At 36.6% G+C, this 72,089-nt stretch overlaps 1 protein-coding gene and 2 long non-coding RNA genes across 3 annotated transcripts; 1 reads left to right on the forward strand and 2 right to left on the reverse strand.

Annotated features, from left to right (window-relative positions):
• The first annotated feature begins 8,781 nt into the window (after positions 1-8,781).
• On the forward strand, positions 8,782-9,135 carry LOC132681149 (protein BEX4). Its single transcript, XM_078442531.2, is given in 1 exon segment — positions 8,782-9,135. A coding segment is annotated over 1 exon segment (354 nt).
• A 3,069-nt stretch (positions 9,136-12,204) lies between these two features.
• On the reverse strand, positions 12,205-31,793 carry LOC132681150 (uncharacterized). Its single transcript, XR_009610890.2, has 5 exons — positions 31,674-31,793; positions 31,399-31,537; positions 16,263-16,376; positions 14,424-14,663; positions 12,205-12,316 (listed from the first exon to the last, which is right to left on the reverse strand). It is a non-coding gene; the product is annotated as an uncharacterized LOC132681150 (long non-coding RNA).
• A 4,887-nt stretch (positions 31,794-36,680) lies between these two features.
• LOC132681153 (uncharacterized) lies at positions 36,681-47,152 on the reverse strand. Its single transcript, XR_009610894.3, has 3 exons — positions 46,947-47,152; positions 45,359-45,531; positions 36,681-36,969 (listed from the first exon to the last, which is right to left on the reverse strand). It is a non-coding gene; the product is annotated as an uncharacterized LOC132681153 (long non-coding RNA).
• Between the last annotated feature and the right edge of the window lie 24,937 nt (positions 47,153-72,089).

Consider the following 72,089-nt stretch of genomic DNA (forward strand, 5'->3'; position numbering starts at 1 on the left):
TCTCATTTTTCAAATTTTCCCTTTTCTCATTTTAACTTTTTTTCTTTTTTTCACTTTCTAAGCAGTCAAAAAGAAGTAAAAATGGAAATAAGCAGAAAAGCCTCCCTGGAGTAAATGCTTGCAGCATGACTTTCCCAATAAAGTCTTCCACACGCAGGGCAGATAAAGAAATAAGAGTCTGAGAGTTGTGAAGAGACACTGGCTCCTGGCTCATATTTTCGAAGTTGGACCTTTGATATTACCACCCAAAGACACTCTACATAGTGTCAGAGATGGGCCACAATATTAACAGAAGACATTTATCTCACTACTTTAGATTCACGGCCCAATGCCTGATTGTACCTCTTACATACAGTCTCCTACAAACAAATATTCATTCATATATATATATACATACATATATATGTATGTATATATATATATATATATGTATATATATATATTCATATTTGTATCCTATAATTGCTAATAAATAACAAAAAAAATTTAAACTGTATTGTTTTCTGTATCAAAGGGATAATCTGTTAAATGTAAGTATATGAGAATGTTACTTTGCATAATCCTGTTTAAACACTTCCTCATTCTAAACTATACCTAGAGCCTCAAGAAAAGCAAGAAGAGGCCTTTTCAAATTTTGGGATAAGCTGGTCACAGATTATACCAAATGTGTTATAACTCTGAACACGGTTCATGCCACAGAATTCTTTTTTTTTTTTTTGTTTTTAATGTTTACTTATTTTCGAGAGAGAGACAGAGAGACAGAGTGCAAGCAGGGGAGAGGCAGAGAGAGTGAGACACAGAATCTGAAACTGTATTTCTGTTAGGCAAGAGTGGGGAGAAAGAATGCTGATTGAGTTAATATGCCATTCAAGGGAGTTCAGAGTTGTTGTTGTTTTTTTTTTTTTTTTTTTTTTTTTTTACTGCAATAGGGATCCTTTTAAGCAGAAGAATGAGATGATCAGATAAATCTATCAGAAACTATAGAGGGTGCCTGGGTGGCTCATTCAGTTGGTTAAGCATCAGACTTTGGCTCAGGTTATGATCTCACAGTTTGTAAATTCAAGCCCCACTTTGGGTGAGCTCAAGCCCTGCTTCTCTCTCTCTTCTTATCTCTTCCCCTCTCTCTGCCCCTCACTCACTCGCACTCTCTCTCTAAAAAATTTTTTTAATAAAAAAAGAAACTGTAGAGATCATATCAGAAAGAACAAGGCTGGAGCAGTCAAGAGACTTATTTGTAAAGGAGATAATGTGTGTACTTAGCATGGGAATGAAGAACATGAAAGAGAATTTGACAATTTGAGAAAAATTACAGAAGTGAAATACCTTGGTGATAGATTGGGTGTGGTGAATAAGGCATGGGAAGTAGTCAAGAGGGAACCCCAGGTTTCTCTGCCTTCTTGCTGGGGTGGCCAGTGGGACTTTCACTGAGATCAGTAATTCAGGAGGAGGAACAAGAGGTGATTGGCTCGGTTTTGAATATGTTGAACAGGAGAGGCCTGTGGAACATCCACGCTGAGAGGCAAGTGCTCATTCCTCTGTGTGTCCACTACCTGTTGTATTACCTCTTGTTACCACGCTGGGATTGCCTATCTTCAACCTCTAACTTTCCCGAGACAGGAAGGACTGTCCAATCTAAACAAACCATCCCTTCAGGGTGCCTTCGGTGAGCCCATGCTTCCCATTACAAAAAAGGCTCTCCCATTTTCCCTGTCTCTCATGAGACCAATTCCAACTCAGAACAAATATCATGTAAGGGCGGAAGCCCATCACCCCTTCTAGAGACAGCAAAAACATGCAATGAAGAAAGAAAGGCTATTTTCCCTCTATTTTAATTCAATTTTAAATTCTATTTCCCACCCATTTTCAAAGGGACCATTGTTTCAGAAGAATTGGGTACTTTCTAAGGTAAATAAATAGAGTGAATAACAATCTTGTTTAAGATTCCAACTTATTAACAGAAAACATGTGTAGACTTAAGCATTAAAAATAAATATGCCTTTAAAGATGACCTGGAAGGCTTCTTACCTGCCAAGAACAGAGTTCAAGACCTCAGAAAGTCTGTTTTCCCAGAAACAGTAGATTATATTGCTAATGATGGCAAGGGCAATAAACCATAAGTTTTTTTTTTCTCCCTATAATTTTGGTACTATTTAGGTGAGTTTTGTAATAGACTGAAATAAGAGAAGTACTCTCGAGAATGATCTTGGGTTGTGAAAATTGGGTCTATGATTTCATCCTTTGGGAGAATGTTTTCAGTTCCTGCTTTTCTTTCCAGACATTTACGTTTGACATGATTTCTTCTTATATTTGAATGATAGTTCAGTGATCTTGGTTGTGTTGGTATGCACAAATATAAATTAGAGCATTTTCTATCATACATACTTTAATTGGGCATTTTTAATAAAGTGTATAGTTCTTTCTTTCAATGTCCTTATTTATTCCAAAGTAGAGGAGGATTTCTAAAGATCGTTATGAACCAACATACAGCAGAATGTCTCCAAATGGACCAGACGGAGTGGCAGACCAGGTGCAGGTCGGTTTGTCGAAGAGAAATTGATGCTGTCCTCTGCATTCATTGACTTGTCTGGTTTTCATAGGACGAATAAACAGATGAGTCAGTTTCTCCTTCTTCTAAGGGACTTTACATGATTAGGGTCAGAAACTCAGCAAAGAAAAATCCTCTCTCGTTTTATAAGGGCGAGATGATGAGATGCTACAGTGATTCATTTCAAAGGTGCTGGCTATTTTCAAACAACTGCTGAGAAACCTTGCCGTTCCCTGAACTTGGGAGGTTGGTTCTAGCACATGCACAAATTCTGCTTGCCATATGAGCAAAAGTGAGATCATACGGGTTGATGCTGGCAGAGTCTCTGAGAGTGCAGTAATTCATGCTGTCAGTTACTATCAGCAGCAATTTGCTTCTGGATTGGTTCCTGTGAGCACTCATGTGAGTATTCTGCACAAAGGACCAGAGTGCAATATTCTTTTGGATTTCAGGGACTTAGTGCAGTTTCAACATATAATCAAAAGTGCCACGTAGTTCACCACCTCGCATTTTGTTTTAAAGAGACAGAGGCTTAAAATGTGATTCCTTTCTTCTCTCCAAAACAGGAAGTTGATGGCAATGTGGAACTATCTTTAGAGCAATCTGTTGGTGCTTCAGTGGAATCTATCCAGTTGGTAAACAGTAGAGTAGTTTGTTTTTTTAACTAAATGTCATTCCACTGTCTCCACAACAATAAAAATCAGAACTTTGTTTAATCATAAAACTTAATTTATTAGAATCAACTCTTAGTTACTATATGATATATGATCAACTCTTACTAACTATAGGGTAAATATGATGAGACATGAAAAGATCCCTTGAACTGCTTGGTATTGTAATAGCATATTCTTCCAAATTAAGTACAATTTCCACAAAGTTCTGTGGCAGAGAAGTTTGGATGCTGCAGCCCTAGCTTACAGGCACAATATTAACAAATCTCTGTGAAACAATAAAACTTCACTGACTTCCAAAGAGCTTTGAGATATTCATATCCCTCTTGCTACCAATCTATCTACTAGTCTCTTTTTATTTAAAGAATACTTACTATTGAGAATTCATGGGATTCAGGGTTATGGAGCAATCCTGACCAGAAAGGGTATAGGAGGAAGGAAAATGTAGTCCTTGTGTCTGAGAAATGGTAGTTCAGTTTCACTCAGAAAAGTGAAGGGTATGCCAAAATCTCAAGTGCCACTGTCACTGACATATATATTTTTTGGTATTAACCTATAATCTCTCAAGTGTTCCCAGTTGAAAGATTTCTTCCATATTATATACAGCTCAAAAATCCTCAAAACCTTAGCATTTTACATGATTAATATTACTTAGCCATAAAAAAGGATGAGATCGTGCCACATGCGACAACATGGATGGACCTAGAGGGTATTATGCTAAGTGAAATAATTCAGACTGAAGAAGACAAATACCATATGATTTCATTTATGTGCGGAATCTTAAAAAAAATGAACAAACAAAAAGCAGAACGAGGTGTGAAAATACAGAGAACAAACTGATGGCTGCCAGTGGGGAGGGGAGGCTGGGCAAAATGGGTGAAGGGGAGCGGGAGACACAGGCTTCCAGTTATGGATGAATTAAGTCATGGGAACAAAAGGCACAGCATAAAGAATACTGTTAATGATATTGTGATAATGTTCTATGGTGACAGATGATAGCTACACTTGTGGTGAGCATAGCATAGTATATAAATTTGTCAATCACTGTTGTACACCTGAAACTAATGTGACATTGTATGTCAACTATACTCAATAAAGGAAAGAAAGACAGAAAGAAAGGAAGAAAGAAAGAAAGAAAGAAAGAAAGAAAAAGAAAGAAAAAAGAAATGAGGGTAGCCAAAAATAAAAAAGAATTGATGTTTATTATCTACTTTCCCTTGCCTCTAGAATATAGACAGAATGAAGGCAGGTATTTCTGTCTGTTCACTGATGTATTCCCAGTGCCTAGAATAGTGCATGGCGCATAGGAGGTATTTAATAAAAATGTGTTGAATGAATGAATATTTTCTTTTTCTTCAGCTCTAAAGTCCTACCTCTTTAACAAGTCTTACTAGACCCTCTGTTATTGACTTCTGCTCATTCTGCTAGCATCCTCTCTCTCATTTTATAATTGTGCTTGTGTGCTATATAATTCGGCCAAATGCAGATTATATGTGGTTTCTTAAATGTACCATGTTCTCTCTCCCTGGGGGCCTGTGCACACGTTCCTCCATGTCGAAGACTTTTCTCTCCTGCTCCCCTGCTCCTTTCTCTGGGACACTTCTCTTTGTTCTTCAAGATCCAATTTAGAAGTCTCTTATTTCAGAAAATCTTAACCTGGTCTCCAAAACAGAGATAGATAGGCTCTAGTATCCTGTGTTTTCCATAGCAGCACTTACCCATTTGGACTGTCATTGCTGTAAGGCAGTGACATAACTAGAGGCATACTGGTATTTGTGAAATTATCCATCAGTATTTAAGTTTCAAAGGAACTCATAAGGAAATTAGCACTGAACCCTTAGAAGTGGCATAAAAATATTTTAAAAGAATAATCAGGATGTACTGTAATAAAGTCAACAGTGTGAGAAAACTATCGCATTTCTAAAACTATTGAGTAGAAGCATCACTCTAGACTAACCATTAAAACATAAATAAGCAGCATCTGTGTGAAAGCTAACAGACTGTTCCATAGTTGCCTTTTGTTATCCAAGTCTTAGCAAAATGTCACTGCCTCAGAAGGGACATAGCCAACAATCCCATGTAGATCTACCCCGGTCACTTTTTATCCCATTGCTATGCTTACCACCTTCATTACAAGTCTATGTCTTTGATATTATCTTAATCATTTCTGTGTTTACTAGGTTTTTAGTTCTGCCCTTCTCAATAATTGTCTTCATGAAAACAGGGACCTTGTATGTCTTTTTCAGTACTTTTCATTCGCAGAACTTACATGAGTGTTTGACATTCTAGCAGATGGTCAATAAAATTTTTTTTAAATGAATGTACAACAAAGAACAATTATCATCTTGGCTAGTAGGATGGTTTCACTGGCACTGGTTGCTTGCACTTCACCAAAAATTCACATGTACCAGTAGGTTCTTATCAACTAAAGAATCCTAACCAATGGAAAACTACTATTGTGTATTGTAGTGACTTCATTAACTCAAGTGTGTTATTTTATAATTAGTTTATACTCCATATCCTGAGGATTATCATTAGAGTACTAATAATAATTGTACTGAAAGTCTTGTTTCATAAATTTGAAAAGCTTTCATTGGTTTTCTTTTGGTTTGATACATGAAAAGATATATCTGAAGCTAAATGGTTTTTTGCATAAATTAAAAATCCAGTCAAAATGTGTTGTCTCCTCACATGAAAAAATGCTCCACATCACTCATAATCAGGGAAATACAAATCAAAACCACAATGAGATACCACCTTACACCTGTCAGAATGGCTAACATTAACAACGCAGGCAACAACAGATGTTGGCGAGGATGCGGAAAAAGAGGATTTCTTTTGCATCGTTGGTGACAATGCAAGCTGGTGCAGCCCCTCTGGAAAACAGTATGGAGGTTCCTCAAAAAACTGAAAATAGAACTACCCTATGACCCAGCAATTGCACTACTAGGCATTTATCCAAGGGATACAGGTGTGCTGACTCGAAGGGACACATGCACCCCCGTGTTTATAGCAGCACTATCAACAATAGCTAAAGTATGGAAAAAGCCCAAATGTCCATCACTGGATGAATAGATAAAGAAGATGTGGTATATATATACAATGGAGTATTACTCGGCAATCAAAAAAGAATGAAATCTTGCCATATGCAACTACGTGGATGGAACTGGAGGGTATTATGCTAAGTGAAATGAGTCAGTCAGAGAAAGACAAATATCATATGACTTCACTCATATGAGGAATTTAAGATAAAAAACAGATTAACATAAGGGAAAGGAAGAAAAATAATATAAAAACAAGGAGGGGAACAAAACATAAAAGACACTTAAATATAGAGAACAAACAGAAGGGTGCTGGAGGGGTTATGGGAGGGGGGGATGGGCTAAATGGGTAAGGTGCATTAAGGAAGACACTTGTTGGGACGAGGACAGGGTGTTATACATAGGGGATGAATCACTGGACTCTACTCCTGAAATCATTGTTGCATTGTATGCTAACTAAGTTGGATGTAAATTAAAAAATAAATTAATTAATTTTAAAAAGTAAAGCTGAAGTTAAAATTTAATAACATTTTTTAAAGGCAAAAAAAATGTGTTATCTTCCTATTGACTTGATAGGAAACTATTAATATCAGCCTAGATGAATCTGAAATGAATAGAAAAGGATTAATTGAGGAGGAAAGTTTTTGAATTTATAGAAGGTTGAAAATATTTAACTGCGTACTTGGGTGAGATGTTAGAATACCACACACCCCATTCGGGAAACCAATTATAAGGAGTATGAATGGTCAGATCCAATTAATTCTACAGTAAAACCATGTAATTACAGGGTTTACTCATTTTGATTGATTAGAAAGAGAAGATTAACAAGATTACAAATCATGAGCCAGAAGAGAGAAATTGTATTACCTCTAAAAATTTTTAAACACATTAGACCAAAAAAAGTGTCCTAATTTTAAATTACCAACTCTAACTAGGGAGGAAAACACATCAAACTAAAATATAACCTGTGTCTAAACATTAAACTTTTATAATTCAACTAGAGGTAGACTTGCCATACAGAGAGATGATTGTGACTTGCTTTTCCATCCCCTCACAAGGAAGAGCAAGAGTGATCTCAAGTGCATGGAGAGGGGAAAGAATAATTGCAAACAACCGGCATAAGATCTTGTTCACAGCTATGCAACAAATGTCTGTGGATTGGTTAGTTAATAAACTGTGCAAATTGGAGGATGAACTTCATAGCAGTAACCTGACCTGCTAGTGTATGGTCCCGGAAGAATCAGAACCAGACTTCCTTTATTGAAACAGAACCAAATAACCAGACCAGAGGAAATTGCTAAGTTTGGGCAGCCCAAAGAGACTCTCAGGAATCTCAATATCTCTCTGCATAATGTCCTCTGTGCTATTATGCTTGATAGCGTGCCCTTTATCCAGAGTCTCTGAAGTGGCTACTTTCATGAGACTTGAGTTCAAGATGAATCACTTAGTAGGCATGTGACTTTAAAAAGTTAACCTCTCAGGGTGTCTGGGTTTCTTAGTGGGTTAAGCATCTGGCTCTTGATTTCGGTTCTGGTCATGGTCCCACCGTTTGGTTTGTGAGTTTGAGCCCACACTGGGCTCTGTGCTGACAGTGTGGAGCCTGCTTGGGGTTCTTTCTCTCTCCTTCTCTCTCTGTGCCTCCCCTGCTTGTAGGCATGTGCGCTCGCTCTCTCTCTCTCTCTCTCTCTCTCTCTCTCAAAATAAATAAATAAACTTAAAGAAAACTTAAAAAAAAAAACCATTGACCTCTTCAATTTAAATTCCTAAACTATAGGGGCACCTGGGTGGCTCAGTCAGTTGAGCATCTGACTTCAGCTCAGGTCATGATCTCACAGCTTGTGAGTTCGAGCCCCACACCGGGCTCTGTGCTGACAGCTCAGAGCCTGGAGCCTGCTTTGGATTCTGTGTGTGTGTGTGTGTGTGTGTGTGTGTGTGTGTGTGTGTGTGTGTCTCTGGCCCTAACCCACTCACATTCTGTCTCTGTCTCTCTCAAAAATAAATAAACATTAAAAAACATAAAAATAAAAATAAATTCCTAAACTATAACAATGAAAATAGAAACTCAAATACCTAATAGATTTTTCATGTTCAAAACAGCAACTTACATAAAGCCTTTTTCATATTGTAAAACTTCCATGCAATGTAAATTACTATCCCATGTATCAAATAGTTACCAATATCCTCTAAATGCTGACATAATATCTATCTCTTCTAGACACATTTTCAGAATTTCTGGTATTAGTATTTGAGGGTATTCCAATTGGGTTACTATATTATCTATTTTACGCCAAATGTTAAACTTCTGCAATTTAATTAAAATTCCTTGTCCAGACCTAGCCATCGCTTGCTCCATTGCTCCCTTCTCAGTACCTGCTCTGGGTGTCCCTGAGGGTGTGCGGGCCAAGGGTGGGCCCAAAAAGTAGGAGGCAGAAGGGAACCAGGTATGGGCATCTAAGTGTCTTAGCACCACAACAGTGGTTAGAACTGGGAGAAGGAGAAGACTGCAAAGATAGGCCCAGGAGCAATGGTGTCCAAAGAGAAACAAGGGGTGAAAAATGTCAACATGGAAAATGCCCAACAGGAAAATGAAGGAGAAAAAGAGAGCCCCATGCAGGACAGAGAGGAATTATGCAGTTTGGGAGGGAGTGAAGGCCAGAACTGTGGAGGAAATGTCAACCTGGAGTGAGTGACATGACTTGTCCCTAATTTTTGATAAGCCATACCTAACAAGCATATTGATCACAATGAAGTGGGAGATGTTGTGGGAAAGTTCCTAGGACAGATGAAGTAAATCAGAAGAAAGAGTAAGGAGCAGCACAGGAGGCACTTCCAAACTCCTGAAGCTGATAATTATTATGACTTTTGCCTTATACCTTGAATGCTAAGGTTTCCCTGAGGTTAATAACATGGCCTATGTTCTATAAGCTTGTAGTTTAGTGATTTACTTTTTCTGTAAACCTTTTGGTGTTTCCACTTAAGAGTTTGTAATTATTGTTTTGTCTCAGTGTAAAACTTACTGTCCATAGGGCAATTTCACCCAGTTTTGGGAAAAACTATTCTTTTCATAATATGATATTAATAAAGCAATTTAAAAAGCAATCTTGGGAGGGGTGCCTGGGTGGCTAGGTCAGAAGGGCATGAGACTCTTGATCTCAGGTTGTGAGTTGGAGCCCCACCTTGGTGTAGACATTATATATATATGTGTGTGTGTGTGTGTGTGTGTGTGTGTGTGTGTGTGTGTATAATGTAGAGATTAATATATATATATTTTTAAAAATTCCTTGTCAATATCATTATTCCAGTGACAATTTTTGTTGTACTTTTTGCAAATTGTTCAGGTTTTATGTCATAGTACAGAACACATTTGACATTCATGCAGACCCTTGTTAAATCCCACAACTGCAAATAGTATAGTAATATAGTATGAAATTTCTACCATTTTAGGTGCTGCATTACCTCCAGTTTAACATCTCACTCTTATCAGTTCTTGTGCAGTAGATCTTTGTCACTTTTTGGGGCCACCCCAAATCTTTTGAACATCTTGAGCAATCTCAAGCTTTTTTGTCACACTTCCACAAAGTAGAAGCCAGAAACTCACTTTCCTAGACACCAGGTACCTATTTTACTATGACTACCAACAAGAAACATCCCCATGCAACTTGGATTCATAAGAGAACACTGTGAATTCATAAGCAGAAAACACCTAAAATTCATCTTCTGGTGAGTATAGTTGGATAGGTGCCCAGCATTTGGGTGCAACCATGGTAGAAATTCTGGCATCCACTGACCAGAATCAGCAATGGCAGTTATGGTGTCTGTGTTGAGTAATGATGGCAGTATGGCTTCAGCTGGAGCAATCAGTAGTCTTCTTTAGGCACTGTTCCTGAATGCATGGCCTCTAAGCCTGATTCCTTGGCTCTTCTAGAGAATCTATGAGCTACACGATATTCTTTAGTAAATTCCTTTTCTGTTTAACTGAAAAGGAATTTGTTTTTTGCAACTTAAACAACAAATATATATGACTATGAATTATTATTCTGTGTTTTTTAATTTATTCTGAAATATTTAAGACATGTACAAAAGCCATTTCTTTTTTACTCTTAGAACTTTCCATACACATCCATCACTGGAGGTAGCAACTGGCCTTCTTCTTGCAGAAAGATGGTCAACATTTTACAAGCATAGAGGCCTATAAACAGAGATGGAAGGGCACTGAATTGGTGGTGATACTCACTCACTTCCTAGGAGACTTGCTCCCACATCCCAGCTTCATATGTGGAATTCATACTTTAGATGCTGGATTACTCTAAACCAATTACATTTGGGATCACTAATGAATAATCTAGAACATCATATTCAATAATCCCAATGGTCTATACTACTAATACAAAACCTGCAATTAGGTTTATTAATTTCTTAGAAATCTGAATGCATGGAGGAGGACAAAAAGTTTGGGACTTTCATGATCTACCTTCTTGTCTACACTATTTAAATCAACCCCATGTGTGCCAATGTTACTCTGCAGTTAAGCTATCTACAGTTAAGTATTCAACAAACTTTTTGAAAATGAAAATAATTATAAATTCCATCATTTTAAGATACAACTCAGAAGCTTTCCCTTCTAAAAGAAGATATTTGTATGGAACACAAGTCATTTGCTTTGGTGGCTCCTGAATAGCCTGTCAAAGCAGAGAGCTGTCCTAGGACACAGAAATTGAGACATGACCTGGAGGACACACTGCTAGAAGGATGGACAGACCCACTGCTGTGCAAAAGGAGACTCATTCTGGCCCAAGAGAGCTGATTGTTGAATTTTCAAGAATTTCTCAAATAATTTGTGAAACACTGCCATTATTAAAAACTAAATCATAGAAATTTACAACTAAATTCATGAAAAATAAACATAATAAATTCTCAAACATATATTACAATAAATCAAAAAAATTCAAAAATCATCATTTTCTTAATTATTTTACTACATTTATTGTTATCCCTGCTCTTGGGGTTATTTACATCTACTGTATCTGAATGGAGAAAATACTGTGTAATGGGGTGCTGCTGCACTTTTCTCCCCAATTGCGTATGTCGTATGTCGTTGACACCATGCTTAAGTATTTATACCATGGAAATTGACAAAAGCTACCAGTCAGGGCTTGATTGATTGTTTTGTTAATTTTCTAGATTTAAGAAAGTGATGAGAATGTTAATGAATAATGAAAGTGAGAAAATGTGAAGAATGTAGATTAAATCAAAAAGGTGTCATCTTTATGAGTAACTAAAAACAAACAAAAAAACCCAAAAAGCTTCAGGAAATGTTCTTACAGTATTCAAAAATTATTAGCTACTTCAGCATCCATTCATGCCATAGATGAACTGAAATTCTGACGCAGGTCTTCGCTGAGTCATCCTTGTTTTATCTGTTAACTCACGTGAAAATACAAGTGATGTTCATGTCAAGACTATGTTCTTTCATCAGTTGCAACCATAGGTTGGCTAAGAATACTAAGAATACTAGAATACTAAAAATCAATAAGAGCAGTCCATAAGAATCAACTGACTAATATGAAATTTACAATAAAGAATATTTATACTTTGTTATTTGTAACAAATCTTTTATATATACCAGAAGACTTTATAATAAATGTATGTACATAATCATGAATTTATTTCCTTGGCAGCACACCATGGGGTAGATGGGCATTTACTTAGCAAGGGAAAAAGAAAACTTATATACCCTAATCAGTACTTAAAAAAAGAAAAAGAAAGGGGATGGAAGGAAGGAAGGGAAGCAGGACTGGAGGGAAGACATAAAACATAAATGGAAACAATACATACAATTGATTCTTACATTATATGACTCTTTAACATTCTTAGTATATTTCCATATAGACTTAGTCCATCTCTACCCTTGCACCCCCCCCACCCCTGTCACACACACACACACATTCTCACCAGTGAACGGGCCCTCAATCCAGCTGTGCCTCAGGTTTCTGCTCTACCTTTTTTCTCCATTTCTTCTGTCTTCCCTTACCACCAACCCAAAGACAATGTTCCTTTACCTAGTGGGAAAAAAGACTGAGGAATCTGCTGAGTTGTCAGATTTCCACTCACACTTTCTCCTCTCCTATCACCCACTTGCCTGACCACTCTCAGAGCCTTTCATTTCTCCTCAGCCACTTCTAATCTTCTCAAAATCAAAATATTTATAAATATAACCATTAAATGGCAGTAACTTCAGTACCAACCCATGTGTACATCCCTTCTCCGAATTCCCAATTTTCATGTCTCACCAAGTCTCCCTTAGCCTTCCTCATGTCAGTCCTGGACCATTCCAGGATCTATTTCCCACTATAACACCTGGTACTTCTTCCTAACTCACAGACTCAGTGCAAAAAGAGAGAGAAAAATGGAAAATATTTGATCCAGGCGTATAACATTTATTCACATTCTTGGCCAACCCAAGACAGGACTGCAACCAGGTACCATTTGTTTGCTTCTTTGTTTGTTTTGTCTATTTCCTCTACACACCCTCCTTCTGCTTTCTGGTTGATCATGTTCTTCATTAAAACTACTTCCAGACTGTGGGAGACCATGTCTGTCTGTTCTCTTCTGTGCCCCCAATGCACAGAACAAAACAGAACTCGGTGAGTCAACCATCTTCCTGATCTTATCTTGTAATGCTTCCTCCAGCAAATCTTACTCCTCATGAGTTCTACTGTTTTAGATTCTGCTAGATGATGGGCTAGCCAGATCAGTTGTCCAGACTGGAGCCAAAATGAGGTTGTACCCTGAATATAGCTTCATTTTAATCCATAGGAAAGAGTACTTCAGCTCTTTCCTTTTTATGGCAGTTGACACTCTATACCTTATATTATATTTATATACAACTATGTCTCATCTCCCACACATCTCTGTGAGCAAAGGACTGATATATTTACTTTTTCTATATTCTACATAGCTTGTACACAAATGTACTCAATACATTTTATCACTTGAGTAAATTATACATACATCTATCTATCTGTCTACCTACCAATCAATTGGTAGATAAGAGTTTAATAAGGACAAATTAATAGAAGAAAAGTAGCATTAGAAAGGAGGCTACCTACTGTCACCACAGGTAAGGTTAGCCCTACCTACACCAGCCTCCCCAGGTAGGGAGAGAGGATGGCACACAGCAGAAGGTGCTAATGCAAAGGGTCTCCCAAGTACCTAGACTGTAAAGAATAAGCATGGTCCACATCCTCTCTGCTGTTTAGCTCTGAACATGTTGTGGGGATTTCATTAGCATTTTAAAAAAATTACAGTATATTCACCACAGTGGAATCTCATGATTTAATTTTTTTCTTTTTAAGTCTAAAGGTAAGTCCACATCACACTTTAGCTGGGTCCTAGACTTTTGCCAGTTTGAGCACACCTGGCAAGCAAAACAGCTGGCTTGAACAACTGAAGGTCACAAAATGCAAAATTATGAATGCTACTAAATCTAAGCATTAATCATATAATCAGGGTAATTAACCTAACTTTCAACACACAGACTGTGGCATGAAATAAAAACAACTGCCATTTATTCTACATTCTCCTCACTAAGGGCAGCATTATCTACTTAAAGTAGTGCTGACAATCATTTTCATGAAATACACATTTATCAATCTTTCATAGGAAATCTCTTGTGATTAACTGCAGCATCTACTTCTGCTTACATATCAGATGTCAGTGCTTACGGCACATTCATATGATAAATATAAACCATAAATCGTCAAATGTGCTGTCACCAGTGTTCTCATAACAGTAACCCTATGGGAGAGAAGGCCGCTGTGGCAGAACTGTAATTTACAGTCCTTACCCAAGACAGAAACATAAGATTCTTGATTTTTCATTTCCTGTATAATTACCGCCCATCCCCCTTAATCATATTATAATAGATCCTTAAACATAATGTGAGTAAAGACCTCTGGTCCTGAGAGCAAATGAAATGATGGTGAGGGTGGCATAGAGATGCAGTTATTAAAAACAGGTTAAACAAGGATCCTCTTAGCATTTCAGATCGGCAAAAGAAGCAGTCAAAGGCTGTTGCTGACAGACACAGATTGTATGATAAAAAAACAATAAAAGGCATTGAAATAAAATTCACTGTAAGTCTTCCCTGGATCAATCTGTGCTTACCAATCCATGACTGACTCTTTTCATGGTCTCCCATCTCTTTGGTTAGTCATAAGTCTTTCCAGGATACAGACTGGATATGGGTGGCTGCAAAGGTGTGGCAAGATCCTTTTTAAGTTCTAGTTGTCATGGTTAGGCCAGTTTTTGTCTTGAGATTTTATTTGGTTTTTGCTTGTTTGTTTGTTTTTCCACTGGTATTATATTTCAAGAGCTGCAGTTTGTTTCTTTTGTGCAATTTTTGCCCTGGGAAAATTAAGAGTAAAGATTATATATGGAACCAATTGGAGACTTCCTTGATCAAAATCTGTTCTTTAGATGAATGGTTATTATTGCTGTCATGCCCTAAATCCACCTGCTTGAGTAAAGAAAACATTTAAAATAATCAGCTTATATTATGTTTACAGGATATGACATTTTGATTTGTATTTTTTATGCATCTATTTCTGTAAACACCATGGCTTGCACACAAAGGCTCAGAAAGTAAAAAATGCTAACATAACACAACCAAGAAAAGTGAGAAAGCCAACTGCTGGTGTATTGGGCTGAAAATTTTTGAACTCAGCTCTCAGCTGAAGTTCTCTTTATGAACAATGCTTTTGCTGGCAGTTTCATGCTTCTCGTGTGTAGCCAGCTCCCTGCTGCCATGATGTTGTGAGTGTGGCATCCGTGGCACCCCGACCTGCTGTCTGAGTGGTGTAACAGAAGGATGGTTTAGGACATCAGGCCTCTAGAGCCAGTGAGTATGCTTTTGGGAGTATGTCTTTTGGGAGTTTTCTAAGAGGTTTTTCCAAATTCAAAACATCCATGGTCAAATTAGGACAGCCTTCTCAAACTCAGAGAATATCCTTCTGGGAGATTTGCCAGATCAAATCCTATCATCCAAATTATAAAGCTGGAGCAACCTTAGAAATTATCTAGTCCAAGCCCTTCCTTTACAGATGAGATAATCACGACCCGTGGAAGTTAAGTGGCTTGCTGCTGATCACACAGATAGGGCAAAACCAGACAAGATTCCAGGTCTTTCTGGTCCAAGAACAGTTAAACGAAATGTTCTGTTATAAATTGAAAATAATATGTCTTAATTTTGGAACTTAATAGTTTTTTCAAACCATTCGAAGGAGGGGGTGTGAACATAATCTAATGAAATCAACAAAAAACAATTCAAGATACAGTAGAAGATTTTTCACAAGGCAGTACACAAAAAATTTCCAAATGAACTGCATAAACAGTTTTACAACACACATATTATTTTACTAGTAAAAGTATAAAATATATTGTAAGACTTACAGTATTCAAATAATTTTTATAGGTAGAGGAATTTTAACAAGTTTAAGGCCTTTGCTTTGGCAACTAAACCCCGTGACATGCAGTTTAAAAATATCACAGAAACTAGGTTTGAGGGGATTGTGCCCCCCAGGGGGGCCTTTGAAAAGAAGGTGTCTGAGAAATTCCAGTCAATTCATCAAGTAGCATAACGAGATGGTGAATAATAAACTTATTTATCTAGTCCATCATTATGTTTAATTTTTGGACTTTGAAAAAGAGACACAACCAAGATCAGAGAGTGGTTTAAAATATTTTATTTCTTCAATGCCAACATGTTTAATTATTTCTCCTAATTGGAGCTCAAATTCAGAGAGTTATTTGAAGTTTATTCATCATCCAAATTACGTATAACTATTTTTTTTTCTTCAGAAGTTTGTACCATTTTCAAGACATCCACACATTTCTCTAAATTAGGTGAAAGAGACAGAATACTAAAGAAATGAATGTGATTATAGGCAATGAAATCACAGGCTGGAGAGAGATCAAGTGAAATCAATAGAAAATAAATTTCCTGACCTGTGTTCCTTTGAAGGCTGAAGTAGGAAAAGAGTCACTACAGATACATTTCTGTCAGTCCATTTTTAACAATTCTGGTGCTGCCCAGGCATCATATCATCTCATGAGTTAGTCCTAAGACCATAATGACATAGGCTATTAGGCTTCAGGGGTAAGTTCAAACAGCAACGTGTTAATATTTAGTCACACGGTTGCCCTAATTAAATGGATGCCTTCTTGGAGCTTCAGTGAGTGATTCCACAAGTTGGAAAGACAACCTTGAGAATGTGTAAGCAATATGTCAGTAATCAGTAACTGGAGGCTAGGGCTTAATTCTGGAAAGCTCCAATGACCAACATGATACAAAATATATTTAATAATATTTACTTTCCCTGTATGTTAAAAGATCAAAAACTCCCCCTTCGAGTTGATAAATAGCTGTGGTTCCATACCCCCTCACACATCCTTCAGTGATTTCTCTCGCACTGGACTCTCTGCATCCAGAGGGATTGTGCCTGGCACAAGGCCCAGTTGCAGCTCTAGGTCATAGAGTGTCAGATATTTTGAATGTTACTGCTGGTAGAAGTTTCTGAAGCCATACAGAGGCCACAGGGGACTTAGGTTTGAACAAGAAAAGTCCTAAGAGGGTCTTACCCAGGTTGAGGGGAAGGTGGCAGAGAAGAGTTGAGGAGAAAGAGGGTTTAACCTGACTATGTGTCACGGAAAGCTGCCTGGGGGCAGGTATGGGGCATCTAAGAGGCAGGCAGGAATGTAGGAGAGTAGACCGGGCCCCTCATTGACTGTGGGAAGTGACACAGCATGCCCAAGGCAAGAGCCACTGAGATTTCCTTCTATACACACCTCTCCCAGTCCTTAATAATCCCACGAGTTTTTATGAAAATTTATGTGAAAAAAGGTCTGACAAAACATGAAAGGGAAAATTTGTCTTCTTTTTTAAAATTTATATTCTTAACTTGGCCATGACCATATTTCCCATTATTTCCCTTCAAGCTGAATTTGTTATGAAGGTATGGAACCAACCAAACATACTATTTAAAACTGTACAGCCTCTCATGTGTGATGGGCAGGGACCATCCATTGCTCTGGGAAACAGGCCACCATTATCCCTTCCTACTAGTTCCTATCATTCATTTTTTTTTTAATGTTTATTCATTTTTTTGAGAGAGAGAAGGCGTGCACGAGTGGGGGAAGGACAGAGAGAGAGGGAGATACAGAATGTGAAGCAGGCTCCAGGCTCTGAGCTGTCAGCACAGAGCCTGAAGTAGGGCTTGAACTCAGGAACCCCAAGATCATGATGTAAGCCGAAGTTGGATGCTTAACCAACTGAGCCACCTAGGCTCCCCCTATCATTCTTTTTATAAGGAAACATCACTCATCTCTTCTGTAACCAAGAGTGGGTACACACATGTTGTAAGACTTTTTAAATTTAGATATAATGTTGGTTCTTGTCCATAATCCCTATCCACAATACTAAAAAATGAAAATAAAATTTAAAAATTCCTTAACTCATCGGCAGCAAAATCTGAACTACGGAGAAGAGATCAATCTCCCATGCAGAAGAATACTAAATAATTCAGATGCTCCACCCTCTAGGACAGGGAACATAATCCCCCACTCCTTAAGTACAGGTCATGCATAGTGACTTCCCTTCCAAAAACACAGAATGAAAAGGGAAGAAAAATGTGTAGCTTTATAGTGGGGAAATAAGACAAAAAATACCACAGCCAGGTAATCAAGGTCAACATTAACAGTGATAAGTCATGCTAATAGTATGTACCCTTCAGATGTGATGAGAATGGCACTCTCCCTCTGTGGTCAAACCCATAACCCCAGTCTAATCTTAAACCATCAGACAAATCCCAACTGAAACATAGTCTATAAAATATTCGACATAACAACAAAATGTAATGGAGTGGCCTAGATGGAATCAAGGAACAGAAAAAGGATATTAGGTAAAAATTAAGAAAACATGAATCAAGTATGAACTTTAGTTAATAATAATGTATCAGTCTTGGCTCATTAATTATGGCAAATATGCCACAGTAAGGTAAGATGATAATAATATTTAAAACATAGGGGAACTGTGTACTATCTTTGCAATCTTTCTGTAAATCTAAAACTGTTCCAAAATATAAAAATGTATTAAAAAAAAATAAACTGCCCTGGATTAACATGAGGCTATGTATGCTTTTTACTTATCACATAGTGATCAACAGGTTTTGCTATGAAAATACCAATGTATTTAATAACATGGCCCTGCCTCAAATATTCCCAGTGTAATGCAATATATGGTTTATATACGTATTTCTAAAATCCAAAAAAAGGTATTAATTCGGGAAACATCTGGCCCAAAGGTTTCAGATAAGAGACCATATACCTGAAATACTGTTAGTGCTAATAATGTAATTAGTAACGCATTTCAGTTGTATGGCAGCTTTAGTAGACATTTTCAGTTTAGCCTGAAACTCTAGCCAAGATTGATAACAGTGATAGGAATTTTTGGTTTACTATGTTTCATACAATTATGTTTATATAATAATCTAATTGGACCCTTAAAATCTGTAAGAAGGAATTCTTACACATATTTTTGAAGGAGGTTAAGTGAGGTTCAGAAAGGTCAAGTTGTTTGCAAGCAATGTGACTGAGAGTCAGATATAAAGGACCCTCCCCTGACGTTTTCAGGACCCAACATAAGAGTACAAATGATAGTTCCCCAGCCCAGTGATCTACCCTGTCTTTCTTCCCACCCTACATCTATCCCCTTCAGGCCGCATTCTGTGAAAATTTGGACCATCCTGCCAGCTTATCTCTGGCCCCAGTGTGTTCCCAGTAGCCTGGGCAAGGAATCCAGAATTCTGAGAGCACAGGGACAGTGGTTTCAGGTTGGCATGTGTTCTTGGCCACTCAGAATTCTCTCTCTATGAGGAGGGCTGTGTCTATCAGAGGGTCAGCGTGAAGCCTCAAAAATGGGAATCTAGGGCCTCACCTCAAACTCCAGATATAAAGGTTATAAGGCTGGTATTCAAATTCATGTTTACCTGACTCAAATGTTCATGTTCTTGCTACTATAATGTGTCATCAAGGAAAAAACATGCCTAAAGACCACAATATCAACCTGAAAACTGATTTTTGAAATACATTGTATTGGTAAAATAAGGAATATCAAAAAAAGAATATCTTAAGGTCTAATATTCACATAGAATACTGGCAAGAGAGACTAGTTACAAAGCACTCTAACTCAAATTTCTAAAAAAAAAAAAAAAAAAAATGAAAATCTTAGATCCCTAAATCACAGAACTTTGAGTTTTAAATACATTCATCGAGGACCTTCTGTGTACCTGGCAGCCTGTTTGGGGACTGGCTCCTGTCTAAGGGGCACAGATTCTAATGAGGCAAATTATTTCTCCCCACCAATGGGAAAGGGGGAAAGACTGCACAAATTCCTCTGAAATTCAGAAGTCACTTCTCTATTTACAAAACATTCTTTAATAACAAAAATAGCTGATTTCTTACACTGTCTGCATTTGTCAGTTTCTCTGCTGAGTGCACGTTGCTTGGATGGTGAATAGATATAAAAACTAGAGACATGGAAAACTTTGGCAATTTACATTGTACTGTCCTTTCCTGGTCTTCACAGGGAGCATATTTTACCTCTCTTTACCTCCTTGGGTTGACTGTACATATGACTACTAGATGTGTCGGCAATGTAGATTCTGTCTCCCAATCAGATAGTTCCTTGAAAGCAGGGGCTGTCGGTTAGACCTCACTTCCTGGGAGTCCCCACAAGCCTGGGTGCCTTACTCCCTGCCCCAAAATGCTTCATCTCCTGGTGGAGACCGAGTGCCAGCTGGAACGCCAGCAAGGCTGGGAAAGTGCCATCAGCACAGGCACTCGCTGAGGTCACCGTCTGCTTGGGATCTCAGCTTTAAATGGTTGAGTCCACATTCCTGCAGAGACTCTCCCCAGGCCTTCTCTAGGCTGCCTGTTCATCTTTCTGCTCTTTTTATTTCCTGAGTGAACAAACTTTTGCCAGCAAAGGCAAACCACATTTACAATCATTGTGTTAAATTGAGAAGGTATATCTGCCCCTAGTGACAGAATTGTTGACATCTTACCTCTATTATTTTGGATGGCATGCTTACAAGTAGCCTTTTCTCAGCCTTACACATAAACAAAGCCCTAGAACAAGTTAAAAGGCTTTCCCTCCCTCCCGGGACTGTCAGGGGAGGAGCTCTGTGTTTCTTTCCCCAGCTGTCCCTACACTCCATAAAAGGTCACCAGCACACTAAAAGAGACTGCTTGTCATGGAAATTCTCAGAAAAGGAGAATGTTATCTGGGACCATCAAGAGCTTGAGGGCAGAGGATGGGAGCTTCCTCACTCTTTACAGATTTTAGATCTTACCTTTTATCAAAGTGGTTTTTTCCCCAACAATGATCAATTAAGTCTTAAACCTCAGTGAAGGAGGTATTTATCCTGTTTGTAGATGTGGCATTAAACTCAGTGCCCTGAACAAAGAATGAAAATACCTTTAGTTGAATCCACCCAAATGTTTCCTGGACGCTGATCATAGGATTCCACACAAACTTTACACATGCTGTTCCCTCTCCCCTGGATTCTGCAGGCACCTCCCTCCCCCAACTCCCATGAAACACAGCACAACTGACTCTTTCTGATTCATTACCATTTCCTGAAAGGTTATCCTTGTTGAGCTATCTAACTAGGCTCTCTACCACTACCACCCCTCCCCACTATTCTTTAAGAACATAGTTTCTTATATACTATATATATATATATATATATATATATATATATATATATATATGTTTATATATATGTTTGAGAGAGAGACAGAGAGCATGCAAGCAGGGGAGAGGGGCAGAGGGAAAGAGAGAATCCCAAGTAGGCTCCACGCTCAGTGAGGAGCCCAATGCTAGGCTCAATCCCACAACTCTGGTATCATGACCTGAAGGGAAATCAAGAGTCAGATGCTCAATGGATTGAGCCAACTAGGTGCCCCCCATATTTTATATTTTACTCATTTACTAGCATATCCAGGTTAAAGGAACCTGGATCAGTATGTCATGAACCCAAAGTGATTTATCCTCTCCCACTTCTGGGAGATTTAGCCTTCAAATCTGCTCAACTTCCTATGTTCTTCACTGTTGGGAAGATAATGAAAATATCCCACCAGTCCCATAACTGTCCTAGTCACTTCCCAGTCATAAACAAATAGTCCCTTTTCTTGGGTGACTTTAATATCAAGACTCTAAACCTAAGCTAATCCACAATTTCTACCCTCTGCCAGCTCATATCTCCTTCAGGCTTGACAGCTTGTCGAGGAAGCCAGCCTTTGTCAGCTTTCTCACTTTACCTCTTCCCATCCTGGGCCCTTTCAAGGTGGGGCAGGGGATGGAGGAGGATAGGGGAAGACAGATCTAACTTGTCAGATTTGGCTGTAATCTGGAGTTGATACCTCTGTACTTGGCAAACACCCAAGCTTCCCAATCCTGCTCTTTGTGAAGTTTTCAGAGGTTCCCATCATAGCAGATGTCTTACCTACAATTGCCTTGCTAGGCAAGACTCTTTCTGGTTGGTCCCATAAGAATTTCCCCCTCATTCCCGTTCAGCTGCCCCATTCCAGAGGCCTATCTTTTTCCAGTCACCTCATCCCTCCTTATGGTCCTCTTTGTCAAGTTACCTTCAAGATGACCCTGTCTGGTCTTGTCTCAGTCAATTCTCACCCAGTCAACTTTAAAAGTACTGGCCAATCCCAATGGAGCCATTTTTTTTTCTCTCTGCTGCCCTACCATATCCCATTCCTACCCTTACTATGGCTTCTGCTTTGAAATGCCTCAGATATCAGTCCTTAAGTCCCAAAACTCCACAAAACACAAAACAGTGCTCTCTCAGACTGGTTCCCTAGAAGCCTCCTCCCAACTAGGTTTGAAGTCATCCCCTTCCTGAAGTGAGGACAACTACACAGCACAGTGACAACTCTTCTTAAAGAAATTCAAACAGCACTTGAATCTCTCAGCATACTAAGCCTTCTCTTCAATGCCCTGAAGGTGGATGATGGGTTCAGGCTGGCAAAACCAGTTCTGAGGTACCCTTTTTTCAAATCCTGGAGAGGTAGTCTAGCACTTCAATTTAAAAAGCCAAAGAACCTGACACCTACTGCTTTGTTCTTTGGTGCCTCAGCCGAAACTGAGACAGAAATATCCTGTTACTCTTGTTTGTGGTCATTCTCCCCATTAAGCTATGAACTCCAGAAGGGCAGGGACCTTAGCTGTTTTATTCATCAATGTATCTATCAGAGCAGCCTAGGAGAATTCCCTGTGTAGATTCCCAGCGGGTGCTTAATAAATGTTTCTTGAAATAATGAATATATAATAAAATAAAAGTGGTGATGACGCAGATACCACTTTAGTGAAAAATAAAAAAAAAAAAAACTGAAGAGACTTTCATATTAATCAATAAAATATCTGATCTTGAAATAAATTACCTTGTGATTCCCTGTCTTGAAAGAACCTCCTGAAAGACCGAAGTCTAAATCTTAGACCAACAGTTTTCATTTTAAGCCAAAAAATGCCTGAGGCACAGACAACAAATGCTTACACAAGAGTTAACAGATTGGATGCTGGCTGATGATGCTAATATCAATTCTTTGTCTAGACATGCAATGCCAGTTCTGCTGACACATTCTTCCAGAGCTTTTTTGCAGGATGTGAAACTGGCCCCTGGGTCAGTGATATTCAGAATTAAGCCTGAACTCTGCAGAGAAAACTCTTCCACGGGACTCCAACCCCCCATACTCTGCCCTTGATGAATTTTTACCAAGCTCTCTTCCACAAAGACAGGTGGAGAAATGGGGAGGCACCACTGTATTTTATTGAGATTGATGCCACATCCTTCTTGTCACTAGGTAAAAGGGTGGGAGGAGACAAAGAAGCTGAAAAAGCAAATTTCTCAAGATTCATTCCATGGGAATCCAACCAACTACATGGGGGTGAGGGTATACACAAGGGCTACTACCAAAATAGCCTAGCAAACACCCTCCCTACACAAACATTTCTTCAATCCATCAGTAAGGTAGTGGGTAGGAGGAGGTGGTTTAGAGTTCAGCCTCCAGCTCTGGGAAGAATGGGAAGCAGGGTTGTAGAGAGAGCTTGGCCTTACAAGTTTGTTCCTGCTTTGCACACTCAGCCTCCTCATAGCCAAGCCTTATTCCATAATCCCCTTCTATGCTCTTCAGCAGAGCTGATGTCAGAGAAAAGATCACAGATGCCAAGTGAGAACCAAAGAAACTGTCTCTCATAGCAATTGCATTTAAAAATAAATCTTTAAAAGAATGCTAATTTTGGTTATATTAAGATTTATCTAAGGAGGATCCCTCCTCACACAAATATAACAGTTTCAAAATTCTGCAATAGAAATTGAGACCTTAGGAAACATCTGTTCTGATGCCTCACATTTTACAAGTGAAGACACTTGTAAACTTCGTGAGAGGTTATGTGACATGACCAAGATCACACAGCTCTCACTGAAATCTGCTTCTTCCAACTGTAGTGTCTTGCTTTTTCCAATTCATTATGCTGCTTTCTGTGTATACATAAGCCCGTCTTCACCTATCCCAGGTATGGAATTGCAGCTATACTTCTGAAATGGATCAGATGAATTAATTTAAATAGTCTCCAATTTTTATAACTGCACATCATGCTATTGCTCTAGCAAATATTAACATAAGACAGCGTCTCTACCTTCAAAAAGTTAACTTCTAAGTTACACAAGCTGCTTTGGCCTGAGCATTTAAACTAAAGTTTAATCCTAACTCTGCCCCTGACTCACCAGGACGCTTTGGACTAGTCACAAAATTGTCTCAGTTTCTTCATCTGCTCATTGGGAAGAATAATGCTGATCTGTCACTTGTTAACTTAAAGGAGCTGCCAGTCTTGTAGCTACTAAATAATTGTGTGTGTGGAGGGGGAAATCCTATAAAGATTCTAAGTATAAACTGAGACTATGTAACAAAGCCATCAAAGTACATAACTCAGATGCTTTCTAATAATCATGACATATAGAATTTTAGTTTACCAAAAAAGACAGGTGACTGCTACCAGTCAAGCACATTCCTGCAAAAAACCACCTCTTCGCCATATTGTTTCAACATATCAGAGATGTTAATCAAACCTGTAGAATTTAAGGAACAAAATTGAAATGGAAATTGGCCTCAAAGCTAGTGAGACTGGGTGTGTAGCATGTTACAAAGGTTTCATCTGCCAAATAAAGTCTTCTCATCAGCAGAGGGAAAAAGGAACTGCTTTCCCATGACCAAAGAGTCTCTATGTGGCTGGGAATCCTGTTCGCCACTATCAGTTTTTGTGGGAGCACCACAAAAAAAGAATTCCAGACAAAGGTAGGCAACAATAGTAAGAGGCAATCCGATGAATAAATTAAACCTAAATTGTGGTTTGTTTCTCACTGACAGTATTCTTTACTATATTACCTAATACTCATCTAACAATGGGATTTGTACAGATGGGATAAAAATAAATTCCGTTCCTTTATTTTCAAAAATGCCCACAAGATGATTTTCAAAGTCCTGATACTACTTATTGCCAATGGAATCCAGCACCATAATTGCTTTAATAATTACCGAAAGAATTATGTGCTTGGCAAAATTGGCAAAGAAAAAGAGATGGTATCTTATTTAATCAGTCCTTAATAGAACAACTAAAATGGCCTAATAACGAGGGTTTACCAAATTATTTGTAACAGGAGATGAAGTTTTCACAATGAATTTTTCTTTTGAGATAATGATATCATTAGACACTGTGTTTAATGCCACACAGACAATTAGGAATAAAACAAAAAATTACTCAGAAGAGAATGAATATTTTTTAAAGGAATAATAATGTTTGAATAACTATAAGCAGAGGTGTACATATGGGTTTGAGGGCTCATGGGATTCTTTCTACGTTCAGCTCTGCCTAACCACAGAACATGGACACTAAAGTTAGTCGGGTGCCATAGTGGAGATAGTTAGGGCTTACTAGCTAACTGTGTCCCCCCGCCCTACATTTCCCCGCCTAATTTGCAGTTAGGTGGGGGTCATGCAACTAGTTCAGACCGATGGACTCTGAGAGAAGGGAACCTGAGTCACTTCTAGGCTGGGGCAGTAAGAGCTGATGTGGCTTGCTTATCTCTTCTCTTCTCTCTTCCCCTGCATCAGCAGCAAAGAGGTACACGTTCCAGATGCTGTAGCCCCTACAGAGGAACGCTACTGACTCATATTGGACTTGACATAAGTAAGAATAAACCTTTGTTGTGTTAAGCTAATGAGATTTCAGGGGCTCATGTTGTAGCACTAGGATTAATTACTCTGACAAACATAAAGGCCCTATGTTAATATGTTCATGGTGGCCTGAAACTTAAATTTATACTATTGACACTAGGCTTTTTAAAATACTATTAGAGGGAAAATAATATATTTCCTTCTTTTTTCCTCTTTTCCTCACTCTTTCTGGCCCTGCACAGTCTAAGGCAGTGGTTCTTAAAGTGTGGTTCCCAAGACCATTAACATCAGCATCATCTGGGAGTTTCTTAGAAATGTCAATCCCCTGGCCCCACCCCAGGCCTGTTTACTTAGAAATTCTGGGAGTGTGGCCCAGCAATCTATATTTTAACATACCCTCCTAGTAATTCTGGTGAACACTCAAGTTTGAGAAACAATGAACTGTCTAAGGTAACCTTTCCTTGAGTCCACCTGAATGTGATCAAAACGCAGCTATTCTTCCCCTTTATAAAATATGCATTCGGGCAGATTTTGAACTTCCCAGGCCTTTTTATGCCCCTGTCTTTTTTTCAAATGTCAGCTTTTATATTGATTAGCTATAAACAGATTTACTATAGCAGATTAAAGATAACTGCAACATCTTTGTCACTACCTCCACTGAGAAGTGAAGTCTTCTTTCCTCACCCCCTTTGAATAGACGTTGGACCTGTGACTGCTCCCGACCGATAGAATGCAGGGGAAGTAAAGTCGTGCACCCTTTAGGCTAGCCTTTAAGAGGACTGGCAGCTTCCACTTCCTGCCTTGTGAAATCCAGCAGCCATGCTACAGGGAAGCCTAAGTAGCCATAAGGAGAAGTGTGGAAGGCCCTGAGGAGAATCAAGACACCCCCCCCCCACCAGAATGCCCCCACTGAGCTACCTGCTGATGGCCAATATTACCTGTCCACTACTATCTTGGCCATCTTGCATGCTCTGGCCCAGGTGAGTTCCAAGATAGCTGTATCCCCAAGTGACCTCATGTGAAGCAAAAGGACTCAGCTGAACCCAATCAGCCCAGAGAATGAGGAGATATAATATAATGATTGTTGTTCAAAGCCACCAAGTTTGGGGGAAGAGGAAAGTTAAGAAGCAATAAAGAATCAAAACATTCACTTTCATTGTTTTTGAAAAGCACTATCTAAGTCAAATTTCAATAAGGTCTGATTAACCAAAATTCTTCTGTCTCAGACAAACTGACTCCTTGGCTCCTTACAATGGTGTTTTCCTAATATTTCCCTCTCCTTAGGCTTAGCTACAATAATAGGCAGCTTCTCCATCCTCAACTCTGAAAGCTTGCAAGGATTTCTCTACTAACTATCCAAGAAGTTTCAAACGGAGATCTGAGTCTTTTGCCTCCCATATCCATTACTATCAAGGAGAAAGAAAAGGAAATAGAATCAGTAAGTTTATAGCCTCATCAGAGGATCTCAATATAGTTGGGGGAGGAGTCAGATTTTACTACCTAAATAAAAATTTTCCTTTCCACATTCACCCCCAAGTATAGTCATCAAATAAGATTAGAACCTGGTTACCAGAAAGCTTATAGCTGCAAAAATCCTAGTTTTGAATTTTTTATTGAAAGAGATACTTGCAAAATGAAAGAAAACTAATATTAAGTGTTCATATCCACTAAATTATGGCTAAAAACAGCTTCCTTCAACGGGCTGACTATTACAGATACATAACAGAATTTAGGAATGAATTATATAAGGCTAAGAGTCAAAAACTAAGCATTCAAAATGTAAGTACATTCCCAGAAGCTATAAATAGCAAAGGACCAAACTTGCAAAGAAATTGCACCCAAAAACATGATGCTGGGCAGTAAGCTCCTAGACAGTAAGTAACATATCTTAGCTCTCTATCCTCATGATCCAACACCATGTTTGGTATATGTGTTTATGAATAAATAAATGAATGAGAGTCGCGCAAAGGAAGAAACAAAAGAGAACAAAGTGAAGAGGAAGGAGTGATAGGAAAAAGAATCAAATATAAATCCCTCTAGGAACAGATATCACTGAATTTTTCAAAGGTGCTTTCTCAACTTCAGCACTCTGATACATAAGCAATTGGGATATAAACCTTGGTCAGCACATGTAAAACACAGCAGCTAAACAGGCCCTACAGCTTTGAGCTCCCAAGGCAAGTCAGACCTCAGCAGAGGAGCAAGGCTTTCAGCACCTTAAAAGGAACTAAAGGAAGGAAAGTTCTCACACTCCTTCCAGGCCAGTCCCTAACATCTTTAAGAGAAAGGATTTGGTAGTCATTTCATAATAAAAGGGGTCACCTGGAATTAAGAGGAAATCAATTCTATATGTACAGAAGCCTGTGTCAACCTGGAACTTTTAATACTCAAAATTCTTTTTTTTTTTTTAGTTTATTTATTTATTTTGAGAGAGACACAGACAGTGTGAGCAGGGGAGGGGCAGAGAGAGAGGGAGAGAGAGAGAATTCCAAGCAGGCTTCGCAATGCCAGTGCAGAACCAGACTCAGGGCTTGAACTCACAAAACTGTGAGATCATGACCTGAGCCGAAACCAAGAGTTGGATGCTTAAGCACCTGAGCTACCCAGGCACCCTGATACACCAAAATTCTTGATGGTAACTTTCAAACATTAAAATTTCTACACTCCACACCACAAAAGGGACAGATTTTCACTTAGGACAATAGTCATATGCTAATAGTCATGGTTGTTGTTTATCAGCCATTAAAACAACTATTTATCTTTTTTATAAATTTCTTTTCATTATTTAATTTTATATAAGTTTATTATTTAAGTCATTGCTCATTTTCTTACTCTAATCCTCAAAGACCATCCTATCAAGTATATGTGTGTGTGTATATACATATATATATATGTATATATATATGTAATATATATACATATATATATAAGAGATTATATATATATATATAAAATATATATACATACATATATATATATATATATATATATATATATATATATATATATATATATATTATATTTGCCATGTTTTACAATACATCAAATCAAAGAGTCAAATTTTGGACCTGTAAGAAAATGTTTTTTACAAGCTAATCCCAATCATTTTATAGATAGAAAAGTCTGAGATCTGCAGAGTTGAAGTAACTTAACCTTGTTAGAGTAAGTAGTTACCAAAGCGCTACTGCTGATGGACAAATTCATCCTTCAGCAATCATGAGGGAAATAGGCAGCTTGGCACTCTATCAGTCCCTGGGAGAACAAGGATGAAAATGGAGTCACTCTGTTATTCTCTTACATGTATTGCCTATATATCCATCCAATGATTTCCTAGCATATTCACTGAATTGTATTATTTTCATTTACAGCAATTTACCTTTAAGTCATTATAATACCTTTATTTGGACACAGGGGCAGATAACATAATGTCCTTTATGGAAACTCAGACACTGTCATGTTGACTGATATTTCAAAGAGTCTGACAAGTAAGTCAGTGGCACCAGTGCCAAATGTCAGGGTCTATACTTAATCCAACTAGATCACACTATTAGAAATAGATATCCTTTTGAATGTCTGATTGGATTGGATTAGGTAATAACACAATAACTAGCAAGCAGCAAGAGACAATTAGTATGCACCTCATGAAGGTGTTTTGGATGTGCTTCATTTTGAAAGAGGAATGTGAGGTTGCCAAATCTCAGACGAGTCATGTTTATTTCTGTACCTGAGCTGCTGAATGATACAAAATTTTCTTGAGTAAATTTTTAAATCTTTTTCTGGCTGCAACTCTACCCCATCTCTGCTCACATCAGCGCATTAAAGGATATACAGTCAAAAGCTCGCTGTGGGCTTCAGAAGAAGAAAATAAATTCAACGACAAGTAAAAACAGGAAGTGCCATCCTAGTATAATTTAACATTCACAGTTTTCAGAGTCTGATAAGAAACTCAAATTCCCACACTCTGCTCAAAGGAAAATACTATCTCTTTGCTTAATCTGGCTTTTATTCTGTATCTGTAAAACATGGAGTAAACTGATCTGGCAATTTTATGCTCAATTTAGTCAATGTAGTGCACAATTCAAGTTTCAAAACATAATATGATATAGCCAGTTGGGTGTTTACATTTACCAAATTAACTAGATCATTGCTAAATCATTTCCCTTTGTTCTTTTTGGGTATTTTCCTAAGCATGGGAATGTATGGGATGTACCTATAGTCACAGAGGTGACAAACAGTTATTCAAGTTGTCAAAGTTGAATGTACACCCCCCCCCAAAAAAAATCAGCATGTAAAGTGGCCTGATGCCCACATCAAATACTCCCCTACGCAGCCTCCTAACATGACTACACATAGTCCCTTGGCCCTGTCTCAATGTGGCCAAAACCACATGCACCTGGGTCATGGGGCTGTAAGAGACAAAACTCATCTATTATAAGCCACTATCTCTATTAATAACTCGAATTCATTTTCACAAACTGTAGGGCTTCTCAGGAGGGCACAGAATAAATCAACAATACCAAAATCAGCAAGACTATACATAGCTATGGCGATATAAGCTTAACAAGATCAAATATTTTTAAGAGCATTTGATTAGGCTTTCTGGGGTGTGGGGTGGGTGGCTGCCATTGCTTCTTCAGGTAGATCAGCTAACTCTACCTACCTGGGAATGGGTAAAGAGCAGTACTCTTCCTATTCTGCATCAATCAAATCATGTTTTCTGGAGGAAAAGATGAACTTTATACTGGTAGTCACATAGAGACACTATTGTGATGCATCTATGTTATGTGAATGGAGAATGGGTCTAATTGAAGAATTCCAACCATTTCTATGCAGCAAGGGAGGTTCAGTTGCTAGATCTCCAAACTTTTCAAGAGAAGTCAGAAATTAAAACTTTTGTTATAAATTTTCCTGACTTATTTTAACATCAAGAGACCAAACAAAATAGGTCTATACTTAGTTTGGCCAATGACCACTGGTTCAGATGTCTTATATACACAGGGATTTTTACTTACTTTATTTTTTAATGTACTCACTATATACTTATTTGACCAATCCTTATTTATTTATGATGATCCCAACATTAGTTTGATTCTACACAATTTTCTTGAGTCAACTGGCTATAGTTCCACTATGTGCTAACTAAGGAAAATCCACCTATGAATAAGATAACATTTCTGACATCAAAAAGACACAGCGGAGAAAAGTCAGGAAGTAAGGTGTGTTGTAATAAAGGCGTGTATTCAGGATAAATGGGATGAATTTAGGGAGTTAATGATGGCAGATGAAGTGAAAAAGACCAGGTAGCAAAGGCCTTATATGCCATGGAGACGTGGATACCAGCAGCTACCATTTACTGAACACATAAAATGCACCAAACCCTGTGCTTGTATTGTGCTTATACTACCTAGGTTAACTCTCATACCAACCTCGATGAGGAAGGAACTATCATTATCTCCATTTCATAGACGAGGAAACTGAAACTTAGAAAGCTCAAGTAAACTGCCCAAGAACATGGCTGTATATGGCAGAGTCAGAATCTGGGCTCACAACCTGTATCTAATTCCAAAACCTATGTTTTCAACCACTATGATATTGCTAAGGAATTTGGATTTCAGCCTACAAGTAATGGAAAACAAGTGAAGAATCTTAGGCCCACATTATCCTATTCCGTTCTAACATTCCATGAGCTAAACAATGGAAAATATGATTACTGTTTTATATCTGGAGAAATCAAAAAAGGATAAGCAACTCAAAGCAAGGGAAACAACGGTCTCCCACCACACAGATAGCTCAATTTCTAGCCCACGACTAATTCTGGTTTTATATGGTTGGCAAATATTACCTTTTAAACACTTGGTATGCTTTCAGCAATCATACTTCTTCAAATTCAGAAATTCCAAGAGCACATTCCCAGTTAAATCCTCTTGTCAGCAGAACCTTAGCTATTTCTAGCCAAGTTCTTCCTAATTTGTGATGTAAATCTGAGAAATACAAAATAATTACTGGGACAAAGGACAGCAGTCATCAACCTCTGATCTCTGACAACTGTGTGTGTGGGACATACAAATCCCATCTGAGTGTCATAATGAAATAATAGTATACTAAGAATTTACATACTAGTAATTTAATAACATTCCTTGGGTTGACTTATAATTGCTGTGAAGCATTTAAGCACTCAACCTTCCAAGTTATGGCCATAATATTTTATTCATGTATGTGAAAGTTTGTCTCCATCAAGTTTCCCTGCAACAAAATTTAACAACACTTTTATTATACAGGTCAAGGCTAATAGTTAAAAAGAGATTACTTATTTATAACAGTGCTATAACATGGTTGGGTCAAAGCTATGACCAAGATATTTCTTTGCTCACAGAATAAAAAAGTTGCATAAATGGAAATATATTCTGGTCACTTTTGTTCCCCAAATATGTCACACAGCTAGAGAGTGTAATTCTAATGCTTTCCAGAATGAAAAAATACAGTAACTTTCTCCATAAAAGATAAATAACGACCACTTGTTCAGCACTTATAAATATGTCACAAAGATCCTTTGAGAAAGGAATACTACACCAACTTTTTCAGAGAAGCAAATTGAGGCTCAGAGAGGTAAAAGAACTTTTTGAAGATCAAAAAACTAGGAAGAAGTAATCCCTAGAAATTGAACCCAGAAAAATCCTAAGTCTATATGTTTGACTGCTTGGAAGTCTTACACATTGGAGAGAAAAATAAACGAAGAATGGAAGAAGTGATTGATACAAAGCAGCTTAAGGTTTATCTAGATTATATATAATCCTAGATTTCCTAGATTATATAATCTAGGAAAATGTTGGGAGGGGCGCCTGGGTGGCTCAGTCAGTTAAGTGTCCAACTCTTGATTTCAGTGTAGGTCATGATTTTACAGTCATGAGATCAAGCCCCATGTCAGGCTCTGTGCTGGGTGTGAAGCCTGCTTAAGATTCTCTCTCCTTCTCCCTCTGCCCCTCCCCACTCTCACATGCTCGGTCTCTCTCTCTGTCTCCCCCCCACCTCTCTCTCAAAAAAAGTATTGGGAGACAAGTGTAAGATGTTTATGAAAAGAGAACAAAATATAAAGATAAATTATAGAATGGGGAGATCTGCAAAATCTGTAACAAGCAGAAAACTAGAGATAGAAGGGAAATTCCTCAAACTGATAAATAACCTCTACGAAGTAACTACAGCTAACATCATACTTACTGAAAAGATAATGGATTTTTTGTCCCTTAAATCCAGAATAAGATGAGAATGCGCCCTCAAAATCGTCCAGGTCATCAAAAACTAGGAAAGTCTGAGAAACTTTCATAGCACAGAGAAGCGTAAAGAGACATGACAATTAAATGTAATATGGTATCCTGGGTGGTATACTGTAATAGAAATAGGACATTAGAAAAAACAACTAAGAATATCTGACTAAAGTATGGGCTTTAGTTAATAACAATGTATCAATGTTGGTTCATTAATTGTAACAGATACACCATACTAATGCAAGATGTTAATAACAAGGGAAATGGGGCAGGGAGGATGAGGGTCATATGGGAACTTTCCATACTATCTTCATAATTATTCTGTAAATCTAAAACTGTTCTAAAATTAAAAGTTTATTTAAAAAATACAAATATAAAATTGCTAGTTCTAAAAGATAAAGAACTATAAACTGAAAAGAAGAAAACAACTCAAAATAAGAATAAGCAAAGGCTATGAGCAGGAGAAAAATCAAAATGGCTATAAAATTTAAACAACCAACCAAAAAAACAAAAACAAAAATAAAAACAAAAACAAAAACAGAAAACAAAAAAAGCCCAACCTCATTGACCCCATCAGTGGGCAAAAGGTATAGAAATTAAAACATGATACTCTTTTTTAAACATCAGTTTAGCCTACATTTAAAAACGTAAAAACATCCTTGGGGTACCTGGGTGGCTCAGTCAGTTAAGCATCTGACTTTGACTCAGGTCATGATCTCACGGTTCATGGCTTTGAGCCCTGCGTCCAGCTCTGTGCTGATAGCGCCGAGCCTGGAGCCTGCTTTGGATTCTGTGTCTCCCTCTCTCTCTGCCTTCCCCTCCTCAGCCTCTGTCTTTCTCCGTCTCTCTCTGAAAAATAAATAAATATTAAAAAAAAATTTTTAAGTAAAAATATCCAGTGTTTAGAAGGATGTAGGAAAATGGACATATTGCTGATGGAAGCATGATTGCTAGAACCTTTCACAAAGTAACGTGGTGATATCCATTGCAAATAAGAAATGCATATACATCTTGACCCAGCAATTATCTTTCGGGAATCTATCCTACAGCATTAAAAGCACCAGAATGAATGGATATATTCAAAAGAGGTCTAACTGTAAAATTACAATAATGTAAAACAGTATTTTTAGTGGTTAAAAAAATTAAAAGCAAATTTAATGTCCATGATAAGGATAATGATTAAATAAACTATAATATATCCATACTATTATGCAGCTACTAAAGAATATGACATATACCTATTAACCAGAGAGATGCTATGATGTAATTTTAAGTGGCAAAAGAAAATTACAGAATAATATACCTAGTAGGAAAGTAAAACCCTCTACATGTGTCTCTATGTTTAAATATTTTTGGAAGACAACACACCTGGCTGAGTTACCACAGGACAGTGAAGTTCTGCTTTAGACTTATTCTCTTATTACTCCTCATACATACAGATAGTAAAATTAAAATAAAATAAAACTTCAAACATAATTGTCCTATGTTGGCTTAGCTGCACTATATTAAAAAAAAATTAATGTCAGAGCTTCAGAAAGGATTGACATGATCACTTTCTAGAAGCAACAGTGTAACACAGTAAAATGAGAAGATATTCTCCATGGGACCACAGTAACCTATTTTCTCCATCAAGAGAAAAAGCACCAAGTTATTTATTTTTATCAGTGACCTACATAAGCGGATTGAACCCAGTAAGTCTGCATTTGCCTCCATATGTGTACAATTGTTAATTTTCTAGAAGTTGGGCAAAGGATGCAAATTGTGACAAATTCAGAGAAACAGCATTTTTGAAAATAAAACGAAGTCCAGTATATATGAGTATCAAAACATACGCAGGAGAACCAAAAACAATAATTTCAATCAATAACCATGACATCAATAACCATGGGTAGCATCTGAAACCAGAAGTCCAGTCAGCAAGAGTTGGAAGATATAATAAATATATATAAATCCAACTGGGTAACTCTAGAAAGAAAAAGCCAGAAAAGAGAAAAGCTAGCAGAACATTTATAAACAGCTCTGTTAAAGCTTCATTCAGCAACACAGATGAAAGATGGTATCTGAAGCTATTCAACCTAACCATTAAACATTTGGCTATATTTAAAATCATATACTGTTTGACACAAAGCAATGCCAATGCAAGTTTTGAAGGAAAGGGGAGAAAAGAAGAGAAGGACAGAACAAGGCAATTAGAAGAAAAGTAAATGATGAAAATGTTCAATAGAGAAACAGTTACTCTTAAATTTGAAAAACTGTAAAAAGGAAGAATTTCTAGAGTTTTTGTGGATTGAAAGAACAAACAAATAAAACTACAGTTTTCTTGCCAACCTGGTTATCCCTAATCTTGCAAATCCCCCTCAGAGTAAAACTCCAAACAGTGAGTTTTTATGGGAAAGCTTGAAGCACACCCACTGGACTCCATAGTAATTTTTCTAGACAAGTGGATGAAAGATAAGATACTACGAGAAGCAAGGCACAGAGGACTCTACATACCAAATAAGTATATCAGTGTATTTCAGATTAGAGCTTCGGAAACATTAAGACAACAAGCAAGAGTCAGGCCCCAGACACAGAAAAATTATAATGATTTCTCTTGTAACCAGGCCTGTCACATAAGGGGTATATATTAACTCCAAAGCATCTCACAAAGGAACATAAAACGTCTTGAAAGCCTTACTTACACCCAAGGCATTGGTTTCGGCAAAAAGAAGAAAGAGTAGAAAAGAACAACCTGTGACCCAAACAAAAGAAAAACTAATATTTGTAGATTTGCAAATGTATACTCTGATTAAAAAGCCACTTTTTTTCTTGTCAGACATGTCTCAGAACTCTCCTGAAAAAAATAGAGTTTTTCCCCTAGAAACTTGAAGTTTCTCACGGCAAGATAATTTTGAGAGAAAAGGGTGTGAAGAAGATGCAGAGGGGGCACCTGGGAGGATCAGTTGGTTAAGCAACAGTTTTTGTGTGTATTTGAAGTTAAATTATTAGTTTAAAATAGACTGTTATAAATATAAGATGTTTTATGTATAAATATAAGATGTTTATAATATAAGATGTTTTGTGTAAAGTTTATGGTAACCATGAAGCAAAAAACAGTAGTAGATACACAAAAGATAAAAGAGAAAGGAATCAAAGCATAGCACTATAGAAAAGGAGGAGAAGAAGAAGAAGAGGGGGAGAATGGGGAGGAGGAAGAAAAGAAAGAAAATCACAGAAGAAAACAAGAGATAAAAAATGGGATGCCTGGGGTTCAGTTGGTTAAGTATCCAACCCTTGATTTCAGCTCAGGTTATGATTACACAGTATGTGGAATTGAGTCCTGCATTGGGCTCAGCACTAACAGCGTGGTACCTACTTGGGATTCTCTCTCTCTGTCTCTGTCTCTCTCTCAAAATAAATAAACATTAAAAAAAGGGAGAGAGATTTAAAAAAAAATGAACAATGAATTACAAAGCAACCAGAAAATTATTAGCAAAATGGCAATAGTAAGTCCATTCTTATCAATAATGACTTCAAATGTAAATGAACTAAATTCTTCAACCAAAAGATACAAAGTGGCTAACCAGATAAAAAACAAGTCCCAACTATATGCTGTATACAAGAGAATCACTTCAATTTTAAGAACAAACAGACTAAAAGTGAAGGTATAGAAAAAGACATTCCATGAAAATGGAAACCAGAAGAATTCAGGGATAGCTATATTGATACCAAACAAAATAGATTCACTGTAACAAGAGACAAAGAAGGTCATTATATAATAATAAAGGAGTCAATTCACTAAGAGGATGTATTTGTATATATTTATGCATGCAAAAATAGGAGCAGCTAAATACATAAAGCAAATATTACAAGATCTGAAGAGAGAAACAACAATGCAATAACAGCAGGAGACTTTAATACCCCACATTCAACATTGGATAGATAATCCAGGTGGAAAGTCAATAAGGAAACATTAAACTTAAATTATATGTTAGGCTCTGGGCACCTGGGTGGCCCAGTCGGTTAAGCATCTGACCTCGTCTCAGGTCATGATCTTGCGGTCCATGAGTTCAAGCCCCATGTTGGGCTCTGTGCTGACAGCTCGGAACCTGGAGCCTGCTTCAGATTCTGTGTCTCCCTCTCTCTGTCCCTCCTCTGTTCATGCTCTGTATCTGTCTCAAAAATAAACATTAAAAAAATTTTTTAAAAAATTATATGTTAGGCTTGATGACCTAACAGACATATACAGAATATTCCATTCAATTCCATTCAATTCTAATACACATCCTTCTCAAGTGCAAATGGGACATTCTCCAGGATAGATAATATTTTAGTCCACAAAATTTAGTCCACTAAATTTAGTCAATAAATTTAAGACTGAAGTCATATCAAGCATCTTTTCCAACCACAAAGGTGTGAAACTACCAATCAATTATGAAAAAAAAAAAACTGGAAAATTCACAAATATGTAGAGATTAAACAACATGCTCCTGATAACCAATGAGTCAAAGAAAAAAATCAAAAGAGAGATAAAAAAAATATTTGAAACAAATGAAATGGAAACACAACACACCAAAATTTATGGAAAGAATAAAAAGTTTTTAAATGATAAACAAACCAGACAAACGTTTAGCTAGACTAAGCAAGAAAAGAGGACTCAAATAAAATTATAGATGAAAGTGAAAACATTACAACCAAGATCACAGAAATACAAAGAATGATAAGATACTGTTATAAACAATTATACACCAATGAATTGAACAACCTAGGAGAAATGGATATATTCTGAAAATGATGCAACCTACCAATACTGAATCATGAAGAAAGAGAACATATGAATAGACAAATTACTATTGAATCAGTAATCAAACAACTCCCAAGAAAGAAAAATCCAGTACCAGTGTCTTCACTGGTGAATTCTACGAAACATTTTAAAAACGAACAAATACCAATATTTGAGGAAAAAACTTACGAACTCATTATATGAGGACAACATTACCCTGATAACAAAGCCATACACAGAATGTATGAGGAAAACAAAACAAAAACAAACAAACAAACAAACAAACAAATACAGGCCAATATCCCTAATGAATATAGATGTAAAAATACTCAGCAAAAATAAACCTGGAGGGTATTATGGTAAGTGAAATAAGTAAAAGAGAAACACCATATGATATCATTTATATGTGGAATCTAAAAAACAAAACAAACGAACAGAGAAACAAACAGAGACAGAATCATAAATACAGAGAACAAATTAGTGGTTGCCAGAGGGGAGAGGACTAAGGGATGGGCAAAATAGATAAAGGGGATTAAAAGGTACAAACTTCCAGTTATGAAATAAATAAGCCATGGAGATACAAAGTACCATGTAGGGAATACAGTGTATAATATTTTAATAACATTGTACGGTGATAGATGTAACTACACTTACCATGGTGAGTATAGTATAACATACAGAATTGTCAAATTACTATGTTGTATACTGAAACTAATGTAACACATGTCAATTATACTTAAATTTAAAAAAAGAGAGTGAGACAAGATGAGGATAAAAAGGCAGATAAAAAAAAGTTTTCAGCAAAATATTAGGAAAAAAACTTCAACAGTACATTAAAAAGATCATACACCATGATCAAGTGGTATTCGTTCCCAGGATGCAAGGATGGTTCAACATCTGCAAATCAATTATATGATGCAGTGCATTAACAACATGAAGGATAAAAATCATATGATCATCTCAGTAGATGAAGAAAAAGCATTTGACATCATCAACATCCATTTATGATTAAAATAAATCACTCTCAACAAAATGCGTATAAAGGGAACATACTTCAACACAATAAAGGTTATATATGACAAGCCCAGGACTAATATGATACCCACTTATAAAAAGATAAAAGTTTTTCTTCTAAGACCAAGAACAAAACAGGGATTGTCATTTTTATTCAACACAGTACTGGAAGTCCCGAGCAGAGGACTTGGGCAAGACAAAGAAATAATAGGCATACAAGAGGAAAGAAAGCATTAAAGCTGTTTCTATCTGTAGATGGTATTATATATAGAAAATCCTGAAGATTCCACCAAAAAACTGTTAGAACTAATCAGCGAATTCAGTAACATTGCAGGACACAAAAGCAATATACAAAAAACAATTGTGTTTTTATACACCAACAATGGACTACCAGAAGGAGAAATTAAACATTCCAATTTACAACTGCATCAAGAAGAATAAAATACATAGAAATAAATTTAACTGTGAAGAGAAAGACCTGTATACTGAAAACCATAAGACACTGATGAAAGAAATTAAAGAAGACACAAATAAGTGGAAAGATAGTCCATGCTCATGGATTAGAAGAATTAATATTGTTAAATTGTCCCTACTACCCAAAGCAATCTACAAAATCAATGCAATCCTTATCAAAATTTCAATGACATTTTTCACAGAAATGGAAAAAACAATCCTAAAATTAGTATGGAACCATAAAATATACCAAATAGCCAAAGAAATCTTAAGAAAGAAAAACAAAGCTTGAGGTATTAAACTTCCAGATTTTGAACTATATTACAAAGCTATAGTAATCAAAACAGTGTGGTATTGGCATACAAACAGACACATAGATCAATAGAGCAAAATAGAGAACCCAGATACAGGCCAGGCATATATAATCAATTAATTTGTAACAAAGGAACCAAGAATATACAATGGAAAATGGACAGTCTTTTCAAAAAATGGTGTTGGGAAAACTGGTAGCCATATATAAAAGAATGAAACTGGACCTCTATCTTATACCATACACAAAAATCTACTGAAAGTAGATTAAAGACTTGAACATAAGACCTAAAATCATAAAGCACCCAAAAGAAAACACAGAGGTTAAGCTCCTTGACATCCGTCTTGGCAATGATGTTTTGGATTTGACACCATAAGCAAAGGAACAAAACCACAAATAAATAAGCAGGACTACATTCAACTAAAAAGTTTCTGCACAACAAAAGAAACCATCAACAAAGTGAAAAGGCTACCTATGGAATGAGAGAAAGTATTTGCAAACCACATATCTGATAATGGATTAATATCCGAAATACAACAGGAACTTATAGCAACACAACATACAACCCAATTAAAAAATGGACAAAGAATATGAATAAATACTTTCCTAAAAATAAAAAAATACAAAATACAGATGGCCAAAAGGTACATGAAAAGTTATTCAACATCACTAATAATCAGGCAAATGCAAGTCAAACTGCAATGACATATCAGCTCACACCTGTTAGAATGGCTATCATAAAAAAGACAAGAAATAACAAATGCTAGTGAGGATGTGGAGAGAAGGGGAACTATGTACATTGTTGGTGGGAGGAATGTAAATTGGTATAGACACTATGGAAAACCGTATAGGGGTTCCTCAAGAAATAAAAACAGAACTACCACACAATCCAGAAACCCCACTTCTGAGTATATAACCAAGGGTAATGAAACCATTATCTGAAAGAGATAATCGGTACTGCCATGTTCATCACTATTATTTACAATAGCTAAACCATGGAAACAGCCTATATTTCCAGCCATGGGTGAATGGATAAAGAAATTGTAGTATATACATACAATGGAATATTACACAGTCTTTAAAAAGAAGGAAATCCTGCCACATGTGAAAACTTAGATAGATCTTGAGGCCATTGTGTGAGGTGCAATAAGCCAGAGAGAGAAGGATAAACATCGCATGGTATCACTTACAATCAAACCTAAAAAAAAAAAAAAAAAAGTCAAAAGTCAAACTCATAGGAACAGAGAATAGAAAAGCACTTGCCAGGGTCTGGGGGCTGGAGGAAATAAGGGAATGTTGGTAGAAAAGTAATACAAACTTTCAGTTATTAGATAAATAAAATCTTAGTATCTAATATGTAACTCAATGACTGTAGTTGATAACATTGTATTGTATAATTGGATGTGGTAAGAGTAGAACTTCACACACACACAAAAAGGCCAATATATAAGGCAATGGATCTGTTGATTAAACTTAATAGAGGGAGTCCTTTCACAGTTTATACATATAAAATCATCATGATATGCAATTTATCTTACTATTTCATTTTTCAATTATACCTCAATAAAAAAAAATAGAAAAAACTATTAGAATTGCAGATCCACAAGAAAATGCATTTCACCGTCTAGAGTTCTACTAACTTCTCTCTGATTAAAACTGATTTCAGGAAGGACGATACAGTTTTATTTTTCCTTCTCAGGACTCTCTAAGTTATATGTCATATATTTTTTTTTTTTTTAAATTTTTTTTTTTTTCAACGTTTTGTATTTATTTTTGGGACAGAGAGAGACAGAGCATGAACGGGGGAGGGGCAGAGAGAGAGGGAGACACAGAATCGGAAACAGGCTCCAGGCTCCGAGCCATCAGCCCAGAGCCTGACGCGGGGCTCGAACTCACGGACCGCGAGATCGTGACCTGGCTGAAGTCGGACGCTTAACCGACTGCGCCACCCAGGCGCCCCTATATGTCATATTTTTGAAAAGTCACTTAACTTTGGAGGTGAAGAATGATTAACTGGCACAGACTTCAAGGACAAATACATCAACAGCCCATTTCAGCCCAATCTGTGTGCCTACTAGGATTCAGCCATGGCTGGACCCTTATGGCAATAAGAAGAATTGCTCCCCACCCTATCAGAGGTCTATTTACATGACTCAATTTTTAGGAAGTTCGTTTGGTGTGGAAAGCAGAAAAGATCTATATGAAAGTCAAAATATGGGATAGGCCCATGGATTTCTCTGAGCCATAGGAAGAGACAAGTGGGAAGCCAGTGGTTTTCAAAGGCACAAAAGGACATCCAAATAAAGAATCTTTTTCACTCAAGCAATATGTATGGGGTGCTTATTATAAAATGGCAATGGGAATACAACTGTGAAAAAGCCACAGGCTCCCATCTCTGATCAGAAGAGAAATAGCATGTAAGTAAGTTATAAATCTTAACAAGTGCTACAAAAAATAAATAAATAAATAAATAAATAAATAAATAAATAAATAAATAAATAAAGCAATGTGGTAAACAGGGACAATTTTCAATAGAATAGAAAGGGAAGACCTCCACAAGGAGGGATATTTGAACCTACATGGAAGGATGAGAAGATGGGGATGGAATGAGAAGGAGAAAGACATGTCCAGGAGCAGCAAGAACAAAAACCCTAAGGCGGGAGAAATCTTGGCACCTCTCAGGAATAGGCAGGCAGGGTGGTAGAAGCCTACTGAGAGCAAGTGGTACTGGGTGAGGGGCCAGCTACTCTCCACCACTGCAGGAGTTTGCATTCCATCCTCAGATTTATGGGAACTCACTAGAGGATTTTTAAACAGAGACTTGATTTTATTTACTGTTTTCATAGATCACTCTGCTATGGAAGGAGCATGGCAAGAGTGGTGAAAGGGTGGTTAGAATGGAGATTACAATTCTTGCAGTTATCCAGGAAGGAAATGATGGTGTTCTAGGATCAGGAATAGTAGTGATATAGAAGACAAGTAAATGACTTCAAAGCTTATTTTGGAAACAAATACAGAATTCCTTTTGGGTTGGTTATTGAAGGTAAGAGGAAAAACATAGTCAAGAATGAGTCCTAGGCTTTGGTATACGTGTTGGGATGTATGGTAGGATTTCAATGGGGACTGAGGGAGAAGTTGGTACAACATTGGGAGCATATAACTTGAGATGCTGACTAATGTTACCCAGACATCAGCTGGAGGTTCTCTAATTTCTGAGATTTAGGTAGTACACCTTTGAACCCTCAGTTCTATAGTATGAGGAGAACTAGAGCTCCTCAAGATTTCTTTTTTTTTTTTTTTTCCACAAGGGTTTAGAATTTCACCATTATCCTGTGTATCTGCCTCCTGTGTCCTCATCTTCTACCTCCATTCACCCCTGTCAACACTTCAACCTCTTTTTTTTTCTTTCATTTTTTTAAAATATGTGTGTGTTTCCTTGTTTGGTACATTTATTCATAACACAACTAATGGCATTGTATATAACGTTATAGGGTTGGCATACTGATTTCAACTAAGCATAGTTAATTGTAAGGGATGCCATATAATACCACATTCTTGGGGGGAAAAAGATAATTAGGACAATAATATTACACTTACTACTTTTTAGAAACAGCTGTGTAACATTTGGGATTATATATAAGTCTTTATGCTTGTCAAAGCCATGGTACATTTTCTAAATGACTTCAGGTTTTCATTGGAGTCCCTGTCACTGAAGTCACATTGTTCTTAGAACACTTAATGTAGAAAAACATCTCTGATGTCATTCTAAACCCAATTATTTTCAAATGGTACTAGAAATGGTACCAAGTTCTTTATTTCATGCATTCCTGTGTCAGTGACGATCACTCTTATATCAAGGTCTTCAAATTACTGTGAACAATTTCTTCCCAATAAATGCAGTGACTCATGATAGCTCCTAACAGGAAACATGTCCTGTTATAATTTCTGCTTCAACTCATCTGCTGCAGAATCAGCCAAAGGCCGGAGAAGCAGGACATCCCAGCTTCTTGAAAGAGACCTATGGCAAACAATATGTGCTCCTTTTGATAGTTGCCTCTCTCACCCATAAGTTCACAAAACAAATCCACTCATATCCATTCCATTCAGCATCTTCTGGATCTTTACTCATGTCAATGAAGATCTGAGGTGTCAGTGAGATCATAGCCAGACTCATAACTTATTTAAAATTCCCACAGATTTCAAGTGAAAGTATATAAAACTATCTTAGGGAGTATTAAAAATCATTAGATTACATTTTACTTTTACTAAAAAATATTTATTGTACACTTATAATAGGCCAGGAACTCTAGGTGCTAAGGAAAAATAACAGTACAAATGGACACATATGCTACTATCAAGCAGCTAAAGGGTCTGAGGGTCTTTGAGCTTTTGTTTTGTTTTGTTTTTGTTTTTTTACATTTTTTAAATTGAGGTATAAGTGACATGTAATATTATGTTATTTTCAGGTATACAACATATACCTGTATATTTGTATACACAGTGAAATGATCACCACAAAATAAGTCTAGTTACCATCTGTATTATACTGTACTATACAAAATTACAAAAAAGTGAAGTTTTTTTTCCTGTGATGAGAAACAAGATTTTAAGATTTACTCTCTTGGTAATTTCAAATATGCACTACAATACTATTGATATAGACACTATGCTGTACGTTACACATCCATGACTTATTCACTTTATAGCTGGATATCTGTATCTCTTGACCCCCTTTACACATTTCACTCTCCTTCCAAGTCCCCTTCCCCCCCGCACCCACCATTCTGTTCTCTGTATCTATGAGTTTAATTTTATTTGTTCTGTTTTGTTTTCCAATGTTTTTATTTGGGTATAATTGACACAAAATGATACCTTCGTTTTAAGTGTATAACATAGTGATAGGACAAATTTATACACCACGCTATACTCACTACAAGTACAGCTGCTTTCTGTCACTATGCAACACTATTAAAATATCGTTAACAATATTCCTTATGCTGTGTCTTCTATTCCCATGACTTATTCATCTATAACTGGAAGCTTGTGTCTCCCACTCCCCTTTACCCATTTTGCCCAGTTCCCCCTCCCCTCTGGCAGCCCTTAGTTTGTTCTCTGTATTTTTAGTTCTCATTCTGCTTTTTGTTTGTTTATTCTCTCTCTCTCTCTCTCTCTCTCTCTTTTTTTTTTTTTTTTTTTAGATTACCCATGTAAGTGAAATCATATGGTATTTGTCTTTTTCAGCCTGACTTACTTCACCTAGGATAATATCCTCTAGGTCCATCCATGTTGTCACAAATGGCACAATCTCGTCCTTTTTTTATGGCTAAGTAATATTAATCAAGTAAGATGCCAAGATTTTGAGGATTTTTGAGCTTGATATAATACGGAAACAATTTTTCAACTGGGAACACTCAAGACATTACAGGTTAATACCAAAAAATATATATGCCATTGACAGTGGCACTTGAGATTTTGGCATACTCTTCACTTTCTGAGTGAAACTAAACTACCATGTCTCAAACAAATGGACTGTCTTTTCATTCATCCTAAACACTTTCTGATCAGGATTGCTCCATAACCCTGAATCTCATGGATTCTCAATAGTAAGTGTTAATTAAACAGAAAGAGTAGTGGCTAGATGGGTAGCAAGAGTGCTATGAATATCTTAAATTTATTTGGAACTCTATGAAGTTATATTGTTTTGCAGAGATTCTTTAATAATGTGCCTATAAGCTGCAGCATCCAAACTTCTCTGCCATAGAACTTTGTGGAAGTTGTACTTAGTTAGAAGGAATATGCTAGTATAATACCAACCAGTTCAAGGGAACTTTTCATTTCCCAAAGTATTTACCCTATAGGAATTAAGAGTTTATCATATACGTGAGTTGAATCTAGTAAGTGAAGTTTTATGATTAAGCAAAATTTTTATTTTTATTACTGTGGAGTCAGTGGAATGATATTTAACTTAAAAACAAACAAACAAACAAACATATGGGGGTACCTCAGTGGCTCAGTCGATTGAGTGTCTGACTCTTGATTCCAGCTCAGGTCATGATCCCAGAGTGGTGAAACCAAGCCCTGCATAGGGCTCCATGTTAGAGATGGAGCCTGCTTGGGATTCTCTCTCTCTATCCCTCTTCCCATCTTCCTTGCTCACATGCTCAATTTCTCTTTCTATAAATTAAAATTAAAATTAAAATATTAAAAAGAAAACATTTTAAGCCTACTCTACATTTTACCAATAGGATAGATTCCACTGAAGGACCAATAGATTGCTCTAAATATAGTTCCACATTGCCATCAACTTCCTTTTTTTTTTTTTTTTTTTTTTTTTTGAGAGAAGAACCTCATTTTAAGCCTCTGTGTCTTTAAAACAAAACGCAAGGTGGTGAACTACAATGACAATTTAGATCATATGTTGAAACTGCACTAAATCCCTAAAATCCAAAAGAATATTGTGCTGCTTTCAATAGTGGCTGCACCAAAGTACATTTCCATATATCCACTATATTACAAAGGTATAATAATTGACAGACTATTTTGATTACTTAGTTTTATAATATAGTCATAATAGTATGACCATCTTAACAATATTAATTCTTCCAGTCCATGAGCATGGACTATCTTTCCATTTATTTGTGTATTCTTTAACTTCTCTCATTAATGTATTAATTATTGTATGTTTCTAGAAATATATCCCTTTCTTCTAGGTTGTATAATTTGTTGGCCTATCATTATTCATAATAATCTCATAATCCTTAGTATTTCTGTGGTATCAGTTGTAACTTCTCCTCTCTCATTTCTCATTTTATTTATTTGCCAATTCTGTTTATCTTTTCAAAGAACCAGTTCTTAATTTCATTGATCTTTTTATATTGTCTTTTAATCCCTATCTCATTTATTTCCTCTCTTATATTATTAAGATTGGTCTTGTTTCTTGAGCTAGGCCTGTATTGCTATGAACTTCCCTCACAGAACTGCTTTTGCCGCATCCCATAGATTTTGGTAAGTTGTATTTCCATTTTCAGTTGTATTTTATTTCTTTGTTCACCCACTGGTTATTCAGTAGCATGTTGTTTAATCCCACATATTTGTGATTTTTCATTTTCTTTTTGTAACTGATTTCTTGAATCATACCACTGTGAAAAGATGTTTGATATGATTTCAGTCTCCTTAAGTGTAATGAGACTTGTTCTGTGGCCTAACATATGTCCTATCCTGGAGAATGTTCCATGTGCACTTGAGAAGAATGTGTATTCTGTTGCTTTTGGATGGAATGTTCTATATATGTCTATTAAGTCCATCTGGTCTAATGTTCATTTAAGGCTGATGTCTCACTAATGATTTTCTGTCTAGATAATCTATCCACTGATATAACTGGGGGTATTAAAGTTACCAGGGGCTTTATTTTATCATTCTAGCTACAAGAGGAATCAAACATACTCAACCTAGCCTGGGTCTCCCATAAGCCTTTAAAAAGAAAAAAAAAGATTAGGAAAGTTCTAATAGAAGCATTGCCAGTGGCCTAGCTTTTCAAGTCAAGCCTCATATTAAGTGAGAGAATATATTTAAAAGTCTTCGTGCATTACCTTCTGCAACGTAGGCACTGAAAGAGTGTCAGTCATCCATCCTTTGCCATCCTTTGTTTGGTATATTCAAAGCAAGTCTTAGTGTCCTTCTCCACTGGAGTCCTACAAGTAAATTAAGCCCTAATGCCAAAGGCATCCTTTGGATATAATTAATTAACTTCTCTCTTATGCATCCACAAAAGTACTACCTAAGTATCACTCTTGGGAGACTTGATAAAACAAGCCCTCAAATCATTTTCAGAAAGGCTTACTTCTCTCACACAAGCCTCAACTGAAGTTAAGAAAGATTGGAAGACAGTATCACTTTCACCTTCTATTTTTAAAAGCAAGGTTGATCTGGGGGAAATACCTAATTTGGTAAAGGCACCGACCCTAGAACAACAAAAAATAAATGAGAAGCCACAGAGTCTCTAGAGAACTAAAGACTCAAAAGAGAAAAGTTAGACTCACTGAAGGTGAGTGTTCTAAGGGAAACAGAACTGTGCAGAGGCCAGAGCCAATGAAACACCAGTTAGACTAAAATCAAATATGGTACAGCTGACACCAAAACAAATGCACCCATTCAAGGAAAGACACCAAAAAAACTTAGAAAATATTATGCTCCTCTGTACTCTTCAAAGGGCCCCAAAACATCTAAGATAAACTGTTACATGCTCACATATTCTACAAACAATGTTCTAATCACACAAAGGGAAATAAGGCATGCCCCCAAAAATCTCAAGGCTGAGAAGTTACCCAGATGAAAAAGGTTTATTGTCAGAAGTTAATTTAAAATTCTAAAAAGGGCTTAAAAACATTTATTCTAATTGCTCAGAGTCTCTTTCCCAGAAAGGAAATGACCTAACTCAAGGACATAGAAACTCACCATGGCCTTTTACAAAGTTGACAAAGACATGACAAAATTAAGTTGTAGAGACACATTAACATTTCTTAAGTAAACATATAATTGCTTACTTCCATATAGTTCAAGTGCATAGACTGAACATGCAGTAATTCATGATATACATCTATCATTACTAGCAAACTTTTACCACAAATCAACTTTATGCAAGTGATGTAAAATGAGATTTATATTTAATGCACTATTGTAAATTGCACCAATTGCCAGTGTTAACACTGGCAACATCAGATGCCAAAAAGGCTCTTAAATGCCTGGAAGGAGAATGCTTTCCAAAAGTGTTAGGAAAATAAATAAATAAATAAAAGGAATTGGGAACAAAAAGAAAAAAAGAACCTTCTTGTCACTTAATATTCTGTAGAAAGTCCATAAAGTGTACTTGAAAATAAAGAAAACAGATATTTGGACTTTTCAGTCAAGGGCAGAAGAAAGCAGGCTGCCCTTCCCTCCTCTCTTTTAAAATTACTCAGTATAACCTGGAGGTCTGGCTAACACAAATCATTCTAGTTTTCAGGTACAGCAAGTGGCAACACTCAAGTATATTACCTCATTTTTAGATGAATTTGCCATTCACTTTTAAAGCCAACAAGAACAATAAAAACTGACCCCTTAAAGTACCTGTCTTCATACAAGCAAGTATTGAATTTCACAGTTTCATAAAAATTATAATTGTAGCAAGGTAGCTAATGATCTCCTCTGACCACTCTACAAATTTTTAATCAGCTCAGGTAAAATTATCTTGGGATGATTGCAAATAAAAATGTCTGCTATGCCCTCCATAATCTGTAATTTGACATTTGATAATAATGCTAAATTATTTCACCATATTTTAAAAGCCCAGGACATTGTTCAAGTGCCACTGCCAATGAAGATTTGGATAACCAACATATTTATTCCTTTGACATACAAAAGACCTAAATGTTTTTAAAACATGGAGGACCGACTCACCTTCAATTAGGAATGATACGGACAAGGTGTAAGTTTTAGATCCAACTGAGTTCAAAACATGATTTCCTAATTAACTAATTTTATGATCTTAACTTCTCAACAGTTTTCTCACCTGTGAAAAGGGGGAAACCCCTCTACATAGCACTGCTAAGGGGATTAAAAGAGATGATTTACCAAGTATTTTGCACAATCTGTGGCACGTATAGAGATGAACAAATGAGAGCTGTAATTTTATTGTGGGGAAAGAAAGGATGTTTAGAATGCCACAGTTTTAATACCTAAAAACATATCACCTTTTATTATACTACCTTGGTTTCAGGAAATATTTAATGTAGCTTATAAAGATATTTAAAATACAAAGTCCCTAAGTCAAAATGTAAATACAAAAAAGAAAAAGAAAGATGAGGTTAATTTTTAAAGGCAAAATGTCAGAAAAGATGAGCCTTATCAGTTATATATAGTATAATTCCTAAGATAAACAGAATGATTATTTAGGAAAATAAATCAATAACTGATTAATTTAATTGACACTAAAGCAAAGCAGGAATTTTTTTTCTAAGAATCTTTTTAAAAGAGGGCAAAAAATGCAATGAAAAACATCTTCAACAATATCCTTACAAAAGACAAATTTCACATACTTTCTCAATATAGGCACCACACCAAATTGCAGTGACACGTTTTTTACTAAAATCAGAAATCCCATACTAGTAACCAAGAGCACTTTTTTGAATTTGAGAAATTAATATTATAAGTAGACTTGGTACTGTGTTTACAAAGAATTCCCCAAAGGGTCCATTCCTGCACGAAGCAGAAATCTATAATAGACAGACATCGTCTCATCAAACAAGCTCACCACCCTCTACACTAGTCCATCTGGAAAAGGGTTTTCATAGAAGAAGGAAAAATCAGGCAGTTTTTGCCTTTAAATAACTTGAATGAATGGAAATCATTTTTATAAAGGAGATAAGAATTACACTGGAAATCATAACTCTAAGAACTTGGTAGAATTTAAGCTTTATCACCTCTCATATTTGTTAAATTCTGTTTTCTCTTAGGATATATGATCAAAACTCTGAAAATGAAAGGGGAAACAAATTAGAAAGATTGCATTCCATACCACTGCCAGTTTGGAAAGGAGGAAAGGTAGCAAGGGAAGAGACAGGAAGTTCTCTGGAGTAGACTCTGAAATGGTCCTCAGGGTCAGCACTTCTTGGCTAAAGTCAGGCAGATGAAAAAAAAAAAAATAAAAAAAAAATAAGTAGAGACAGATAACAGAAAGAGAATAATAATAATGTTTGATCTTTATTAAGTGGTAACTGAGCACTTTAAGTATCTAATTTCAAGCTCATAACAATCTTATGAGGGAAGTACTATTATTATTCTCCCTTTTTGCCAATAAGGAAACATACAAAATCATTTGGTAGCCCTGCCACATTGTTTGTGAGTGGCAAAGACAGGCTTCAAAGGCAAGGCACTCTAGCTCCAAAGCTCTCTCCCAATGCCCCACACCACATAAAAACTGCACTCACACAACTAATACAGTGTCTCACCACCTAAATCAGCTTTGAACTTTAAAGAGCTAACCTTTAGATGCCTGCCCAACAACTGGGGGAAATCACTGAGGTCACTGTCAATAAGAAGTTATAATTATTCATATCTATTCATGAAATATGACATTTATAGATTTCTTAATCACCAGGCTAGGAACTCAAAAGTTCACTTTTGAAATTTAAGGGCACTTTAGATATCATGTAAAATGTTAAGCAAAAACCTATCATCAACTCTGGAGCATACATATCCAATAATTGCTTTGCTCTTAAAGTCTGCAAAATCTTCCTAGTCAAATAACAGGCTTGGAATAATCTGCACAGAATCTAAACCTGCTTTGGTAACATATGGGCAGTTTAAGATACACATGTCCCTATCACGACATTTTGTTCAAAGAATGAGCATAGTCTTTTAAAAAATTAATCAAGGGTAAAAAGATAACTGCAATACTAGTCATTAAAGTCAACTGATGTCCTATTCAAATACCAAGGGACAGGGTAAACAAGGCAATAGGAAATAAGATAAAATGAGATTGAGATCATTTACCAGTATCTTCAGTCCACATTCCACATTATTATGCATTAATAGGTGCTGTAATCCTCATTTCTGTAAAACAATTTGCATTGTTCTGTTACTATTCTAACTTGCCTAACATTTATAATGGGATCAATGTTGAAAGTGTTTATTGTTGCTATTAACAAATACAAATATGGGGCGCCTGGGTGGCTCAGTCGGTTGGGCGTCCGACTTCGGCTCAGGTCATGATCTCGCGGTCCGTGAGTTCGAGGCGCGCGTCGGGCTCTGTGCTGACAGCTCAGAGCCTGGAGCCTGTTTCAGATTCTGTGTCTTCCTCTCTCTCTGACCTTCTCCCATTCATGCTCTGTCTCTCTCTGTCTCAAAAAAATGAATAAACGTTAAAAAATAAATACAAATATGAATGACTATTTCTCATTAAGCAAATAACCACGTATAACATTCCTCTTTTGAAGGTACCAGGCACTTAATATGTGACAAGAATAAAAAGAGGAACACAGAAAAAAAAGTGAGGTCTCTGGCTTTAAGGAGTTACACGTTTAGATGAAAAAAGTGAAATTTATAATTAATTACAGTTAAACCTGAGTCAATCATATAGTTGAAGATACTTAGAATTAGAGAGTATTAAAAAGGAGGAAGGATTAAACAATGTTTCAAGTTTTGGGATTAGATCATTTAGAGAAAAGCAAAAGGTACAATTGAACCACCTTAAAAGTTTCTGGCATCATTAATTAGCTCTATCTCTACAAAAAAATTTAGGAAATGGGGAAAATTTTGTCTAAGCAAAAGTAAGGACAAAGTTGATGATCAGGATAATTAAATTTCGGTGAGAAAACTTTTTCATACCTAAAATTCTGAAAAATTATCAGTAAATCAAATAAATACTGCCTGCTTTATTGACAAATCCAATTGGAAAAATTGTTTATGGAAAGAAGAGGAAACGGAATAGAACCTCAGGCCTTGGGACTCTAAGGAGAAGAGAAGTAAAAACATCATGAAATAGGCAAAGCAGAGGGGGAAAATTTTAAGTAGACAATTTTAAGAAAAGACAGGCCCCCTTTTTTAATATGTTTGCAAACCTTCAATAATACTTCTAATGTACAAGCATTTACAAAATCATCTCTCAGTTTTTCCATCAGGAAGATGAACAATAGGTATATTAGCCCAATAATTCAGAAGACACTTCCATTATGTTGAATATGCTATTAAAACTATTTTGTGACCTGTGGACCCATACCAACCTTCAGGGATCTCCCACTGAGAAGCCAACCTTGGAAAAAAACAACTTTCTGATTAACCCACCAAGTAAACAATCCTCAAGCATATAGCCCAGAACTGATTTTTCCATCACGCTGAGCTTTATTTGGAAAATAGCCACTTAAAATAAAATTCTAAATTCCATGCCAACAACATAAAGGTGTCAGAAGCTTGATTTCTGAATTCCTTATTATTTTAATACTATCAACCAATGAGTCTTTAGGAAGGAAATCTTTTATTGGAGGTTAATAATGTGTTCATTATGCCTACCATACGGTTAGCAAAGAAGAGAGAACTGGCTTGGAGTTAGAATAAAGAATGATAATCTCTTAAACTTCAGGCTTCCATGCCTCCTGACTTAACAGAAATGTAGTGAGAACATGCTAAAATAATGGATATAGGTGTTTCTCACAAAGTTGTTCAAATTCAAGGAACTACTATTATAAACCTAATGTATGTATCCTAAAAACTTCTAAATGGCATAATAATAAGAATAGAACATATCAAAGAGATAATTAATGCCACTTTTATAGGTCAAGAAACTAGATCACAGTAACAAACCATCCCATTAGCATTACCTGATTAAGCAGGTATGGAGGACCTATTATGTGCTAGGCATTGCACTAAGCTCTGGGGACAGAAAACTTAATAGGAATGGCCCCTGCCATCTGGAACTTATAATTACTCCACTGACTACAAATGCACACTATCTTATAAATAATGAAAATGATAACACTGTCTGAGCTGAACAGTTATTTTATTTGGCTTCACATGTACAAGAACAGCATTTATTGAAGCACAAAATAAAATAAAAATGGAAAAGTGATGCTGCCATCTGAGTATTCATTAAAAAGCCACATAAAAATCACATTTACATTAATGTGTAAGATTGACTAAAACAAAAAACAAACAACTGCCCCTCCCCCCAAAAACACTCCAGTGAAATGTTGCTTGGAGGTTTTAGATAATTATCTTATTTCTTCAATTGATATGTGCACATGAAGTCTGGGTGTCAACTCTCAATCCCCAGCAAGATTTCCTCAGATACATGGGTGCAACAGAACCATTCCATCCCCAGGTGGTTTTGATTTGAATTGCAGGTCTCAAACAAGATAGACTTGACCTTAAATGGAATTTATCTAACTCAAATATTTCAAGTGCCATTTATTATTTTTATGAAAAATAAAAAAATTCACACTTCTCTTGGAGTTTGGCAATTCACAATCCAAGCAAGAAATTCTGGGTTCCACCCTCTTGCACTGTTGGTGGGAATGCAAATTGGTGCAGCCGCTCTGGAAAGCAGTGTGGAGGTTCCTCAGAAAATTAAAAATAGACCTACCCTATGACCCAGCAATAGCACTGCTAGGAATTTATCCAAGGGATACAGGAGTACTGATGCATAGGGGCACCTGTACCCCAATGTTTATAGCGGCACTCTCAACAATAGCCAAATTATGGAAAGAGCCTAAATGTCCATCAACTGATGAATGGATAAAGAAATTGTGGTTTATATACACAATGGAATACTACGTGGCAATGAGAAAAAATGAAATATGGCCTTTTGTAGCAACATGGATGGAACTGGAGAGTGTGATGCTAAGTGAAATAAGCCATACAGAGAAAGACAGATACCATATGGTTTCACTCTTATGTGGATCCTGAGAAACATAACAGAAACCCATGGGGGAGGGGAAGGGGAAAAAAAAAAAAAAAAAAAAAAAGAGGTTAGAGTGGGAGAGAGCCAAAGCATTAGAGACTGTTAAAAACTGAGAACAAACTGAGGGTTGATGGGGGGTGGGAGGGAGGGCAGGGTGGGTGATGGGTATTGAGGAGGGCACCTTTTGGGATGAGCACTGGGTGTTGTATGGAAACCAATTTGACAGTAAATTTCATATATTAAAAAATAAAAAAAATAAAAAATAAAAATAAAAAAAAAAAAAAGAAATTCTGGGTTCCAGACTTGAGTTATAAAGGAAAAATGAGAGCATCTCAGCATTTCAAAATTGCTAAAATTCAGGAATGAAAAAACTCTCACCATGTTATAAAGAAGTTAATAAGCAGTATTCTCCCAAGTTTGCAGCAAAATCTTTCCTCTACTTCTGATAAGAAGAATGCAAGCTAGTTTTTGTAGCTAAAAAGAGTAGTTTCTCAAAACTTATATTTTTGTCTCTGTGATTTTTTTCCCAATTAAATTGAAACTGACCAATGAGATTTTGAAAGGACTCCATTATTTAACAGTAACCTATAATCATAGACATTCTCTTCAATCATTGAAATAGCTTAAATAATTAGAAATAATGATTAATACCATTTGAATCCCCGCCAATCTAAAAGGCAGAATTTTGCAATAGGAAAGGAAAATTAGAATGCTTAATTGCAAGAGGAAGAAAAGAAATATTCTGACTGAAAAAAAACCAGACTAAATTTAGATTAGAATTATATTCATCTTTTTGTCACAATACCACAACCATTTGGTTTAACTGGTGTATGTTGGGGAAGGGGGAGTGTGGGGAAGAGGATGAAGGGATCAAAACATCTTGCTTAGTATTAGTCTCTCCTCATGTCCTCTAATTCCCTCCAAGGAGTGTTCCTGGGAACACTGCATTGATAGCCCATGGCTGACTGACCAGGCAGGCACAGACATATTTTCCTATCCTGGAAATCTGTGCCTCTAAGAGAACTAATAACATGATCCCATTCCACTTACACTTCAATTGAACTTACAAATGAAATTTGCAGACTAGGATGATCAATTGTATTTCTTGGCTTGATTCAACCTCAGAGCTTCACCTCTAAAATGCTGACTGTGTAAGCTTGCTGAAACTAATCTGAGTCTTTCTTTAAGCAAGTTCTGTCCTGATCAAGTTGTTATTTTTTGGTTTTGATTTCATTAAAATGAATATGAGCTCAAATACTGGGTGGAGTTAGTCCCTATGATTATTAGAAACTACTTATCCAAAAGACTGAAACCATGACAGGATTAGATCCTGATGACTGTCCTATTTAACAGTTATAACATCTAGGGATAACAACAAAAACTAATATTTATTATATCCCTATCCTGTGACATGCACTGTGCAAGATATTAAGGATACAAGCCAAATGAAACATAACTGTCCCCAAAGGGGCACATCATCTATACAATGAATTAACATGCCAAGCACTATTCTATATGTTGAAGATACAGAAATGAACATTATATGGCCTTTTAAAGCTAACATTCCAGGAACATAGAAAAGCAACTTTTAGAAAATGACATGGTCATTTTAGATGGTGAGAAAGTTCTATAAAATAAAATTTAAAAATAAGCTGGGACTTCCAGGGAAGATAGCAGAATAGGAATACCCTAAGCTCACCTCGTCCCATGAATACACTAGGTAACCCACAACAGTAACAACCCGGAAAATGAACCAAAGAACTGGCAGAATAGACTCTCCACAACTAAAGGTAGAGAAGAGACCACATCAAAGAGGGAAGGAGGGCAGAGACATCGCTGGGAGCTAAAGAGACCTGTGGAACTGTCTACAGGAGGAAAGGAAACCAAGGCATGAAGAGAGGCAAGAAATAGACCTTTATCCCTAAAACCCCAGGCACAGGTAACCTGCATGAGGAAGGCAAATCCCTCAAAACATTTGGCTTTGAAGCCAGACAGGCCAAGAATCTGTAGGGTTTAACACCCAGAACTTTATAAATTAGCAGGTTTGGCTCTGGGACAGCCAGGAGTGTGATTAGGAAACTGAGTCCCCACCCTTAAAGAGGCAGAACAACAAACAGTGCTATGGAGATACAGCATAGAAGCAACAGTTTGAAAAATGCCTGGGATATACAGGTGGGAGACTTATTTACTGATCTCAGAGTGTGTACTGGAAGGGTAGGGATCTTTGGGAGACTTTCCCAAGAACAAAAGAGCAGGTGGGCACCACTTCCCTTCCCCATCCCCCTGCCTAGACACAGAAACCTGCAGGAATCAGTGCAGTGCCAATACTTGCTACCTACTTGCTAACAGCATGCCCCACCCCTGCATTCTCCTGCAGACACACCCCTTCCAATATACTCTTGGCAGGAAAACATCCAAAGAGATGCCACAAACTGGCAGTGTGCAAGCAGCCCCAAAAGGCACCTGTCCCATTCCAAAGTGATTCTGCACCAGGGAGAGGGTAAGACAGCCACACACCCCAGTCCCATTGCCGCCCCAGCAGTGAGCTGAGGGCAGACATCTGGTTTGATTAAAGGCCTTGCCCACCAGTGAAAGTTTCTCAGGGGAAACACAGGGAAAGTGCCCTACAGTTCAGTGATGCCAGCAACATCTCTGGCAAACTCCTGGTTTGACTCAAGACCAAGGCAGCCCCAGACTGGTCCACTAATGACACAGGAACCAAACCCTACCCACAAGGCAAAGAGAGCCATTTCAGAAAACTGAATTTAAGGCAAAATCAAGGCAGCCACAACAGTAGGGCACACATGACACACATGAGACACCCCTGAAGCACAAGGTTCTGATAAACAAGGGACTTTGCACTGAAGGGAACTACAGGACCTTTTCTTCATAAGACACCACTACTTATGGATGGATAGGATATGAATAGGAGACAGCTGAATTTACAAATACATAGAAATGGACACAGAGAGTTAGACAAAATGAGGGGACAGAGGAAAATGTCCTAAATGAAAGAACAGGACAAGAGACCTAAACAAAATAGATATAAGTAATGTGCCTGGTAGATAATTTAAAATATTTATCATAAAGATACTCACTGGAATTGAGAAAAGAGTGGAGGACCTCAGTGAGACTCTAAACAATGAGATAAAAAAACATACAAAGAACCAATAAGACATGAAAAACTTAATAACTGAAATTAAAAATATACTAAAGGGAACAAATAGTATGCAAAAGGAAGCAGAGGCATAGATCAGTAGCCTGGAGGAGAGAGTCATGGAAAACAATCCAGCTGATCAGGAGAGAGAAAAAAAAAAATACAAAATGAAAATAGACTTAGGAAACTCAGCAACAACATCAAAAGTGTAATAACACCCACATTACAGGGACCCCACAAGGAGAAGAGAGAGAAAGGGGAGCCAAAAATTTATTTGAAGAAATAATAGCTGAAAACTTTCTAAATATGGGGGCGAAAAACAGAAATGCAGATCCAACAGGCATAGAGAGCCCCCCCAAAAATCAACCCAAGGAGGTCCACACCAAGATACATAGTAATTAAATGGCAAAAAGCAGTGATAAGAAGAGAATTTTAAAAGCAGCAAGAGAAAAGAAAAGTTACATACCAGAGAAAGCCCATAAGGCTATCAGCTGATTTCTCAGCAGAAACTGCAGGCCACAAGGGAGTGGCATGATATATTCAAAGTGCTGACCGGAAAAACAAAAAACAAAACAAAACAAAACAAACTTGGAGCCAAGATTACTTTATACAGTACAGCTAACATTCAGAATAGAAGGAGAGATCAAGAGTTTCCCAGACAAAGTTTAAGGAATTCATGAGTACTTAGACCAGCCCCACAAGAAATATTAGAAGGAACTCGTTGATTGTAAAGGAAAAACCATAAGTATGAAAAGTAGGAAGCACAAAAGCAGCAAATTAAGTATCTCTATAAAAATCAGTTAAGGGATTCAAAAAATAAAAGGATGTGAAAGTAAGACAACATGTACCTAAAACATGGGAGAAGAATAAAGAATGGGTTCAAACTTAAGCAACCATCAACTTAATATAGACTGCAATATGAATAATATTTTGTATACAAGCCTAATGGTAACCACAAATCAAAAACCAGTAACAGATATGCAAAAAATAAACAGCAAGAAATCTGAGTATATCCCTAAAGAAAGCCAGCAAACTGTGACAGAAGAGAGCAAGAGAAGAAAGGAACAGAGAATAAATACAGAAAACCATAAAATAAGTAATATAATGGCAATAAGTACATATCTATAAATAATTACTTTGGGTTTTTTTTGTTTTTTTTTAACTGTTTATTTATTTATTTTTTTGAGAGAGGGAGAGAGAGCACAAACAGGAGAGGGGCAGAGAGAGGAAGAGAGAGAATCCCAAGCAGGCTGCACATTTTCAGCACAGAGCCCAACACAAGGCTTGAACTGATGAACTGTGAGATCATGACTTAAGCTGAAACCAAGAGTCAGACACTTAACTGAGTGAACTACCTAGGTGCCCTTATAAATAATTACTTAGAATGTAAATGTACTAAACATACCAATCAAATTCCATAGGGTGATGGAATGGTTAAAAAAACAAGATTCATCTATATGCTGCTTAGAAGAGACTAATTTAGACCTGAAGACACATGCAGATTAAAAGTCAAAAGATGTAAAAGCATTTATCCTGTAAATGGAAGTAAAAAAGAAAGCTTGGACAGCAATTTTTATACCAGACAAAATGGACTTTAAAACATAGACTGTAGGAGTGCTTGGGTGGCTCAGTCGGTTAAGTGTTCAACTTTTGATTTCAGCTCAGGTCATGATCTCACAATAGTGAGACTGAGCCCTCCATCTGGCTCTGCACTGACAGTGCCAAGCCTGCTTAGGATTCTGTCTCCCTCTCTTTCTGTCCCTACCCTGGGCACTTGTTCTCTCTCTCTCTCTCTTAAAAATAAATAAACATTAAAAAAAAAAGACTGTAACAAGAAAAAAGGACACTATATGATCACAAAGGACATAATCTAACAAGAAGATATAACAATTATAATTATTTATGCACCCAACATGATAGCACCAAAACACATAAAGCAACTAATAACAAACATAAAGGAAGTAATTGATAGAAATAAAATAATAGTAGGGGATTTTAACACCTCACTTATATCAATGGATAGATCATTCAAACAGAATATCTATAAGGAAACAATGATTTTGAATCACACATTGGACCAGATGGATTGAACAGATATATTTAGGACATTCCATCCTAAAACAGAAGAATACACTTTCTTTTTTTTTTAAATATATGAAATTTATTGTCAAATTGTTTTCCATACAGCACCCAGTGCTCATCCCAAAAAATGCCCTCTTCAATACCCAACACCCACCCTCCCCTCCCTCTCACCTCCCATCAGCCCTCAGTTTGTTCTATTTTTTAAGAGTCTCTTATGCTTTGGCTCTCTCCCACTCTAACCTCTCTCTTTTTTTTTCCTTCCCCTCCCCCATGGATTCCTGTTAAGTTTCTTAGGATCAACATAAGAGTGAAAACATATGGTATCTGTCTTTCTCTGTATGGCTTATTTCACTTAGCATAACATTCTCCAGTTCCGTCCATGTTGCTACAAAGGGCCATATTTCAATAGCCAAATTATGGAAAGAGTCTAAATGTCCATCAACTGATGAATGGATAAAGAAATTGTGGTTTATATACACAATGGAGTACTACATGGCAATGAGAAAGAATGAAATACACTTTCTTTTAAAGTGCACATGGAACATTCTCCTGAATAGATCACATGTTAGGCCACAAACGAGTCTCAACAAATTCAGAAAGATTAACGTCATAACGTGCATCTTTTCTGAGCACAACAGTATGAAACTAGAAATTTACCACAAGAAAAAATCTGGAAAGAATGCAAATACATGGAGGTTAAATGACATGCTACTATACAATGAATGGGTCAATGAAGAAATCAAAGAGGAAATCAAAAATACATGGAGACAAATGAAAATGAAAACAGTCCAAAATCTTTGGGGTGTAGCAAAAGCTATTTTAAAAGGGAAGTTTATAGAAATATAGGCCTACCTCAAGAAACAAGAAAACTCCCAAATAAATAACATCACCTTATACCTAAATGAGCTAGAAAAAGAACAAGCAAATATGAAAGCCAGTAGAAGGAAGGAAATAATGAAGATTAGAGCAGAAATAAACAAAATAGAAAATTAAAAAACAAAACAAAACAACAACAACAAAACAAAAACCAATAGAATAAATCAATGAAACTAGGAGCTGGCTCTTTGTAAATATCAACAAAATGGATAAACCTTTGGCCAGACTCATCAAAAGAGAAAGAGAGAGAAAGAGAGAGAGAGAGACAAAGAAGACTCAAACAAAATAAAAAATGAACAAGAAGGAATAACAACTGACACCACAGAGATACAAAGGATTAAAAGAGAATATTGTGAAAAATTATATTCCAGCTAATTGGACAACCTACAAGATATGGATAAATACCTAGAAACATATAACCTACCAAAACTGAAACAGGAAGAAAAAGAAAATTTGAACAGACCAATTACCAACAATAAAATCGAATCAGTAATCAAAAATCTCCCAACAAACAAAAGTCCAGCACCAGCAGAACTCAGAGGTGAACTCTATCAAACACTTAAATAACAGTTAATACTTATTCTTCTCAAACTATTCCAAAAAAACAGAATAGGAAAAAGAGCTTCCAAATTCATTCTATGTTATCCCAATACCAAAACCAGACAAATATATTATAAGAAAAGAGAACTACAGGGCAATATCTCTCATCAACAAAGATGTAAAAATCCTACACAAAATTCAGCAAGATGAATCCAACAATACATTTTTAAAAAATCATTCACCATGATCACATGGGATTTATTCCTGGGTTGAAACAGTGGTTTAATATTCACAAATCAATCAATGTGATGCATCACATCAATAAGAGTAATGATAAAAACCATATGATCCTTTCAATAAATACAGAAAAAACATTGACAAAGTGCAACATCCACTCATTATATAAACCCTCAACAAAGTAGAGTTACAGGGAACATACCTCAACATAATAAGGCCTTATATGAAAAACCCACAGCAAACATCATACTCAATTGGTAAAATTGAGAGCTTTCCCTAGGTCAGGAACAAGAGAAGGATGTCCACTCTCACTACTTTCATTCAACATAGTAGTGGAAGTCCTAGCCATAACAATCAGACAACAAAAAGAAATAAAGGCATAAAAATTGGTAAGAAAGAATTAAAACTTTTGATATTTGCAGGTGACATAATACAATATATAGAAAACCCTAAAAACTCCACCAAAAAACTATTAGAATTGATAAATGAATTCAGTAAGGTCACAAGATGCAAAATCAATATCTAGAAATCCACTGCATTTCTATACACTAATAATGAAGTAGCAGAAAGAGAAATTATGAAAACAGTCCCATTTACAATTACACCAAAAATAATAAAATACCTAGGAATAAATTTAACCAAGAAAGTGAAAGACCTATACTCTGAAAACTATAAAACATTGCTGAAAGAAGTTCAAGATGACACAAATAAGTGGAAAGATGTACTATGCTCCTGGACTGGGAGAACCAATATTGTTAAAATGTCCATACTACCCAAGGCAATCTACACATTTAATACAATCCCTATTAAAATACCAACAGCATTTTTCACAGAACTAGAATAAATAATCCTAAAATTTGTGTGGAGACACACACACACACACACACACACACACACACACACACACACACTAGTCAAAGCAATCTTGAGAAAGAAGAATAAAACTGGTGGTATTACGATCCCAGATTTCAAGATACACTACAAAGCTATAGCAACCAGAACAGTATGGTACTGGCACAAAAACAGACACAGTTTTCAAAAGAACAGAATACAGAGCTCAGAAATAAGCCCATGATTAAATGGTCAATTAATCTTTGCCTAAGGAAGCAAGGATACGCAATGGGAAAAACAGTGTTGGGAAAACTTGACAGCTATATGCAAAAGAATAAAACTGGATCACTTCATTACATCATACACAAAAATAAACTCAAAATGGATTACAGACCTGAATGTGATACCTAAAACCATAAAAATCCTAGAAGAGATTTTTCGCAGGCAGTAATTTCTCTGTCATCAGCTGTGGCCACATTTTATGTCTCCTAAGGCAAGGGAAACAAAAGCAAAAATAAACTATTGGGTCTACACTAATTTAAAAAGCTTGTGTTCAATGAAAGAAATCATCAACAAAATGGCAAGCCAACCTTTTGAATGAGAGAAGAAATTTGCAGATGATAGATCTGATAACAGGTTAATATCCAAAACATATAAAGAACTTATACAACTCAACACCAAAAAAAAAAAAAAAAAAAAAAACACACCCTAAATAATCTTATTAAAAATAGGCAGAAGACCTGAAGTGAATTGACATCTTTCCATAGAAGACATATAGATGGCAAACAGACATTGGAAAAGATGCTCAACATCACTTATTATCAGGGAAATGCAAATCAGAACCATACAGAGATATCACCTTATACCTGTCAGAGTAGCTAGAATCAAAAATCCAAGAAATAATAAGTGTTATCAAGGATGTGGAGAAAAAGGAACCCTCATGCATTGTTGGTGGGAATGTAATTAGTGTAGCCACTGTGGAAAACAGTATGGAGGTTCCTCAAAAACTTAAAGACAGAATTAGCATATGATCCAGGAATTCCACTAGTGGGTATTTACTAGTGAAAATACTAGAAAATTTACTAGAAAATTAAAACCCTAATTTAAAAAGATACATGCATTCCTATGTTTATTGCAGCATTATTTACAATAACCAAGACATGGAAGGAATGTAAGTGTCCCTTTGAAAGATGAAATAGATAAAGAAGATGTGATATATATATCACATAAAAAAAAAAAGAATGAAATCTTGCCATTTGCAACAACATGGATCGATCTAGAGAGTATAACGCTAAGTGAAATAAGTCAGAGAAAGATAAATACCATATGATTTCACTCCTGTGTGGAATATAAGAAACAAAACAAAGAAAAAAAGAGACAAAAGCACAGAATTGTAAGTATAGAGAACAACTTGATGGTTACCAGATAGGAGGCAGGTGGGGAGATGGGTGAAATAAGTGAAGGAGATTAAGAGAACACTTATCATGATAAGTATTGAGTAATGGATAGAATTATTGAATCACTATATTGTACACCTGAAACTAATATAACATTGTTAAATATACTGGAATTAAAGTGTAAAAATTAAATTTAAAAAAAGCTGAGAAATGGGCAGAAAATGCCAATAATGGGAAAGTCTTTACATTTCAAATATAGAGGTCAGGGAAGGTCTCACCATGTAGGTGATATTTGAGCAAAATCCCAAGGTGAGAGAATGAGCCAAAGCAGCTATCTGGAGAAAAGTAATCAAGGTAGACAAAGAAGAAATAAAATATGCTTGGGGCTGGTTTATGCCTGACATTAGAGGAACAGCAATGAGGCCAGTGTAGCAAGGAGGGAAAGAGTGGTAGGAGATGAGGTCACAAAGGCAATAGGGCACCAGATCATGGTGAACCTTCCTAAAAATCATAAAGATTGTGGTCTTCCCTCAAAGTGAACTGAGAAGCCACTTGAAGGTTTAGAGAAAAGAAGTGACTGATTTGACTTATAAGTGTTTTAGCAGATATATTTATCTATCTGTTTTTATTGGGAAGAAGACTATGTCAGTATTCCAGGCAAGAGACAGTGGGGATGGACTAAGGTAGTAGTAGAAGGGGAAGTGTCAAGACAGAGTCAGGGCTTATATATATCTGTTAGAGCTCTCTGAATATACGGAAGAAAATTCCACTCTACCAAAATGAAATAAAGAAAATAAAATTAAACAGAATATTGGGGAATCCCATGAAATCAAGAGGGAGCCTGGAGAACCAGACTTGGGAACAGGATAGGAACAAGGCAAGGAGCCACATGACCATCAGAGCAATTTGAACCACTCAGCTCAAGATTCAAATAACCAAGAGAGTTCAGATTTCCAGGCTTGAGTCACATGCCCATTTCTTTGCCCATACTCAGCAGTAAGAGTAAGAACCAATGGCTTCTCTAATGGGAATTCAAGGTGGTTTGATTTACCACCACTACCCTACAAACCCCTGGAACTGCAATAGATGGGAGAGAGATGACACCACAAAAAGAAATTAGGATGCTTTTAGGAAGTAAGGATGAATATGTATGAAGCAATTTATGTCTAGTAGAAAAAGGCAGAATTATAAACAAGATATACCTCAGAATAAATGTGGTCTCAGAAATTCACCCATGCTTTTCCATAAAGAGGTATTGGTGTCCGATTGTTATCTTACCACCCTCTATATATAACCATAATTCTGGTATTTACCAGACTACAGTGGAGATTAATTTATTTTGCTTTTAGGTAGTCTCACTAACAAAGTTTTTGCTTAAAAGTCCCAAATATCAGATACATCATTTTGAAAAATATTTAATTTTTTTAAGCCTACAAAATTCATAATACATATACATTTTCCCCTCAGAAAGATCCAAGGATATATATTTGAATCAGTATATTTTGATTTTGAGCTATGTGGATAACCTTGTGAATTATTGACTATAAACAGCTGAATAAAGGTCCAAATATATCCTCTTAAATCACCCTTTTCACTCTCACTCTCTAGCTCCTGCCTTTTGAACAGGAAATAGACATGGGAAAGCATAATAAGAGAATGACTCTTTATCATGTCTCCCATGTCTATTTCCTGTTCAAAGGACAGGAACTACCAAGAGAGAGTGAAGAGAATGATTTAAGAGGATATATTTGGACCTTTATTCTGAGCATGTAAACCCTGCAGATCATATTTCCAGGGAACAAGCTGATAATATGAGACTTCAGATGCTCCAGAGGGACAGCTGATACTCCAATCTAATCAATTTTGACAAATTTGAAAGCAAAATCCAGAGACATTAGATCTCCCAATTTGTTTTAAACAGCTGAGATTCCAGATTTGTATGTAAAACCTCTGGGTTTTAGGTGCTGAAAACTTTGTTTTGAGATGGATTTATTTAATTGTTTGGTTTTTAATACTATGTTGGAAACTTCTGTTGTCTTTTGTTTCAATTCTTGAACACTAAAAATGACCTCTGTTCTCCATTTCAGACACCTTCAAGGTATGACCAAACCTCAAAAGAGGTGACCAGATGCCTTGACTTCTTTTTACTGTTTCAATGACAATAGCACCGCATTTATCTTCCCTTTGTGGAAGTCAGATGACATCTATGGCAAAGGCATGTGATTCCCTGAGAATTCCCTTCATACTTGAAGTGCAACCAAAATGATCAGTGATTTTGGAACAATTTCAAAATGGCATTTCCAGTGAAGATATGGACATGCCCTGGCTTGCTGCTACCTGTATAATGTCAGAACCAGAAAGGGAGAGTTCTGGAACTGCTTATGGTGAGACAACCTTGGTGACAGGGGCAGTTGCTGAGGGATGCAGGAACTCATCTAAAAGAGGAACTCAAGCAACAAGGCAACTGAATCTAAGCAAAAACTATGCTAAAATAGTACATGGGGGGCGGGGGGGAGCCACAATACAGAAGAGGCCCTTCCCATTTCTCCACCCCAACTTTCTTCCTCAGCCCATTCCCCTAGTTTTTTTTTTTTTTTTTTTTTTTTTTTTTTGAGATACGTGGATTGAGTTTTGTGGGGTTTTTTGTTTTGTTTTCTTTTGTTTTAGAGAGAGTAAGTAAGCAGGGGAGAGGAGCAGAGAAAGAAAGAATCTTAAACTGGCTCCTTCAGCACAGAGCCTGGAGTACGGCTCAATCCCAAGGCCCTGGGATCATGACCTGAGTAGAAATCAAGTCAGACTTCCAACCAACTGAGCCATCCAGGTACCCCCACAGATTGACTTTTTTCAGTCAACTGAGCACTGTAAACACCATGCTTCATGCAAGACACAATGGGAAAAAAACACCAAACATATGAATTTCCAAAAGAAATTATTTGAGAAGAAAGTTTTATGAAATGTGTTCAGAAAATTGGTTAGTCAATGGAGATTTATGTAAATATTTTTAAAGGTATTTATAAGTGAACTAATTCAGACAACTCGGCTTCCTTTTACATTTTTTTGCTTAGAACAGTTGAAGCTTTATTCACAAGCTCCACTTGAAAGAAACAACTTTTTCCGTCCCATGGTTAAGGATCTGTAGAATCATTTCCTTTCTACAATGCAAACTTGGCACGTGACTTACCTGCTTACTTCAGGCGAGTGACAAACCATAATCATGATAGGGAACAATAGGGCACTGCCCTAAAAAAGTGCTTTTCATCCTCTCAAAACACTCACAAACATTAACCAATTAATTAGTAGGTGAACTCAGCCTTTTTTTTTAAACACAAATGAAAAACTGAAGATATTTAAAAGCTTTCCCCACAAAGGGATTCAGTGTCTGACTCTGAATTAGAATTTGGACCTTCCTAACATTAGCAGTTCAGAGATTCAACTCATGTAAACATTTGAAAGGTCAGCTGTTCATCAAATACTTTTCCAACTACAGCAAATGTATCCTTATTAAGTTTCTTTTGCAAAAGTTCCAAGGTGCTGAACACTCATCCATTGCCACCAATAATTAACAATCCAAAACAACCTAAATACAGAGAATTTTTTGTTGGAATTTTGAAACTTCAGACTATCTTAGGAACAGGGCTTGTGGGAGTGCTAATGGGCAAAAGGCAGGCTAGGAAAAAAGACATCAGGCTGAAAATTTTTCCCAAGATTGGTCCTTCCCTGTTTCAAACAGTTTTGCAGCAATAAGAAAAGTGTTTGCTCTTTTCAAATAAGAACTCTATGCTTTCTGGAAATGGGCAGAAAATTAAAAACCAAGAAAAACAATATCACTTGGCCTAACATTTAGAAGATTTAAAACTTGGAGTCATTATTAGGCATTACAGTCATACTTTATTCTATCCAGTTAACTTTGATTTGAACATGTATCCTTCTGCCCAAGGTTTAATGATTAAAAAAAAAAAATTACTCAAACTGCATATCTACCATGAGATATTTCCCTCTCATTATTTCTACATACCCCACAAAAAGTCACAAGCCTAATTTAAACAATACCATTTATTGTGGAACTTAAGAATTGAATAGCTACCAGCTTTAAAGGTTTCCCCGAGTCTCACACCCACACACTGTCTTATACTAGTTTCTACATGGCCATGTGTAACCTGACATGGTTACATGATGAGCTATGTGGCACATCAGCAAGGAGAGAGAACTCTAATAAAAGCAGGATTTAAATCTCTATGTCAAACTCAAAATTACCTTGCAATTATGGTAAACCTAAATATAAAAAATATTAAACTTCTAGAAGAAAATCTTTGTGACACTAAGTTAGGCAAAGATTTCTTAAGCAAGAAACAAAAAGTGCAAAAAAGAAAAAAAAATAGATAAAACAAACTTAATCAAAATTTAAATGTTTGCTCTTGAAAAGACAAAATTAGGAAAATGAAAATGAAAGCCACAGGCTATGACAGAAAGTTTGCAACTACCTTTGACCAAGAGTTTATATTCAGAGTATTGTTTTTTTTAAAAAACATACATACAACTCAATAAGAAAAAAAACAAGCCAATTTCTTAAATGAACAAGATTTGGACAGACAATGACTGAAGAAGATATGCAAATGGCTAATAGGCCCAGGAAAGATATTCAATGCCATTTGTTATCAAGAAAATGCAGATTAAAAACACAATGAGCTACCACTAAACATTCACTAAAATAACTAAAGTTAAAAGACTGACAAAATCAAGTGTTGTCAAAAATTGAAGGAACCAGAAATCTAGTACATTATTGAGAGGATGCAAAAGAGTATAGCCACTTTGGAAAGCAATATGGCAGTATCTAATAAAGTTAAATACAGATTTACCATATGGCCCAGCAAACTCATTCCTAGGTATTTACCCCAGAGAAATGAAGACATATTTCCACACAAAGACTTGTACATGAATGTTCACGGTAGCATTATTCATTATAACAAAAAAACTGAGAATAATACAAATGCCCATCAACTAGTAAATGGATAAAGAAATCATGGTATTTCTATAACATGTAACACTACTTGTAAGAAAAACTACTGATTAAAAACAACAACACACAGTATGAGAAAATAAAAAAAACTTTTGCACAGCAAAGAAAATCATCAATAAAACAAGGCAACCTACTGATGGGAGAAGATATTTGTAAATGATATATGTAGTAAGGGATTAATATCCAAAATATATAAAGAACCCATACAACTCAACACCAGAAAAAAAAATAATAATCCTATTTAAAACTGGACAGATGGCCTAAATAAACATTTTTCCATAGAAGACATCCAGATGGCCAACAGACAACAGGAATGGCTAAAATAAAAAAGATAAGAAATAAAAAGTGTTGTCAAGGATGTGGAGAAAAAGAACCCTTGTGCACTATTGGGTGGGAGTGCAAATTGGTGTAGTCACTGTGGAAAACAGCATGGTGTCTCCTCAAAAAATTAAAAATAGAATTACCATATGATCCAATAATTCCATTACTGGATGTTTACCAAAAAATCCAAAAACACTAATTTGAAAAGATATATGCATCCCTATATTTATTGCAGCGTTATTTAGTCAAGCTATAGAAGCAACCCATGTGTCCATCCATAGATGAATGGATAAGGAAGATGTGGTATATGTATACAATGGAACATTACTCAGCCATAAAAATCATTGCCATCTTGTCATTTGCCACAACATGGGTAGACCTAGAGGGTATAATGCTAAATAAAATACATCAGTCAGAGAAAGACAAATACTACATGATTTCACTTGTGTGTGGAATTTAAGAAACAAAACAAATGACCACACAAAGAAAAAAAGAGACAAAAAAACAGACTTTTAAATACATTGAACTGGTAGTTGCCAGAGGGGAGGTTGGGGTGGGGGGGAGGCGGGGATAGGTAAAATAGATAAAGAGTATTAAAAGTACAATTATCAAGATGAGCAATGAATAATGAGAGAGTTTTTTAATCATTATATTATAAACCTGAAGTTAATATAACACAATGTTAATTACACTTCATTTAAAAAAAAATAAAAATAAAACCCAAACAACAACAACACAGATAAATCTCAAAAGCTTTATTCTAAGAAAAACAATCCAGACACAAAAGACCACCATATTGTATAATTCCACTTATATGACACTCTGGAAAAGATAAAACTATAGTGACAGAAAGCAGATTGATGATTGTCTGCAGTGAGGGTCAGAATTGAGGGTTAACTGCAAAGGGGCACAAGAGTACTTTCTAGGGAGATGGAATTTTTCTAGATCTTGATTGTGCGGGAGATTAGGCAGTTATACATAACTACCAAAATTCTCAAACTATACTTGGATAAGCAAGTTTATTATATGTAAATTATACCTCAATAAGGCTAAAAAAAATGTCAATGTCAGGAAGTCTTTATCCCTGCTATTCTACAAAATCTTGCTCTTTGAAATAAGCTAAACACTTATAACCACAGTTTCATAATAGATTTGAGGTTTCCTTTCAGAAGGAGCACACTAAACATTTTACATCTGTGATTTGTTTTTGGTATTGTTTCAGTTTGATAAGTAATATCAGAAAACTGAACAATGATTTAACTAGCTCCTTTCTCATCTTCAGAACCCCATTTTCTGAAGAGGAAAAACCTCACCTGAAGTTTATGCATTAACAGTATAATACAATTCAAGAAACATTTACTGAAGGTCTGCTAAGATTTGAATTCTGGAGCCAGATTGCCTGGGTTCAAATTACATGTCTACTACTCAGCAATAGGACCTTGGACAGATTACTTAACCTCATGGTGTTTCAGTTTCCCATCTATAAAATGGAGAAAATGGTAATACCCAACTAATGAGGCTGTTTTGAGGATTAAATGAGTAAATACATTAAAAGTTCTTAGAAGAGTGCCAAACACATAAACACCTTGCCTTAACTATAATTTCGTGTAAAGTGCTAAAACTACAGAGGAGGAAGACAGAGTTCATTTTTGTTATTTGTTTGTTTTCATGAGCTTACGGTTCACTTGAGAGGGAACAAATGAAAAGCACATGTCTAAAATGGACAAAAAGAAATGTTTAAGTACTTATAAGAGCACAGATGTGTGAGCTATTCATGGTGGCAGTAAGGAAGGTTCATCAAGGAATGCTACAAAGAGGGGCACTGGGTGGCTCAGCAGGTTAAGTGTCTGACTTCAGCTCAGGTCATAATCTTGCAGTTTGTGCGTTCAAGTCCCACATCAGGCTCTGTGCTGACAGCTCAGAGCCTGGAACCTGCTTTGGATTCAGTGTCTCCCTCTCTCTCTGCCCCTCCCCTGCTTGAGCTGTCTCTCTCTCTCAAAAACAAATAAAGATTAAAAATAATTAAAAAAAAAAAAAAAGGAGTGCTATAAAGAGTAACTAAGTCTTGGAAGAAAAACAGGAGTTCTCCAAATCAAAAAAAAAGAGTAACAACAGTAGTGATAATTTACGAAATGTCTGCTAAATTCTATGCACTGTGCTATATATTTTACACAAGCCATTTCTCTTGTGACTGTCACAATAACCCCATAAGACAGGTACTACATTACCCATTTTATACACGAAGACACTGAGTGTCAGAGACTTTGAATCACTTGCCTGAGGTCATCAAACTAGTACATGCCTTAAGCTAGAATCCAAACAGCATTGCAGACTCTGAAACCTGTGCAGAGAAAATAGCATGGCCAAGACTGAGGTGGTGAAGTGCTTAGTGAGTTTTGGGAAAAAGCAAAGAGCTCAGTATGACTAGAACACAGATAAAGCTAGGAAGATGAGGCCTTGGGTCCTATGACCAGTTTTCATGTCTCTGACACAGAACTCCATTACACTATTCCTGGACAGGAAGCCTTTTATGACCTATTGCTTCACTAGATTGCATTTAGTAAGCTTAGCCTTCCTTTGCCAGATCTTCATATCAGTAGCAGAGGTTCCTTAAAGTGTGTCCCAGTGACCATCTGGGCTGGAATCCCTGGGAAATTTGTTAGAAATACAAATTTTCCGGGTACCACACAAGTCTACAGAATCAGAACCTCTTTGATCAGGGCCCTGAACTTGCCTTTTTAACTTCCCTAGGTGTTTCTCATAAATACAAAAGTTGGAAAGCCCTAGCAATTGTAGAAATACTCAGAACCCTGACTCTCAGGACTCCTAGAGCTGAGCTCTAGGTCTATAAACCACCTTGGGAATCCTTTTAACAGTGACATTCTGATTCAGTCTGAGGGGAAGGGGTGACCTGGGTTCACCAGATATTATTGCAGATATCCCTGGCCCACATACTATGCTTGCAGTCACAGGGTTGGAGGATATCCCACAAAGGAGGATATTCTCCATTTCTATCTTCCCTCCTGGTCTTGCATTTATCTTCAGACTGTCTCCTTGCCTGGGTTTACTACTCCTTAAAACAACCTTCTGTTTATTTACTGTCTAAAAATGTTGTACCTTTGCCACCAAGAGGTGATGGTCAAACTATTTTTATTTTCATATGCTCACTATTAAAAAATAGTACCTTTATAAAAAAAATGTTTCTTGGATGTCTAGAATTGTTCACTGAAATTCTAAGATGATCTAAGGAGTCTGACTAGCAATATTATACAAAATAGACTAATGATGACCAAGGATGAGAAAACCTGACCTTGTGGTATAATGTGTATAGTCAGTCATAGGGTCCTACTGACATTTTCTTCAATACATTCTTTTAAATCACATAATGAAACCAACAGGGCTACTGTCTCTAAAGTCATCAAGGATTGACTAAGGAGGAATCTTATAAACAATCTCCTTATTTAGACTTAAAGGAACCTGAGTTTTCTGGTCTCCTGTGCAGACATGCTCTGCAATCTTCTCCTTGCTGGCACTCCTGAAGGAAAGGAGCTGTGTGAAGCTGCCTGCCAATGCTACAGCAACCTGGCACCAGGCAATGGGAAAAGCCACTCCAGCTGAAAGGCGTCTTTTGCACTCTGGCTGAGAATGGCTCCTTTAGAAAATGTTTTTTTTTTTCAGTTCCTAATGCTATTTTTCTGTGTGCTATCATATTTTCAAAGCACTAATCCTAAAACCTTATGAAGAAGATCCTTTGTAAGATCCCACTTTGTATTTTTGTAGTTGTCTGCTTTAATGGGCTCACCTAAGCCTTTCCTAATGCAAATCCATTAACTTGCACTCATT

This window comes from Panthera onca, chromosome A1 (genome assembly GCF_046562875.1).
Source record: "Panthera onca isolate mPanOnc1 chromosome A1, mPanOnc1 haplotype 2, whole genome shotgun sequence".
NCBI classification, from domain to species: Eukaryota; Metazoa; Chordata; class Mammalia; order Carnivora; family Felidae; genus Panthera; species Panthera onca.